This window comes from Amborella trichopoda, chromosome 13 (assembly GCF_054954075.1).
Source record: "Amborella trichopoda isolate Santa Cruz 75 chromosome 13, AtrichopodaSantaCruz75HAP2 v2.0, whole genome shotgun sequence".
In the NCBI taxonomy this organism is placed as follows: Eukaryota; Viridiplantae; Streptophyta; class Magnoliopsida; order Amborellales; family Amborellaceae; genus Amborella; species Amborella trichopoda.
In genome coordinates this window covers 50,672,202-50,744,290 of record NC_142348.1, presented here as the reverse complement: position 1 = coordinate 50,744,290, position 72,089 = coordinate 50,672,202, and the positions used below count along the sequence as shown (strand labels likewise).

The 72,089-nt window shown below is 33.9% G+C and overlaps 4 protein-coding genes and 1 long non-coding RNA gene across 13 annotated transcripts in view; 4 read left to right on the top strand and 1 right to left on the bottom strand.

Moving 5' to 3' along the window:
* Window positions 1–1,353, top strand: part of LOC18445926 (UPF0496 protein 1) — a 2,306-nt gene extending 953 nt beyond the window's left edge. Inside the window, exon 2 of the mRNA XM_006856052.4 lies at window positions 1–1,353. This exon is cut by the window's left edge and continues 439 nt beyond it. Within this exon, the coding sequence (XP_006856114.1) occupies window positions 1–1,003 (1,003 nt within the window). The 3' untranslated portion in view covers window positions 1,004–1,353.
* A 5,838-nt stretch (window positions 1,354–7,191) lies between these two features.
* LOC18445927 (histone deacetylase complex subunit) lies at window positions 7,192–10,993 on the bottom strand. Of its 5 annotated transcripts, none has more exons than XM_011629403.3 (6): window positions 10,391–10,993; window positions 8,471–8,597; window positions 8,019–8,173; window positions 7,870–7,932; window positions 7,610–7,678; window positions 7,192–7,478 (listed from the first exon to the last, which is right to left on the bottom strand). In XM_011629403.3, the coding sequence occupies exons 1-6, from the start codon at window positions 10,604–10,606 to the stop codon at window positions 7,407–7,409; spliced, it is 702 nt and encodes a 233-aa protein (XP_011627705.1). In that variant the 5' UTR covers window positions 10,607–10,993; the 3' UTR covers window positions 7,192–7,406. The 5 variants fall into 5 exon arrangements, 4 of the variants coding, with proteins under 4 accessions (XP_011627705.1, XP_088712988.1, XP_006856115.2 ...); XM_088856862.1 differs by having other exon boundaries at window positions 7,870–7,929; XM_006856053.4 differs by having other exon boundaries at window positions 8,034–8,173.
* Window positions 10,994–43,233: 32,240 nt separating this feature from the next.
* LOC18445928 (calcium uniporter protein 3, mitochondrial) lies at window positions 43,234–45,837 on the top strand. The gene is made up of 2 exons (XM_006856054.4): window positions 43,234–43,950; window positions 44,891–45,837. Exons 1-2 carry the CDS (start codon window positions 43,423–43,425, stop codon window positions 45,356–45,358), a joined length of 996 nt encoding a protein of 331 aa, XP_006856116.1. The 5' UTR covers window positions 43,234–43,422; the 3' UTR covers window positions 45,359–45,837.
* A 4,648-nt stretch (window positions 45,838–50,485) lies between these two features.
* On the top strand, window positions 50,486–56,622 carry LOC110008245 (uncharacterized). 5 transcript variants are annotated; one of them, XR_016048433.1, is made up of 4 exons: window positions 50,486–50,546; window positions 54,851–54,940; window positions 56,181–56,305; window positions 56,382–56,622. It is a non-coding gene; the product is annotated as an uncharacterized LOC110008245 (long non-coding RNA). The 5 variants fall into 5 exon arrangements; XR_016048434.1 differs by lacking the exon at window positions 50,486–50,546 and adding an exon at window positions 50,647–50,971; XR_016048435.1 differs by lacking the exon at window positions 50,486–50,546 and adding an exon at window positions 50,747–50,764.
* Window positions 56,623–70,135: 13,513 nt separating this feature from the next.
* Window positions 70,136–72,089, top strand: part of LOC18445929 (metalloendopeptidase / zinc ion binding protein) — a 12,803-nt gene continuing 10,849 nt past the window's right edge. Inside the window, exon 1 of the mRNA XM_006856055.4 lies at window positions 70,136–70,674. Coding sequence (XP_006856117.1) covers window positions 70,615–70,674 — 60 coding nt within the window. The 5' untranslated portion in view covers window positions 70,136–70,614. The remainder of the gene's footprint in view (window positions 70,675–72,089) is intronic.

Genomic DNA, 72,089 nt, shown 5'->3' with positions numbered 1-72,089 from the left:
CGATCCCGAGTTAGAGTTCTTCGATAGCAATTTACAGGCCCAAACAAAACAAGCCATTAACAAATTAGCAGTTGGGGTGGAAGTCAGATCTCTCTCTGTTGAATCTCTGAAGGATGTGATCTCTTGTCTCCTCGAAATGAACCAGGAGGTTGTCAAGGTAATTTTAGAGCGCAAGCAGGACATTTGGAAAAGCCCTGAGCTTTTTGACCTTGTTGAGGAGTACTTCAACAACAGCTTACAAACCATGGATTTCTGCACTGCCCTCGAAAAATGCCTGAAAAGGGCAAAGGATGGTCAGATGATTATCCAAGTTGCCCTCCAACAATTTGCTGAAGCTGGGGAGGGCCATCACCAAAAGACCCTCGAGGAATTAAGGAGTTTCAAAATGGCAGCTAGCCCATTCACTGAGGAGTTCTTTACTCTCCTTCAGTCAGTTTATAGCCAACAAGTCTCTATGTTAAAGAAATTGGTGGCCAAAAAGAGCAAGCTCGATAAAAAACTAAAGTCTATTAAGGTCTGGAGAAGGGTATCAAGCATTATTTTTGCATCTGTTTTTGCCACTGTTTTGATATGTAGTGTAGTGGCAGCTGCTGTGGCCGCACCACCTGTTGCCGCAGCATTGGCCGCTGCGAGCGCGATCCCTATTGGCTCTGCCGGTAAATGGGTCGACTCTTTATGGAAGAATTATGAGGTTGCCTTAAAGAGTCAAAAGGAAGTGATAAATTCGATGCATGTTGGGGCTTATGTGGCCATCAAGGATCTTGATAACATACGTGTTCTTGTTGATCGATTGGAGATTGAAATTGGGTCTTTGTTGCAAAATGTGGATTTTGCATTGCAAGCGCAGGATGCCATCAAATTGGGGATTGAGGAGATAACCAAGAAGTTTGAGGTGTTTACTAAGAGTATCGAGGACCTTGATGACCATGCAACTCGATGCCATAGGGACATTCAAAGGGCGAGAACTGTGGTTTTGCAGAAGATCATCAAGCACCCTAGTTGAGGTTTTACTTTCTGACAATTGTGGGTTTCTTGGATTTCTCTTCTCGTGGCCAGAAAAAGCTTGGTACAGGGTACCTTTTGTTTGTTGTTTAATGTTTCTCTTTAATTCCAATAGTAATTTAAGGTTTATATGTCTGGGTATGTCACCCAGTATGAATTAACAGTAATTTGAGGCTGCTTTTTTTTTTTTTTTTCTCATTGTACTTTTCTTTAACAACTTGGGTCATCTTCTTTTTCTCAAAAAATTGAGGTCCTCTTCAGATGCTGTCTTGTAGAACAGTGAGGAAGAAGTGGAACTGTTATGTATGAGACCTGGTTGTTGTATCCATCTTAACTATATTTTTCTGATGATATTTTTATGTCTTAATGTTGTTTCGATGATGACGATTCTGGGAATTACCTGTGAGTTGCAATCCATAATGACAATGAAAAGGAACAATATAGTAATGGATAAAAGCGACAGTAAAAGAGAAAGCATGACCACTAGAGAAAGGAGAATGACCACGTGGTAAAGAACCAGTTCAAGGGGTTGAATAACAAAGAAGAAACCAAGAATGGAATTATAATGAGAGTAGAAATGTACAGACAGTATATGTGGAAATAGAAATTATGGTAGGAAAGATATGAAGGCATGGGAATAGAAGAAAACAAAATTTTCTTTTATCTTTTTTCTTTCTTAGTGTGTGTGCTCACAATGGCCTCCCAGGAGGTCATTCATTATGGTACTTATGGGTTGGACCAAGCTTTCATACTTATATAGATTTCTGGAGGTCTACTGAATTCATTTATATGACTTTTTATTTGGAGAAATAAACCAGATGTAGTGCCTTTTAGAATTTGACATATAGTTACTAAGCATGGGTATCATCGAGTATCCATAGTTGGTTCCCCATGAACTTTCTCTGTCTTTCCCATGGCCAATCTGTGAAATTTTCTGATACACCTCTGCTGGGTTCATACTTTCTAATCTGACATCCACTGATTCTTCTAGGTTAAAATTGATTCAATTTTTTAGGTTTGTGATTCTGGTTTTAACTGGCTAGTTTAAGACCTGAATGTCTGATCTTCTAGATTAGAAATGTTTTCAACTTTATATTTCCAATCAATACATCGACCACATTGCCCATTCTTCTGGGATGGCCACGGATGCAGGGCAAAATGTGATTTGACTCCAATGCAGGGATGCGGTATTCCATAAATTCTGCAGATTATTATTTGGAATTCCCGATCCTGTGTTAGAGAGAGCAATTGGTTTTTGTTTTATCACTGATAAGAAAGTTTCATTTATGATTTGTAGCTTTAACGACCTTGATAAGCATTCAAGAACTTTTTGTGAATTCTTATTATTATTATTATTTAAAAAGAAATTATTCTCATGAATTAACTTCCAAAATATAAGGTGACCAGATTTCTAGAACTTTTGCTGTTCTTAAATGTTTGCAATGAAGGGATTTGTCCTGGCATTCCTGTCTGAGAAGCTTTTTTTTGTTTTTTTCCACATCTGTGTTTGGGGAGATAGTCATTAGGAATGTTAAACATTCGTTAGCATGTCATGGGCATACTTTTTTGAAATAAACCAGAGAAGGAAATCAAAATGTTGCGTTATGACATTGCTCATGGCCAAGGGCCACTGCCACCATAACTGTGGAAAATATTATGTGTTTTTGTTGAATCATCGTCTTTTGTTAAAGAATGGATGGAAAATGCTATTACCAGTTGCAATAGCAACTGTGGATTACAATGTAAATTCATTTTGTGATGGCTAAACGGAACTTAAAGCATCTATGAGGAATCCATGTCCAAATGATGGACGCAACTAAATAAACAGTAATTAGAATCAGCAAGGAACAGGGATCATAGATATAGACCAACCCACCTTATGTACTAAAAACCCAATTTCTTGGCCCTTGGTATCTAGGAAAAGCAAGTGTCTGTTATATGGAGGAAGGCTTGCACAACAATTAAAAAGTCTGATTTAACATTTAAGTTTAAGTTCTCTCAACTTGTGGTTTGGCCCTTAAGTACCTAAACAAGTTGACCCAAGTCAGTCCCAAAGCTTAGCTAAGTTTATGGATTCTTAAGCAAAATTTGAATAATCTCATGAATAGCCGAGTATCACCTTCCGCTTTGTCTTTCCTCCAAATCATTGGAGAGGTCAAGAAAGTTGAGATAATTTACAGGGATTTATAGCAGAGCAGCGACTGTGAATGTTGTTAAAATGTTAATTAAGTTTGCCAATCTGTGAAACATGCAGGGTAGGTACTTGATGGATAAAAGATGTGATCTAGGTTCTTTAGGCTAAGTGGCACAGGGGGGTTTCTGGAAAGATGGCAACTAGTGAACCTAGGAGAAAGGTTATAAGGGTTAATCCTGGTTCTTTTATGGATAAATGGGGAATTAGGGATATGGACAAGTTGGCAAAGATCTCAGAGGCTTAAAGGGATATTAAAGGATCATGTCCCCTTTTTTTTTTGGGGGGGGGGGGTAGTTCAGTGGAGAAGGGCCCCTATCTGTAGTAGGAATAGAACTTCAGATGTCACGTTATATCACCCCGTCATCCTGACCACCTATCTTTGACCCCATTCCTGATCATTTTCATTTTCACTAAGGAGATTTTGATATTGAGAGGGTCAGGCCTTGGTGTGTAATTTGATTTGGATTCTTGATGCTCAAGTTATCAGGATTATCTGATAACTATGCTCTAGATGTTGAGCAGGAACTGATTACTTGAAGTTTTCTATTAATTCTCGGGTGCTTTTCTATTTCTGAATTCTATGATATTACTGTGATGGATTTGATTTAACATTGGAGTCCAGGTACCCAATCCTAAGGCTTTCTTAATGGGCCACAACCACCTTTGAATGACTTCCTATTTTTCTCTGTCCACAACCAATTTGTTGCGTTATGGACCTACTGGCATTCTCTTTAGATTAAATGAAATTATGCTTACATTCGTGTATCTGTATTAGTTGCCATTCGTCATTCAATTCCCACGGTTATTGATCAACTCAAATTAGAGCTTAGGCATTGGGGTCACTCTGCAAAGAGTTTTCCTCCATTTTTCCTTTGCTCAAAGCAGAGGTGGATATCTTCATCCACCACTCAAAAATGTCTTTAATAGCTTATTGGAAAATTCTTCTCACATTTCGTTCGGGATTCTTGATTCTTGCATCTTAATTTTCTTGAAAGAAGCATGGGATCTTGTTTTAGATTGTACATTGCCTTTATGTGGCATCAGATAGTAGATGCCTCAGTTAAAAGAATTAGCACTTAGGTGATGATTCTCTGCTCCCTTGTGTCCAGTAACCATGCAATGGTGTTTCTAGGCACCATTTCTATCAGATTTTAATGGGAACACTCATGAGTAATTGTCTCAAGGCCTCATAATCAAGTGGGAGAATGTTTCTCAAACAAATATAAATTGTATTTTGGTATTAGGAGGATTCAAAAAAATAATTATGCACCTCTGAGGTAGCTAAAAATATCCTATTTAAGAGGCACAAAGAATTTAATCTGGAGCTTCATTGTGGCTAAGGTTGTGGACAGTGGGGATCCGCAAAAAAGATGTTTGAAACCCACACTTTTCTGGGAAAGCCTACATTTAAACCACTCTCCCTTGGTACAAAAAAGTCACATTCAATTTTGGCAGTTTGAATGAAATCAGGTGTGGTTGTGTTCTGTTTTGCCAGGTTTCGAAGGGGAAATTTTCTACCTTTGTGATATAACCCAAACTATCTAACTTCACATCTGATGGCTAAGGATATTTGTGACGTTCTTGTACCAAACATGGTATACAGCGTCTTTCTTTGCTGGTTAGTGATTAACTTATACTTTTGATGAGATTATAGAGTGCAAGACGATGAACTTCTGTCTTAATGTTGTGTGTTAGGGAGACTCTAAGCATAGCACTTAAAAAAGCTTTGCTAAACATTGGGATCTCTTTGACCTGATGATGACTTGCACACTTTTGTCTCTTTAAAAGAGGGACACCAAGCATAAGAATCCTCAATTATGCTTTGAAGTTTGAATTTCCTTTCTCGTTTAATTTAGTAAAGTAAGTTTTAGAGAGAGAAACACTGTGTACTTGGCCACCATGTCAAATGGTGGTCTTTAGTGTCCCGAGGTTTGATACACTGGTTTTCTTAGGCTTCATCATTCTATCATTCACTCTTTACATCTACAGATTACATGCCACTATTCATCCTATTCCATCATGACCTCTCTCTCTCTCTCTCTCTCCACATCCCATGAGCTCTCTCTCTGTCCCTCCATTCCATGAGTTCTCTCTCTTCATGCCATGAACCCATGAGCTCTCTCTCTCTCCATATCATGTTTCATTTTTTTGTCATCATCCGAATTCCTAGGACGCACTGATATTCCTCTTACAGGAATTGATGCCAAAATTCATGCTTGTATGGACCACACCCCACACGTCTAAAAGCAACATATAATTCCAAATAGGAAAATGGCTTTGATAGGACTGCAACCTTATCAAAATAAGTAAATCGACACCTCATAATTCATCGAAAATGGCAAGCATTGAAAAACCTTTACAAGCCCAACTTGAATATTATGGTTGGTGAAAAATAATGTATATTGGAACAAACTATCTAACCTGTCTATTTTGCTTTAAAAAAAATGGTCACAGTATATCTATACTGTTTTTTTATTTTCAAATTTTATTATTGGTGTTGAAAATTAATTTGAGAGCCATCATAGAGATTTCCGTCAATAAAAATACTTTCCGGCCGAGAATTTGAGATGAGGCTTTTATTTTGTTTTCATAATGCCCAGGCCTTAGAGAAACCTCATCCTTCCAAATATAACCGAGTCGAGTCGGTGTGGTGGATTTGTTGTTTTCTTTTGATTTCTATACTAACGCACCTGGGTCCTCTCAGTCAAGCAGAGATTCAAGCCCGTATCTCGTTTAAGAGGGAGAGAGGCAAACGCACAACTGAGCTGTGATGTGAGCGTTTCCATGCATGTACATCCCTTCCATCACTCTTAAGATGGGAATCGACTTCCCACCCATTTTTTGTTCTTGAAAATCTCATAATGAGAATATAAAATACATTCTAGAGAGAGAGATTTAACATGATTTAATGGCCGAGATAGAGAGAGATTCGACATGATTTGGGTGAGCTGTGCTCCAATGGAGCCATTGTAGAGAGAGGGAGAAAGAGAGCAGGCCATTGGTCTCGGGCGGCAAATAATCAAACATCAAATAACAGAATGGAATCCATCTTTAATATTCACAGAATGGAATCCATCTTCAATATTCAATGAGATCGACTAATTTGAATTAGGGTGCCACACAGCCAGGTTCAGGGGGTCTCCCATTATTAGGAAAATTGTTTCATGCGGGCAGTGCTGCAGTTCTACATATGCGAGCAGTCCAGAAAGTGTAGGTGCTCCTAAAAACAATAGAAACTAACGCCCTAAATGTTTTTTTACGGGAATTATTATTTATAGTTTTTAAATTTTATTTATCTTTTCATATTCATGTTGTCCATGTTAAAGATTACATATCCTAAAAATTAAGTCTTAAAGTCCATCTCAAAAATAAATTTATTAATAAGCCCGCATTTCTACATATGCAGGCTTGGGCTTGGCCACATAGAAACCGGGTCCTTCCCATTATCCCCAAAACAAACTGAACAATTGAGATGCTATTATGTATTGAGATCCATGGTTTTTTGAGAGAGGAAAAACAATCAGTTTCATGATTTCTTGAGAGAGGGATAAGAGAGAAGCAATCAGTTTCATGCTTTGAGAGAGAAACAGGGGGGCAGAGAGAAGCACTTAATTTCGTGGTTTTTTTTGAGAGAGAGCGAGAGATGGGTATCAGTTTCATTGTTTTTTCAGAGAGGGAGATGGGTATCAGTTACATTGTTTTTTTAAGAGAGAGATTACCTCAGTCTTTACATCAGTCAAATGCAAAAAAAAACAAAAGAAACAGGCAAAGAAGCAAAGGCAATTTCAATGCATAAAAATTGAAAATCACAGAGATGATGAAAAAAAAATTTAAGAACTATAAATATCCTGATAACCCCATTTTTACCAAGAGTCCAAGACCTCCATATAGAACATTAGATACATATATGCTACAATATACATGCCATTCCCCCATAGAGCGAGAGAGAGAGGATCAGAGTCTGAAGCACTCAATCTCATGATAAAAGTGCATCAGAAAAGCCAAGTTCTTCCACCATATATGCATTGAAAACCACATTATATTACACAGGACTTGTTCAAAAACCCTACAATGGAAACCTATTTCTTACTGTCAAAACCCAAGAAAAGAAGATACATATGTTACAATCACAAGACAGAGAAAGGTAGGAGATAGATAGATATGACAAAGAGAATACCAATCTGTTAGCAACGGCAAGTATGCCTACTTGTTAGTTGCAGACGGTCTTGAGCCTCTTGGCTGCCTGTACAAACCCTACGATGACCTGCAACTCATCCAATTGCTTTCAAGAACAAAAAACAATTGGGTTTTAGAGAAGAAAGGGTCAAGCTTCTCTCTCATCAACATAAAAACATAGACCGAAAGTGAACTTCTGTGAAAAAGAGAAACACCATTCAACAATGAAGAACAAACCTGTGACGTGAAATGCCTTTGAACTGCATCAATTAGCTGTTCTTTCGAGGGGTTAGGACTGATATCCACCTGAACTCAGATGAGATAACAATTTGAGTGCCCAGAATCCAAACCAAATTGTTCAAATTTTTGTAAAATATGGGGAATCCATATCAATGATTCAAAACCAGCATGCAGTTTTATCAAAAGATTAAAACAAGACGTATTATAGTAAAATTGAAGTACTAAGATCGGAGAGAGAGAGAGAGAGAGAGACACACAAGGTTAAAGTGTCTCCAATATCTCCACAATGCTGTAGTCTCTAATTTGCTCAAATCAACCTTCTGCAACCAACCACCATTTCATTGAGAGTCAAGACTGAGTATTATCACTAGCTTACTGAGAATTAAGCAATGGGATAATCAGTTACAGTGATAAAATTCACCGTGACTCCATGTGAAGGTGAGATGGGCTCCTTCGACTGCAACTCACAAGAATGAGATTTGCTAAAAGCTTTGTGCATCGATCCACTTGTCTTTGGGAGCCTATGTTTTGGCCTACGGGACTTTTGGGTATCATCAGAGGCTGACATTGAACAGCACTTCATAGTGAGCCAAAAATCTTAAACCAAGAGAGCTCTCTCTCTCTCTCTCTCTCTCTCTCTCTCTCTCTCTCTCTCTCTCTCTCTCTCTTCTCCACATTTTGAAATCAATCCATTGCAATTCAATTTCTCATATGAAAGATAGAAAATGATAAAAACAGAAAAATAAACTTTTTTGCGTAATCAAAAAATCAATAACAGGGAAACAGATAATCAAAGAGAAATGCTCGCACATAAATCAGAAATGGCTTTCAAAGAAATCGAAGCAATCAAACTCTCACCAAAATCTGAGCTATTCCACTGCATGTTCTCGCATTCGTTCTCATCATCTGATTCGTGACCAGTTGGGGCTTCAATAACACTCAGGGCATTCCTCTGCAACTTCACCTCTATGCCATTGGTAAGAACCTGCAAGAACAAATGCAACTTTATCAAGTTTCTCACTGTGCAAAATGAAAAATCTTTCACTCTAGAAAACCCAAATGGGAAATTACCCAACAAAACAAAAATATTGCGAGTTCGTAAACCTACATGCTATTAAAATTCATGGAGACTCATCTCATATTCATGATTTGTCACAAAATGGCAATCAATTCCACACTCTAGAAAAACAAAATTGAAATCCAAAAAAAAAAAAAAAAACCAATTGAACAAGATAATACTTTCAAAATTCATAGAAACTAATCTTTTATGCAATGAAAAAGCTGACGAAAACATTTTCTTCCTACAAAATTCATATATGAACTACCAATTAAACAAGCAATATCACATTATTGACATTCAACAGAAGCTCATCTATTTGTACTGGGGTCAAAAAGAAAAAAGTAAATAACAATAATTGACATGAGCAATGAGACTTTCAGTGTCAAGAACAAAGAAGTGAACTAAGTGGATGGAAAAGGGCCATGAAAAGAGAGAGCTATGATGATTTACATGAGAAAGAAAATTTATTTAAATGGCTAAAGTTTTCTATTTTATTTTTCATGGTAATGTAAGTGACTAAAAGCAGCCGACAACAAAATCAGGAAAACCGAAAAAGCAATTGAGGATTCTTTATGTTGCATATAGTGAAATTCATGAAAGTGAGATCAACTTAGCCAATATCAATGGTAGAGAGAGAGAGAGCATCTAATCTAATCTTTTCACTACCCAACTTTCTTTAAATTTTATCTTATTTTTAGAGAGAGAAGGTGTGCGTGTGTGTGAGAGAGAGAGAGAGAGATCAACTTATCCCATCCTTTTAGGAATACCTTTAAAAAAAAATCAATTTTGATATTTTTTAATTAGAATTGGTTAATAAACACAAACCAATTCTAATTTCAAATATTGAAATTCAAGAATGATCTCAGACAAAATCCAACCAATCAATAAGGAATTTAACCCAAAATTGAAAGGGAAACAGATTACAGAGAGCAATTAACAAATAATAGGGAAGATAAAATTTGAATAGTGACAGGAAAAACAATCAGAAAAATCCATATAAATTTCAATAACTGATCAAGCCAGTAATTCTTCAGGACAAAATAAGAAAATGAAAATGCACATTCAAAGAAGCTGGTCATGCATGGAAAATTACCAGTAATTTACAAATAAATAAGAACTCATGAATTCTGATATTAATCGCACATTTAAACCCCAGATCCATAATGAAAACCAACATGCAAATCCAAGCAAACCGAGAAAAACACCCACTAAAAACCCTAATTATACAAAATAAAGAGCACATGCAAATGCAGCAATCCAAAACCCGAAATCGTGAACTAAACCTGCATTTCCCATGCATAATTGAAGATCCATTCGAGAGTTTCACGGAAAATTGCATTACAAACCCATGTTGTCAGTAAAATATTAACACTGAAATTTCATTAGATTGGGAACCAAATTCAATGAGAAATACTAAAGAAAAAGCCAGATTCATATACATTAAACTAGAAAACCCAAGAAACAATTTGCTAAAAAACCCACCAAAAATCACAATTCCAGAAGAACTGAAAATGCACGAAGAAAAGCAGAAAGGAAGAGATAGAGAGAGAATGCAGAGTAGAAAGGGAAGCATTTCAGAAACTAAACAGAAGAGAGAGAAAGTGGGGGACTCAAAATGCATAAACTGAATAAAGAAATGTGGCAGAGAGAGAGAGAGAGAGTGATGGGGAATTGAAGAGAGAGAAATCAATTGATAAGAGAGAAAGCCGAGTGCTTACAAGCCAATGCCATCCACCAAGACCAACTGCCTTTTTCACCACACCTTGAAGACCCACCAACACAGATTTGGTGCGATTGTTACCAGTGACCACCACTTTCGTGTGTCTCGGAAGAACAGAGAGCTCCTCTTCTTCACTGGTTTCTTCTTCCTCAAATTCACATGCCTCACCAGTAGAACCCCTCTCCACCCCTTCTTCCATTATCACAGAATGCATTGCGAAAACCACCTAAATTCAACGGAATTGCAGGTAAAATTGAGCAGGAATTGAGCAACAATGGCGGCAAAGTGCAGCGGGAATTGAGCACTTCGCACCCCACTCCCTCTTTCTCTCTCTACACACTTTCTCTCTCTAGAATTCTCTCTCTCTACACATTTCCTCTGTTACTTCCTAATCCAAAACCAAGATGGTTGCAGATCTGAGAGAAAACGCACACGCACACACCCAGAAAAAAAAAAAAAAATTTCCCACACTCGTCCTCACTTTCTCACTCTAGGAAAACTCCCCCTCTCTCCTCTCCTTCTGTCTCCAGAGCACACTCAGTCCACCTTCTCTCTCTAACAATACTTTTCCGTGTTTTATTTATCTCTCTCCTATATTTCTCTCTCTAGAAAACACTCATCACTCCACCTTCTCTCTCTAAACCTCTTTTCCCGTGTTTTCTTTCTCTCTCTATACTCTCCATCTCTTCCTTCTCTTTCCTCCCTATTTGTGTTTTTTTCCATGCGGCTCTGAATCCCGACGACTTCGAGTTCACAAATCAGAGGACGCCACGTGTTCACGTGAGTTTGTTGGCGCTGCGCTCCGAGCCCAATGTGGGCAATATCGTCATGCGGAAAAATACGTTGTTCCATAAATTACTATTTTGCCCCCCGCCCGATGTTTTTGAGGTCCAGACTGTTGAACTTGCTCCTAGATAGAAATTTGTGGGCATTTTGGTAAAATGTAAGTTCCGGGTTTTAGAAGAGGGGTGCGACACGAAATTTCGCGGATCTCTGCGGAATTTCGCAGGATTTCTGGCGGGGGCGAAATTTGATTAAAGAATAGAGGTAATTTGGAATACTGTTTTTTAGTGGATTTTTTAGGTGTATGAGGTTATAATCTTTTATAAACATTTTTAATAATTTTGATAAAGGGCAGTAAAAATGGGTTGTAAAAATCGATCCCTAATTATTAAATATAAATAGTGCAAACCTACCTATGAGAATATAAAAAGACTCATTGACGTACTCTAGAAAATAAATAATCCAGGCAGCAAGATATCTTATTTTAAAAACTTTACATGCTTTTACTCATGTCTAAACATCTCGGATCCGAGATGATTAACTTAGCGTCTCTTAAATGTTGGCTTGGTAGATTTTAAGTGCTTCATATTACTTCATGTCCAATTTGGTTAAGATTAGAGAACCGAATTGATTCTCAAGTGTGAGAAATCCCAAAAAAGTTAAACCCAATTTGCCTTTGTTATGACAAAGTACCGGATCGACCCCAAACAACTCTTAAGCTACATCGACAATTCCGGATCCGGGCAATTTTAAAACAAATCTCAATCCCCAACAATGGCGACTTTAAAAACAATTTTTCTTCAACTGTTAAGGCACTCTTCTCCACTGAACTTTAAAATAAAATAAAATAAAAATTTATCAGGCCATTTTGGTCAAATTTGTAAAAGAGGAGCCACCACGAAATTTCGTAGATTTCGGTGGAATTCATAGGGCAAGTAAAATGTGGTTAAAAGTTTGGGGTGGGTTTTTCTGGGCTTCTCTCCTAATTTTGGTGAAAATCGGCGAGATATTTTGTGGGATTTTATCTTCCCAGGGGGGCCAAAACGGTCGTGTCATAAAAATGAAGGGGCTCTTTAGTCATTTATAAAATAGGTAGTGGCATTTTAGTCTTATATTTATTCTTGTGTCAGTTAACGACTTACAGCTCGCACGTGTGGGTCCCGCTTATCCACGGTCATTGTCCGACGTGGGCCCATACGTGTCTCTCGCTGAAATATCTCGTTTCCCGCCATGGAGCCCAAGATTTCTGTTCGTCGATCTACTTATCAGAGAGTAGTGGCCGTCCGATTTTTTGTAGCAAATCTGCAGCCGTACGATTCCCATGTTGGCTGACAAAGAGGGGGGAGTTGCCCAATTATTTAGATGGGACAAAATTGCCACTGATCTTTGCCTTTAATGACAACAATTAATAACGGCGACGTGTTTTCTGTTTGTGGAAAATTACGAGTGTGCCACTAGTTTTGGGCCACCGGTTTTAAAAACCACCTCCTCTCTCCAGAAACAACGTCCTCTCTCTCTCTAAAAACAACATCCACTCTCTCTTGGTTTTAAATTTCTAATTAAGGACCCGGTTTCTATGCGGCCAAGCCCGCATATGTAGAAATGAGGGCCTCTTAATAAATATATTTTTGAGATAGATTTTGATAATTATTTATTAACAACATGTAATCTTTAACATGGAGATCATGAATATAAAAAAATAAATCAATTTTAAAAATTAGAAATATTTTTTAGTAATAAAACATTTGGACCATTAATTTCCATTATTTTTAGATGGAACACCTACTTGCATCCATCTTAAATTTGGATGCTTTGCATTTTCCGGACCGCATATGTAGGAATGCGGTTCAGCTCGCATGAAACAATTTTATTTTAATTAATTAATTAAGGGTGTGATTTGTATAAGGTTGTAACCTTAAACAATCCAATTATGGCATGCTTCCAAAATTTATTATAATATTGTTCACAATCGTAGTGACTTTCAGCAGGAGTTCCCTCAAATCCGTACCACAAACTGATTTTAAAAAGTGTGATAGAGAGTGAGACAATCAAATTCTGATCTGAAGTTATATTTACTAAAAAACGAGCAAGTTTGCTCTCAGATCAGCGGTAGAGTCAACATTAATTCGAAATACGGAATATTAGTAAAAAGCAATGAAATCTTAATTTTAATAAATAAATAAATAAATAAAAACACAAGAAAAAGTAAAAATGTACCAGATTGGGCCAGTTGCCCCAAGACTCCTGAGTCTTTAAGGCCTCGCCCGTATCAAGACCAGCTGAATTTATGCCGTACGTCCTTTTTGTTTCTTTTCAGATTTTTATAAGGTCTTGGTTTGGTTAGATAGATCTCTTGATCATAGGCTCCAAGTGACCTAAAGCTAGGGTTTTCCTAGGTCTAGGATTTTATTAGGTCTCATAATCTCTAAGGTTTTCTAGGCACAATAACTAATCAAGTCTAGAGAGTCCCTAACCTAAAATGATCATGAAATGACCTTGTAATAAGCTGAAAATCGTTTGGAATGGATAACATACCATAACCAGAATATTTCCTAGGCTAGACTGCCGTTTTGGTGGTCCAAAGCCCATACTAAAATGGTCTAGGTTCATTGAACCTCGACAAAAATGATTCGGGAGGGGTTAGCATGCGGAAACTGCTAATTTGGGGCAGTCATAATCGGGGCGACACTGGTAGTGTCGCCTAGACCAAATCTTTCCAAAATAACTAAATTCCAGTTATGCGGGGATCTACGGGCTCTTGTGATACTACCTGCCAAATTTGGGTAAAAACAAGGTGTTTTTTTTTTTTTTTAATGAATTTTTTTTACTAAAACAGGGTATTCTGCAGAATTCTGGATCACATGCCAAACAGTATGAATTATAGTGATCTGTGCTCAGGGGGTTTACTGGGATAATGTGGTCCTAAGGGTTCAAGCATATCACCGAATTTGTCAGTTTTAAAAATGGGGTGTCTACAAATATATAATTTTGGTGTAATAAATTTTTAAGATTATTTGAAAAATCTATTTTTATCTCTAATTATAAAACTTTAAACTCTATAAATGATTAAAATCAAGTACATCTATAAATATATGAAAATCTTGAAATAAATAAAGTATTGCAAGATGCACTATTTCTAGGACTCAAAATAATTTTTTTTATATATATTCATACATTTCGATGTTGAGATGATCAATTACATGGTTTTAACATTAAAACGACCTCTTCCAATGGATTTTTGATGTGCGCCTTTATTTTTATATTTTAAGGTTGCAACCTTATATAAACTTTTTCTATTAATTAATGGATGCAGTTCCTATATTGCTTAGGCCTTATTATAACAAAAATAAGGCGTCATCTCTTGGTCAGAAAATATTTCAGCCATAAAAAATCTCTATGATGGCTCTAAAATTTATTTCCACTACTGATTAGCTCAAAAAATTGTATAGTGCTCACAGATCCACAAATACTTGTAAATAGATGGTTTAGATAAAGTGTGACAAATACAATGTTTTTATGGCATGAAATCCTATTTGTTTCACAAACGTAATTATAATTTTTGGTCGGCTTTACTTTTTTTTTCATAAGACCTAGGTTTTATTTTCATTTTGGAATAAGTTTATATAGAGCCGAAGCTCTAAACAATCAAATTAGAGGCCACCTCAAAATTTCACTAGAAGAGTGTGTTTTGATACTCAAGTATCTCCAAATTGATCACATCTCAAAATCAAGATGCATGGATATGAGAAAAAATGGATTTCAAGTTCCAAAAATAATGCATCTTGTAACACATTTTTTGACCGTCAATTTTCAAGATTTTCATAGATCTGCTTTATCTGCACTATTTTTTGTACTTTAAATTTTATAATAAAGATAAAAATATATTTTAAAGCTATCACAAAAATTTCTAATATTAAAACCATATTTCTTGACACTATTTAAATGTACACTTTACTTTGATTGTTTAGAGCCTCAGCTCTATACAAACCGCACCCTTTAAAAAGGTAAAGACTTAGGTTTTGTTTCAACCTTTTCCTTGATAAAAGTAACATTGTCACCACAACCTAGCTTTTTTCAACGTTCTTGGTAAATAGCATGGCTCTCTCTCTCTCTCTCTCTCGCTTTCTTTCATCAGTGATCATGGGTGCTTCAGTCTTGTTTGGGTAAATGTCGTGATTCTCTCTCATCCATCTTCTTATTTATTTAAAAAGAGAATGGAAATAGGCCTTTTTCTCTCTCTACAAAAATGGGCAGAGAGAGCCAGCATTTTTGGCAGCCTCTTCATCGTAATAAAATTGGATGGAATATACAGAGAGAGAAAGCATCCCCCTTTCTTATTTAATTAGACATCTTCTAAAGAGAGAAGATTGGCAAGCCCCCCACTTAGAGAGAGAGAGAAAAAGCTAAGTATTAGCGAAAATTATTTCATGTAGGTTGGATCGCATTTTTACATATGTGGTTCAAAAAGTGTAAAGCACCTATCTTAAAGATAGATGCAAGTAGGTGTTCCATCTAAAAACAATAGAAACTAAATGTCAAATGTTTTTTTACTAGAATTATTATTTTTAATTTTTTAAATTTATTTATATTTTCATATTCATGATCTTTAGAGATTACATGTCCTTGAAAATTAAGTCTTAAAATCCATTTAAAAAATAGATTTATTTAAGTGGCCTACATTTATACATGTGCAGGCTTGGCCGCATAGAAACCGGATCCTTAGCCTAATACTTAAAAATTGTATTGGTGAACAAATATCTAATATAAACTTTGACACTCCATCTTTTGAGAGAAAGAGCTTTATCATTGTTATTGTCAAAGTTTTTTTTTTTCAACTATATAAATTCTTATCCATCATTCGTTTCTATTAAAAACCACTATCGTCACTACTCTTAAAAAGAGGTTATATTCATGGGGTAGGCATAATTCGACGCACCGTAATTTTAGAGAGAGAGAGAGAGTGTTTTGATAAACTGTATTCTGATAAAGAGTTTAGTAAACTATAAAGATAGAAAGAGTAATAGGGGTTTTTTAGAGAGAGAAAGATGGAGCGTCTTTAAAGTCTTCCTCGTGATAATCGGAGTATGGTGATAGGCTCCTTTTTGGCTTCTATTATAATGTTCGTTGGACCTTCAAATGGTACTTTTGTTTTTTTTCCCCTAGATGACCATGTACCCTACATTAAGGCTAATTTAGGGGGATCCAATGTGCCCTTTCTTTATCCCCAAGAAGATGAGATGCAAATGGGAAAATTTACAAAAGGTATAGATGGAAACCTGACACATGGCCCTGGCCCTGACCCTAGCACGGTCCATTGGCTTGGTCAGGCTCGGCCCCTCCTCGATATGTTGCAGTTTGAGGATGGTTGGGCCATGAATATCCCATGTTGGGTTAGGGTTTATTGTATTGGATTATGTTAGGTTACTCATACATATGAATATTCTTTTAATTGACTCAATTTTTTTTTTCACACTTGTACGGGTCGTAATACAATTTTTTTTTTTTTAGTAAGGCTATTTTTGTAATTAGGAAGAGTAGGATAGATATCTTTATAATAAAATAATAATATTTATTAGTGGTTTAAAACGATTATTGCTCCATTTGGGTGATGTCGTCATCTACTATAAGTAATAAATATTATTATTTCTATTAAGAGTTTCAATTTTATCTCTATTTAATTACCTAAAATATCCCTAGACAAAAAAGTTGTTACATGGTAGAGTTAGGATATGAGTATCTAAAAATATTGAGTATATTACATAAATACTCATATATATGAGTAACTTAATATAGTAAGTACTTTGTTTAGGCCCAGCCCTATGAGCCACATACAACTACCCACCTTGCTGGCCTATTGTCATGCCTGATAACTTGTTCAATCTCAGTGAAGAGTCTGGTTTTGACTGTTTTATGTTTTTTGAATGCTGAAGAGGGCAGTTTTGGTTGTTTTGTTATTAGTTAATTGGATTTGGAAAAGGGACTGGGTTGTGGTGATAGTAACCTTGTACTTAGTTACCACGTTGCGATTTTCAATTCTATTGATGCCTTTGAAAAGCGAACTCCTAACTTATTTGAATAAAACGGGTAAGGGCTTGTCTTCCCCACTGTATTACCGAAAAAAAAAAAAAAAAAGCTAATTGGACTTACTAATAAGTTGACCATGTCCTATAAGAGTCCAAGGTAGGTTGTCTCTACTACAGCACATTGACTAATCAACTATCGTTAATTTTCATCCATTTTCATTAGTTTTGGTTTTACAAAATTTGATGAGAAACCAAATGTGGGGTACCGATGAGACCCATTCATTAACTTCATCTTAGTTATTCTTGGGGATGTAAATGGGTATGGGTCAAGACCTAGAATTGACCTGCTCGATTGTGTAGGGCCCGACTCAAAAATCATTTTGTATTAATATATTAATTATACATTTTGATATATTAGTTTATAATTATCATCATTATCTAAGTCTCATTCCAATTATTTTGGATCGGCTCTACAGATTGTATTATGTTATTCCGCTCTATTAAATGCTATACCCTCAATCAAACCATGTGTCACTAAATTCTCACTACCTCTATCCATGACCTAAACTATCGGGCACATGAGGTCGACCTCACCCATTTATGAACCTACCTAATCTTAGGTTCATTTTAGTCTCTCCAAAGCAAAAGTAAAGGCAATGCCTTGAATCCAATGGAAGTATACAGTGCAAGGCAAACAAATGTGGCCTTCATATTTTGGTCTAGAGTTAATTAATTTCAGGACATTTGCTAAAGGGTGTGGTTTCTATAAGGTTGCAACTTTAAACAATCCAAGTACGGTACACCTCCAAATTTTTATCATATTTTCTTATCAAATTATAAAATTTTAAACTTAAAAAATGGTTAAAATCAAGTAGATCTATAAACATATGAAAATCTTGAAAATGCACAGTCTCAATAATGTGTTATAAGATGCACTATTTGTGGGACTCAAAATAATTTTTTTTTTTAATATATTCATATATCTCGATGTTGAGATGATCTATTAAAGGTTTTTCCAAAATTAAAACAACATTCTCCGATTGATTTTTGAGGTATATATGTAATTCAATATTTTAAGGTTGCAACCTTATATAAGCTTTTTATTTGGCTAAATTCTATCAAACCATTACATTGTGATAAGAACAATTGTTTCATATGGGCTGGACCGCATTTCTACAATATGCGGTCCAAGGTATAAATCATCCATCTTAAAGATGGATGGAATTAGGTGATCCATCTAAAAAAAATTGAAACTAACAGTCCAAGTATTTCCTTGATAGAACTATTATTTTTAGTTTTCAATTTTTTTTATTTTTTTTATTTCATATTCATGATCTCCTTGTTAGAGATTACATGTCCTTAAAAATTAAGTCCAAAAAATCCAATCTCAAAATAGATTTATAAGGGCCGACTCATTTCTACATGGACTCATATAAACTGTGTCCTTGTGAGAATATCACACGAAGGCTACCAATTTTGGCTAAATAAAAATTCAACCTTTGAATTTCTTACAAGCCATATCATATGTATGAATAGAATCCTCATGTTGAAACCCAATCAATAAAAAATCTAGAGAACCCCTAATAAATTAATATTTTATTTGTTTACCAGTGATTAAAAGGTGTGGTTTGTACAAGGCATTAACTTTAAAAGATTCAACTAAGGCATACCTCTAAATTATGCTAAAAGCTATAGTTTTTGGTGTTGAAAAACTTTATGATAGCCTGAAAATTATTTTTGTGCCTAATTGTAAAATTTAAAGCTCTAAAAAATAATGCAGATTAAGTAGATCTATAAACACTTGAAAATTTTGAAAATAGACGGTCCAGATAATGCTCTATAAGATGCACTATTTTCAAGATACAAAATCATTCTTATTATTATTATTTTAAATCTATACATCTAGAAATCAAGATGATCAACTAACGGTTTTTACAATATCCGAACAATCTATTTTTTTTATATCCGAACAATCTATTTTTTTTTTGTTGGTTATTGAGGCGCGCCGTACTTTTATAGAATAAGGTTGACACATTGTATAGTATTTTTCCGTGATTAAATGGGAGAACAAAAGGAAGAAGATAACCTATGTGTTTAAAGCTTATAAAAAACAATGGTAAGTGTCCTTTGTAATTAGCACAACCGTCAAATTATGACTGTGGTGACCTCAAACGGCATTTTGTTATTGTTTGTATTGGGTTGATAGTAACTACACATAATTTACATAGAGGAAAGGTTTATATAGAGCCGAGGCTCTAAATAATCAAATTAGAATGCACCTCAAAAATTTTACTAGAAACATCTCGACATCAAGATGTAAGAACATGAGAAGGAAATGGATTTCAAATTTTGGAAATAGTGTATCTTAAAATGCATTTTTTGACCGTCAATTTTCTAGATTTTGAAGTTTTAATAGATCCGCTCAATCTACATTATTTTATAGGCTTTAATTTTTATAATTAGAGATGAATATATATTTCAAGGCTATCACACATTTTCCGGTATTGAAACCACATTTCTCAACATTATTTGAAGGTAGGCTCTACTTAGATTGTTTAGAGCCTCGGCTCTATAAAAAGTGCACCCTTTACTGAAACTAAATAGACCCTCGCCAGATTTATATATGAACTAACCTTAGTTTGATGGCAGCTGATAAGAGAAATAATGTATGGGTAAATGCCAAAATGTAACAACAATGTCCAAACATAAGTACCAGGTCCATCACTTAGGTGGACTTCACAGACATGATATTTACTATTAATCACTGAAATATATTTATCATTGAAAAAACTTTAATAAAAAATGGTCTTAAATAAAGAGAAATTAATGTATTTATTTAAAAAGCATGAATGGAAAAAAATAATTCAGATATATTATTATTCATTAAAAAATACCAAATACGAATCACAACATATCAGTTATAAATAATGTTTAATAATTCAAAATTCATAATTAAAAAATAATAGATATTCAACTATCTCAAAAAAAAGAATCAAATTTTATATATGCTAAATCACATTAAAAAATATATAGTATTGTCATTAAAAAACTAATGTATTGTTAAGATAGTCATAAAAACTTTTAAAATATAAAAAGTATAGTTAAAATACACAAAGGCCAATATTGAGATAGAAACAAAATTATTATTTTATTTTATTTCTATTATTAATATTATTATTTTATTTTTAAAATATAATAATAATAATAATAATTAAATTTTTTATTATTTTATTTTTATTAAAATAAAACAATAATAAATAGACTAAATTATTATTATTATTACTATTATTATTATTATTATTATTATTATTATTATTATTATTATTATTATTATTATTATTACTATTATCTTATAAGGTAACACCTATTTATATTAAATACTAAAGAAAAATAATTATTTTTCTTTGTGATTCTTATGTTAAATGATAAATCGACTTTGTTTCTATCTCAATTTTACCATGTAATTTTAGTTCATAATAAATAGCTCAAAAAAAAAAAAAAACTAGAAAATAGCAAGAGAAAGCTATTATTGTAATAAAAAAACTAATGTAATGTTAAAATATTCATTAAAAACTAAAATATAACAAAATATAGTTAAAATCATAAGGGGTGAAATTTAGATAGAATCAAAATTGATATAATCTAACTTAAGAATCAAGAAGGAAAAAAAAAAAAATCGAGTTGGGGTTGGGGTCGTGGTGGTAGCGTCACTTGTACCCCAGTTAAGGTTTAGGCTTCTATTCTCACCTAGCGCATTAAAATATCACAAACAATTACAAAAAACGGGTAGGGGCACGTCATCCCCACTGAATTACCCAAAAAAAAAGGGAAAATTATTTTTTTTCTATTAGCATTTAAGATATATGTGCTTTATATGCTAAAATAACTTATAAAACAAAAATAAAAATATTTTTTCATAATAGATGCATAATACAACGGCTAGAACAGACAATAACATACATAAATAAATTATATACAATCAAAATAATAATAATAGTATTAATATTAATATTAATTAATAATATTTTTTATTTTAATAATTTATAATAAAAAATTAGAACTATTCAATAATCTAAATCCTTAGTTTTTTTTTTTAATCTAATTAAGTTTCATGATCTGTGAGAAAGAGATCAAACCAATTTTTCTACATGTAAAAAAATCATATTACAAATTGGAAAATATACTACTATTTTATTACTATGTTCAAGTCTGTAATAAAAAAAATTAGAACTATTTAAGAATCTAAATCCTTAGTTTTTTCAATCTAATTGAGTTTCATGATCCGTAAGAGAGATCAAACCACTTATTTTCTATATGTAAAGAAATCATATTACAATTTGAAAAATATACTATTATTTTATTACTATGTTCAAGTTTATTATAAAAAAATTAAAACTATTCAAGAATCTAAATCCTTAGTTTTTTTAATCTAACTGAGTTTTATGACCCATGAGAGAGAGATCAAACCACTTATTTTCTATATGTAAAAATATCATATTACAATTTGAAAAATGCTGCATAGAGATAGAGATAGAGACAGAGACGTCATACCTTCTATTTTTCTCTTTGGAAAATATTTTTGAGTTAAAAAATCCATGTGAGAGATCATTAAATAAATGAATTTGAAAGAAAGAGATAAATACATTGTTTTCTCATAAGATACGGTACAATGGTCTTTGTTTTGTAAGTGATGATAACATTTAAAATTTCTGAGAAACCTGTATGTTGCTGAATCCTAATTTTAAGGTTTATGGATCAAAAGTCCTCCATGTCCAACTTCAATACCTACACCATTCCTACGTAACATAGCTCTTAGCTGTTAATAAATTATAGATAATTCTATAAAATAATCACTTGTTATCCTGATTTCACTTCAACAACTGATGGGTGATAACCCTATTAAGAATTTATGATAATTGCCTCAATAATTGGTTAATTAAAAAATCTTAGTTTTCTCTTGATATGTAAATCTAGAGACCTATTCCAGTTGCGAGTTACTTTTACTATTGCAGAGATTGTATTTCAAACTAACAGGTCAACAGAAGAGCAGTTGAAAGTAGGTTTATACTGCCCAGCAATAAGAAGATAAAAGCTTGATATCAAATTATCTGGAGGTAAAAAATGTGTGTTGAGAATTCAATGCCAGAAGGACCCCTTGTAGTGAAATTGACTAATAAGGAAGATTCAAGTGGAAAAAAGCAAAAAACAAGACACAGTACTAATGGTGCTACTTGGTCCAGTAATTAGAGATGCTAGAGGTCCTAGCCTTCTTGTTGGAAGGAAACACATTAGTGGCACTATGTTCATCTGTTTACGTTATGGCCATCTTAGTGATGAGATCATAGATAAATAATTGAAGTTTCTTCTCAGATGTGTTGATATTTCTAACTGTTGGTGAAATTTGGGTTTCTCTGCTTTGATTTGGAACTAATATTGTTTTCAAGTTGTCATGCAAGGTATATGAAAAATTCCTTGACTTCAGAACTTAGGACACACACACTTTCTTTGGACTTTTTGTTGTCTCTAGAATTATAGGGTGAAGAAATAAGGTTGACCTTGAATCTTTTGTAATGGAACGGGGTAAAATGATTCCATGCTGTGGTCATTACAATTGGAGGGAGTAATTTAGTGATTGATATATATTGGTATGCCTACGGGAATAGAACATTTGCTGTCTAGCCTTGATTTATATACAGTATTAGTTTACCAAGTGTGTCCTCAGGTTGGCTTCTTTGAAATCTTGAATGCACAATTTGGCATTTATCCATTTTATAAAGAAGGTCAACATCATCATGTTATACTTGAGGCATGAAGCCCCTCGTTGGCGTTCAAGCCATTTGATCAACATAGGAACCTTAATGTACTGAATTAGAGTAATAGACTCCTGTAGATGATTCACAGCAGAAATAACAAAAGAACGAAATAAAGTTCTTCAGGTACTACTTGGGCCTATATTTAGAGATGTTAAGAGGCAGTATCTTAGCCTTCAAGCAGGAAGCTATGCCTTCTTGTTGCTATGTTCAATTGTTTGTCTATTTATATCCTCTGCACCCTAGTGAGGCCCTCACAAATCATAATTAACTGAGGTCTACTTTTGTGATGCGCCGATATTTTTAAACCGTTGGCGAGAATTATATGTCTGTTGCTCCATGCAACTTTAGTTGGGAACTCATGTTGATTCTGAGTTGACAATGTCAGCTTATGTGCAAAATTCCTAAAGGTCAGACCGTCAGAGATTGAGGGGGATTTCGTTTTTTCAATGGGGCTAAAAGGATTTTGCCTTGTGGGGATTACATTTAGAGAGAAAGAAATGGAAAGATCAAAGTAAATACTCGTAGGGCTCTGGCAATGGAGTCTTTGAAGTCTTGTCATTATTTATCTATGCTTAATAACTTTATTTTCAGTTAAGAGAACCCACGGCTGCAACAATTACAAGACCAAAAGTATCCAAGAAAAAAAAGGAGGCCAGAAAATATACTGCATGGACAATAATCTCCCTTTTTCACATCAATGGAACAAAGCTTGAGAGAGTAGGGGGCATTTATTTCTTTTCAGGCTTTATTCATGACAGGTACTTCAAGACAGCATTTGATATTCTAACCAAAATGCAAGAAGTTGCAGATCCAATGTAACTGCTTGCATTATTCTAGTTCACAAATGCTCTGAATATGGTGAAATATGAATGAAAGCTTCCTAATTTGCTGGCGTGCCATTTATCTGAAAGTCCTAAAGCTCTGAAAATGGCTTGCAAAAATGATAAATCTCCACTGAGAAGTCAGCCCCCATGTTTCCTTTTAAGGCTTCATTATAGAGGAGGTAAATGCATTTGTCCTTATATGGACAGAGATCTTCTTATCAATCTTTGGGCACAGAAAAACCTTGTTGTGGTAGAAGATTACTTGATGGAATCATGGAGAAGATGCTGAACTTGTTGACACCATTATCAGGGTATTTTGTGCTAATTTTAACTCATCAGGCCCATGGGTTTCTTTAACTATGGTATAAAGGTAGGTTTAATTATTGAAAGAGCTGCATAGAGTAATTTAATTGGGTTCTCAATGAGACGTGGTTTGAATGAAATGGTTCTGGAGATTGTTGAAAAAATGGGCAAAATGGGTGTCCTTCTGGGAATTATATTGTCTCAGTTTTGACTTTTGATTCTTAGACGTGGGTCCTTTGGTAGGTCTTCTTTCTACAACAGGATTTGTTACTCTTTATCTGGTGAGTAGAACACTGTCACTTCTACTGCTCTTGTGGATGCTGAAATCCAATAGGGCTTCTTGATAAAGCAATTGAGCTGTATTCAACTATGATAAGGCAGGGGATTAGCGCTTCCTGAGGAACATTTGAAGTTTTATAGATGGGCTTGCATGGAGCCAGAATGTCCAGCGAAGCTGAAACTTTTAGGAAGCAGAAATTTTAGTTTGTACTGCTTTCATGAGGGACTCCTTACAGAACAGAATTTATGCAATATTCTCCTTGATACCGTTTGCAATTTTATTCACTAATATTAAGTTTTCTTCATGATATGAGAGCCAATGTTGAATGACACTGATGAAAGTCCAATAACAGAATGTGGCAAATTCTCTGAGCTAAGCTTTACGAAAACTTGGAAAAATGTCACAGGGTGCTACCACTTATGTGTATCTTGATTCGCTTGATGTAGTTGCAAGACATTGAGCTTGGCAAGGAGCCCAAGTCTATTTTGCTTTTTGCTCTTGAAGAGTGCATTCTTGTTGCTGCCAAGAGAGAAGGGTAGGAAAGGAAGGAGAGAGCTCACATGAGAGAGAGAGAGAGAGAGAGAGAGAGAGAGGTCCAGCAACCCCGATGACTCATTGTTTAATTACTAGGCTTCCTCTGTTTAGCAAGGCAGCACTCCAAAGGATGGTCCTTGCCGGTCGTTAATGACAAAATTTTAACTTGCAAGTTTGAATGGAGAAATTGCATCCACTGTTCTAGTCGATATCGATAGTTTCGTATCAAAGATATCATAGCCATGCTTGGATAGATTGCACTACAAGGTGTATGTTTCTTTTCTTCGAATTAAAGTTCATATTCATATGATGTAGCTTGTGTTAGAGCTTTTGTTATGGACTTATCTTTGGCCTTTGCAGGTTGAAGGAAGAAGAAGGTTTGCAAAGAATTTTGTGGCTTCTGGGGACTGCTGAAAGCTCAAGGAAGGTAGTTCTTGAGAACCTGATCAGCATATCCTTGGTATTCTAAAGATCTTAGAATTATGGGTAGGCATTCTAGTTTTTATTCCTCATTGGGGAGTCATCGCCTAACTGAAGTATGGCCTTTAGTAGATTATCAGGATTCGTGTAGCTGGCACAAATTAACTGGAACAAAGCTATAATGATGATGATTCTAGTTTTTATTCCTCATTTATCTGTTCTGCTGAACATACTACTAGTTTTTATTCCTCGTTTATCTGTTCTGCTGAACATACTACTGACCAATGAGTTGAATTGGTTTGATGAGTGCATCTAGTTGTTTGCATTTCAGCTGATCTAGTGTGGTTCTGCCTCAACCATAATTTCACATTCTGTAGAACTATTCATTAGCACAAAGTCACTTAACGGATTTATTTCCTAATAAAATTTCCATCCAAACAAGGCCAATGCCAAAAAGAAAAGATATCTCTTTTCATAATTTAATGAGTGCAGTAAACTTCCTGGATGAGCTTCACTATATGTCCTTCCCCCAATACATCCATGAAAAACTTGAGAAATTTTGAGAGGAGGAATGACATAACCCAGCTGGTAAAAGTCCATTAAAAATATGTAAGATATTTTAAGAGGAGGAATGACAGAACTCTGCTGGTACTGATAAAGTGCCCTGAGTATGGACCTAACCAATGTTTAAGAACTAGGATCGGAGACCGGGGTCGGCAGTCCAAAAAAATGGTACGGACCGGCGATCAGTTGTTTTTTCAGATTTGGCCTATGTACATCTCTCTTTGTACACAACTTAATGAAATTTTCTTTAATGTTCAAAATGACATCCATTTGTTGACATACAAAGCCATGGCGAGATGCAGTTTCTGGGATTAAATGTGTCCCTTCCAATCCAAAATTAGGGCCTCACAATCAACAATCACTAGCTAATATGTTTTTCTCTTATGCCTTTCTTCGATCATGGTTTGATATTCTAGTGCCCAAGGCTTTGTTTTTTATCTTTCTATGAGTAATATATTGGCCCTTTTTTTTTAAAAAAAAAAAGAATTTTATAAAAAATAATATGGAATTTTATGTGATCGCTGCATATCATTAAGATTCCAGGGGAAGTTCTATACTGCTGTTGTAAGATCAGCCATACTTTATGAGATGGATTATTAGCGGTTAAGAAACAAAAATATCTATAGGAAGATTATCGCTGAAATAAAATTTTTGAGATGAAGTGACAAGATAAGAAAGGATAGAATTCGGAATGAATACATACGAGAGAACTTAAATGTATCTTTAATATGCGATAAGATGAGGGAAAATAGACTTAAATGGGTTGGCCATGTGCACTATAGACCTTATACAGCAATTGAAATATAAATTGACTATTATTAAAAAAGAATGTAAAAATGGGACAGAGATAACAACAGGTGAAGAAAATATCAAAATTGGAAATGAGGGAGTAGAGCATGCTCCTATAGGAGTATATTGCGCATTAACTACCTTGGGTAATATAAATATTTTGCGAGATCTTTGTTTTACATGAGGTTTTGGGATACAACAAATAATAACTGGATTAATATTTAAAAAGGAAAAAGTTTACATAGAGCAAAGGCTCTAAACAATCAAATTAGAGCCCATCTAAAATATTTCACTAGAAGATGTTGTTTCAAATATTTTCAAATTGATCATCTCGATATCAAGATGCATGGACATGAGAAAAAAATGGATTGCAAGGAAATAATGCATTTTTGGATTGTCAGTTTTCAAGTTTTCATAGATATGCTCGATCTACACTATTTTTGAAGCTTTAAATGTAATAATTAAATATAAAAATATATTTTAAGGCTATCACAAAGATTTCCAGTATTGAAACCACATTTCTCAATACTATTTGAAGATGTGATTTATTTTGATTGTTTAAAGCCTCGGCTCTATACAAACCGCACCATTTAAAAAAAGAAGTGCTTTACTTTGGTTGTTTAGAGCCTCAGCTCTATACAAATCGCACCCCTTAAATAAATAAATTAAAAAAAGAAAAAAAGAAAAAGAAAAGAAGAGTTCAACATTTAGATCCTTGCCCTCTATTTACCAAAAAAGAAGGAAAAGATCCTTATCCTTTGAAAAGATTCCTTGTTCATTTTATGTTATTTTTGTCAAGAACATAGAATATTCAAAATACCTATTGGTGAAAATGAACAGTGATTTCGCCTACCCTCATCACCATCCAAACTTTATCGCACGGTCACAGTTGTCCGGTAGTATTTTATTTATTTATTTATTTCTACAAATCTAAATTACTTTAAATTTGGAGCGTATGTATATCTTAGTGAGGCACACCAAAAAAAATATATGAAAAAAATAATTCACAAAATATAAATTGATCAAAATACCCCTAAAAATTTATGAAGATATTTTGGCTAATTTATATTTTGTGAATTATTTTTTCATATTTTTATTAGGTGAATTTTACTAGGATTGACACACGCCCAAATATATATATATATATATATATATATATATATGAAAAAGATCTTATCAACTTATGGGTGGATAGAGTAGTGTAAATCCAACAGCCTAGATTGAATCTAGGCCAATCAAATAATCACAACTACATTTCTTATTTAAATTTTATTGTCCGTTAATCTCAAGACGTCGTGCATTCCCAAAATTTGAGGTTCTAAAAATATTTCTGCCTTAAGATTTACCGAGGGAGCAAATACACAGCATCCTTCCACTGGAGCAGCGTATCTTTTGGCATTAGAAATTATTTTGAAGAAAGAAAAATTGCATATGCAAGACACATCACCATATTTTTAAGATACTGGTATAATCTACATATGATCAAATATGACGCCTTCAAAGAATGAGAATAATGATGATGCACTTGTGCTACCTAGGCCATTGATGCTCCATTCACCAGGAATATTGAGGTATTAGAATCTTCTTTTCGATTTACAGACTTTCTCTCTCTAGAATCTCCTTGTTGGTTTGAAGGGCTGCCAAGTGGCTTGGAGTGATGTGGTGGAATTGTGGCTTGGATTCTTTGATGGTGCTGCCCAATATTTAGCCTCCCCACCATCTTTTTTTCTCTCTCTCTCTCTCGTTTGGCCCACATGATGAGCCTTTGCAACCTCGGCCGGTTCCATCCCGAACCGGGGGATCAAATTGGATTTGATCCGGTTTTGGTGGACGGGCAACGTATTTTTAAAAAATTAAAGAAGTTTATATAAAATCTAAAAAATATGGGGTTTATTATTTATAATGTCTTTTCTAATGGTTTTCTCATTTTGATAAAGATCGGAAAGTGCTTTGGTTATGAATGCTTATTTTTTACATTTTCTCATTTTTCTTTAGAACATTTCAAAAATATTTATAAAAATTTCAAAAATACCTCCGACCGAGCACAAATATATTTTTTTAAATTTAAAAATAGTTTTCATTTTATTTTAACATTTTTTTTATTTTTTTTTTAACATTTTTTTGACCAATCAAAACCCGTCCGGTTGAACCGGCCGGTTTACCAATTACTCAAAACCGGCTCTTAGATAGTTTTTAAGACCAGTTCGATTTTCGAACATTGCACATGATAATTGAGAGTCTCAATTATAATTGAAATCTCTCTCTCTTTCTTGTTTGGGCCAATAAACCAATATGATAATTGAGGCCATTCTGTCTCTTTCTCTCTCTCATTCATTTCTGCAAGAAACCATATTACAATTGAAGCCCCTTTCTTTCTCTCTCTCTCTCAGGTAGAGATTACAACCTCTAGGAGTTGAAAGAAAAGCAAAATTACTTCCTTTCCCACTAAGAAAAGCTATGAACTTCCTTTACAAACCATTTAAATTAATAAATTTTTTTCTCTTATTCCTAATATAGAAAAGGAGAACGTCAAAACTCCAAAGCAAAAGGCGAAGAATCGAACTCAAGATCTCTAAAGGATCGTGCATGACTGCCCAACCATTTGAGAGTGATTTAGAGAGAAAATGATTCTGTTGATAAGAGTTTTTTTGTAGAGAGACAGAATGATTCTCTCTCTATCCAAATCCATTGTAAGAGAATATTAAGGGCACCGGTTCAATCAATAAATCTCTTGTTTAAGAGAGTTTTAAGTGAGAGAAAATGATTCTCTATCTATATCTAGATCCATTGCCAGAGAATATTAGGGGCACTTGATCAATTGAGATGAATCTCTGGTTCCTGTTTGCTTTTAATGGAACCTTAGAGATTTGAATTCTGATATTAGAATAGGAATTAGGTATCATTTTTTGAGGCAGCGATACCCATAATGGTTATACATCACATACAGGATCTTGGCGTCACCACTTTAACAAATTGTATTCGTTGGCCCCAAATGGTTGGGATAACGCTAAAACGTTGATGATGACTTTAACAAATTGCATTCATTTTGGGAGGAAAAAGGATCTATACTAAAAGACCATTCATTTTTTTATGCGAGATCACAATCACTCTCAGCAATTGGAAGTAAAATCCTATAGGTTGAAATACGTCACAACGTTTGACAAATTTTATTTTAGATTGGAAAATTTATCAAAATACACATTATATTTCAACTATTTAACAGGTTAACTTTTCCTACTATTCCAAGTCAAAATAGTTAATCTCGTAAGTGTATTTTGACATATTTCCGTTTTAGATTTTATGTTCATTCAATGGCATTGTTGCCAATTCACATCTAACAATCAACAAACATTATAACCTCCTTACATCAAAAGTAAATGATTATATTATATGCACTTCCAAACAAGATTAAAAATGAGCCTTTTTTAGGGAAACCTTACAAAATCATTAATACAAAATATCATGACAAGTAACAGAAGGTCTGCATTTTGATTTTCATTTCACTAAGATGCCTCTTTTAAAAAATACCTAAATTGGCCATATTAAGAGTTGTAAACTTTAAACAAATAAGAGAATTTTAGTCAATTAACCCACCTAAGAGGCCCCAACCAAATGACATGGGTATCTTGCTTGTTTAGGGTTAGATAAACAATGTTCGATTTGGTGCTATCCAACATCACCGACATTAAAAAATCCCTTATTTTGTGGGATTGAGGTTGATATTGATATGTTTCCTAAAGGAAATAAAAATCCAAAAGAATTAGGACTTTTGGATGCATCTCTTGGTCTTTTGAGATATATGTGATATTTATAGGAAGTTTCCTATTTAGTATGGATTCTTAATCTTATATATATGGGATGAAAATGCAGAGAATTTTTTTTGTGCCATATTTAGGTCACCATATGTGAATTGTGGTTTCTTTTAGAAAGAGAGAGGCAATAGCCTCATGTGCATAAGATGTAAAGTTTCCTCTTAGAGAAGAGTAAGGAGAGAAACATTGTGATGTCGCCTCTTATAGACTCTTCAAGATTGAGATACTGGTTTCTTGTAGAAAAGCAGTTCCCATTGAGATTTTGGGTAGTTTCTCTTTTAGTTAGAGAGAAAGTTAGTTTCTCTTATCTGGTGTCGTCGGTAATAGTTGCCAGAAGTAAAGAGAAGGAAGAGTGAATGGTTTAAAAGGGTTTGCTCAACTGTGTTTTTGTCGAAGTTTGTTCTAAAATCTTCGATATAACTTTCATTGGTATGATAAATTTCTGTTTGCCGTACCCATGGATAGCCCTTTTGGGATGAACCACGTAAATCTTTGTGTTCTTGTTGTATGTGTTTCATGATTTTTTTTTCATATGCCTAATATTAACTCATCGGGTTTAGAGTTTCCCAAACCCGACCAAGATAATTTAGATCTTTTTGTAGATATTTTTTGAGGATCTAACTCAGTAGAATAAGAATATGGGTATAGTTTGCATAAGGTGTCAACCTTAAACAATCAAAGAAAGGTGCACCTCCAAATTTGGTAAACAATATAATTTGGTGTCGAAAATTTTCACAATGACCTAAAAATCTATTTCGAACTTTAGTTACGAAATCTAAAGCTCAACAAATGGTGTGGATCAAGCTAATCTATAAACACTTTAAAATATGGAAATTTTCACAGTGACTAGAAAATCTATTTCGAACCTTAGTTATGAAATCTAGTGTGGATCAAGCTAATCTAGAAACACTTGAAAATCTTAAAAATAGACGTTCTAGATATTATATAACGAGAAATATTTGTTTATTTCTAACCATAACTCTCGATGTCAAGATGATCAATTGGAGGAATTTATTTAATCATGAACCAACCTTCTTCGATGAATTTTTTATGTGCACGTTACTTCTACAGCATATTGTCGATGCCCTATACAAACTTTATCCTAAAATAAACAAACACATCCTTTTGATCTTTTGAGCCTGTTTATGGTTTGGGACTCAAATGATATTCAAAGAGCTAAAAATTTGTCCCTTTGTATTTCTGTCCCCATGCTTATCCTTGGGTGTCTGTGACATAGGGTAGGGTGTCTTTCCTTTTTAGGTAGAGATAATTTATACTCTCTCTCTCCCTTTTTAGGTAGAGAAAAATGTATAATCATTCTCTCTCTAAGATTCGAACTTATAGTCACTCTCTCTCTCTCTCTCTAAGATTTGATCTTCTTCCAGGGTCTACAGAGGCAACTCTCTCTCTCTCTAAGATTCGAACTTACAGTCTCTCTATCTAAGATTTGAACATATGGCCATTCTCTCTCTCTAAGAATTGATCTTTCTTCCACAAAAACGGGACAACAGAGGCACCACTCATCCTCGATGTTAAACCCTATTCCGTCATTGTAATGTGGACATTAAGTGGTTGAACTATAGCTCAATAATCACTATAAAATATTCAAAACCACATAAACGACCACACACACACACGTCAAAATCAAATCATTATGTAATAGTACTGTCCGTTTTCCTCTTGATATCTTTCCTAATAATGATACGATCGTGCCACATCAACCTCCATGTATTTTTCTCTCTCTAGACTCTCCATTTCTCAAATTTGTTTTCCACATTTCCTTTTCATGCAGTACGCACGACTCCCTCTTTCTCTCGGATCGCCTCCCTCTCCATTCTCTTTTCTCTCACTTATAGTTTATTATACACCAGTATTTGAAAAATCCAACCGGCCGAAGGCGTTCCGTTTTTGCGGCCGGTTCCAAGTAACCGGTCAACCAACTGGTTTAATTGGCTTAATCGGGCAAGTCCCGGTTGGTCAAAAAATATTGAAAAATAAATAAATATATTTAAAACAATGATTAAACAAAGTACATCCAAATGACATTGAAAATAAGTGAAAAATAAATTTAAAAAATCGATTTGTATTCAAATGTATTATTTTTGAAATTTTTCAAAAAATTGAAAAATATAAAAATAAATATTCATGGCAAAAAAAATTTTCAATATTTACCAAAACGATAAAAAAAACACTTAAAAACCTATTACAAACAAATATATTATTTTTTAAGATTTTATATATTTTTTTTAAAAAATACCCAGCTGAATCACCAAAACTAAAAGATGCCCGTGCCTGATTCCGATCTAACTAATTGTTATACATATGGCTTTACAAAATGTAAACTCTCACATAAAACTGTACCAGACGTGGAGTCTCTCTCTCTCTCTCTCACTCAGGCGCACGCACATAACTCCAGCACTATCATGTGGAGGTGTCTTTGTATTTGTCTCCTTTAGAAAGTAGGGTGACAAAAGCGAGTCCCACCTTTCCCCACCCCAAAACACAACACCAAACTAATTCCCAACCCTCTCCGGAGTTCAATGTGGAATCTGTCTTTCTCTCTCTACATGAATACAAGATGGGCAAAAGTAAATCATCTCTCTCTCTCTCTCTCTACAACACACAAATACCTATATTCTCTCTCTACATGGATCAATGGTGGAATGTGGGGTGGAATGAAAGGCCAAAAGGAGCACATTCTTTGGAACATGTTATATGACACGGATCCCATGCTTGCCTCTCTCGCCCTTCTCATTGGACTTGGGCCCTTTTTTTTTTCTTTTTTTTTCCAAGTGTTGGGTTTGCCACTCAAGAGGACCCTAGCTTTGGGTACATGTGAAGTGGATTCCCACTAAGTTTATTTCCCAATTTTCTTCCTTTCTTTTCATGCGTGTTGTGTTCTCTAACATGTTAGGGCTACGTAAGATTTCAATTTGGCCTGAGAGACCATACTCTATAGTTTATTGCACATGGAAATAAATCCCCTATAATATATAAGAGAGACGTGGAAATATAACATAGAGGATGCATCTTCTTTATCTTCTCCAAGATATCCCTCTCTCTCGTGTTTCTTGCTCCTCCTGTTGTGCCATTTTTTATTTACATAGTTTTCATAAGGGCCTTATGAAATAAAAGTAAAAGTCTCACTCCAAAATTTCATCTGGAAAATATTTCAAGCGTGGAAAATCTCTATGATGGCAAATAAAATTTATTTCTACTGCCGATTGTGAAATTTGTAGCTCAAAAATAGTACAGGTATTGTAAATATGTGAATATTTGAAAATAGGAAGTCTACTTCCATTATATACCATTTTTAATGCTTGAAATTCTAATTTTTATCACAACGATAATGATTAAGGTGGAGATGATCAATTTGAATATTTTTTAAAGTAGGATTAGGACTTTTGGTGAGTTTTGAGGTGGAGCTTTATTTTTACCATAAAGCCTAGGCCTTATTCCAACCTTTTCTTAATATAAATGCTACAATTTGGTAAGGTGAGACATTCTTTTGGAACATGATAGAGAGGATGTGAGAGAGACAGACAGGGATTGCATAAATAATAAAATTTTATGAGCCAACCGGCCTATGAAATCGGTATAGGGCGAACAGCTCATATAGAAGAAAATTGAGATGGATTGGATGATTGAGAATGGCGAAAATAATTAACAAAAAGTTTTTTTTTTTTTTGGGTTTGAAATTGTTCTAAGTACGAAAGGGAAATTATTAACATTTAAAATGATTGTTGTCTGTTTCTCCTTCAATTTGTGCTATAGGCTATCTCTTTCTTTATCTCAACATTTGAAAATCCAGATCAGCAAAGCGGATCAGCCATCTAAAAACAGCAATCGGCCATCCGAAACACCAACCTGGATCAGCAAATTGGCGACATGGCTGAGAGAATCAGCCAATAAATAATTTAAAAAAAATTTGAGAAAAATAAAAAATTGAAAAAATATATAAGAAAGTGGGCCTGGATCGGACAGAATTGGTTGTTTTTGTCACATAATGGCTCTGTCAGAAAACCTGTCCATTCCTATTAGGAATTGTCAGGTTCTTTATGTATAGACAAATCCAGACCGGCTCCTTAAAAGCATTCCAAATCAGATGATTTCAATCCAGATCGGCATTTTTCAAACACTACTTACATAAATAGGAAATCGTAATAGGGTTAAGCTTGCTACCACATATTTTACATAAGTCTCCAAAAATATTTTTTAAGGGTATTATGGGTAAGGCCCATACATTTAAGTAAAATCCGATATGTTAAAAAACCAAAATATTTTGAAATTCAAAATTTTGGAGCATTCACAATTTAACTTAAATTGTAGATTTAAGGTGCACTTCAAAAATCCATCGGAAAATACAATTTTGACATTGAAAAACCATCTACTTAGTCATCTTGATATCGAGATATATGAATACGGATAAACGAAAAAGATTTCAAGATCAAAAAAATAGTATATATTACAAGACACTATTTGGACTATCCATTTTCAATCGTAATGTGTTTGTAGATCTACTTGATTTAAACTACTTTTAAAGCTTAAAATTTTATAATTAGAGATGATAAAAGATTCTCAAGTCATCTAAAAACTGTTTGACACCACTGTTGGGCCTGCTTTATTGGGCCTGCTTTATTGTTTAAACCTCACTCACCCAACTAACTAATATAAGGGAGAACCAGTCTCAAAACTTTTGGAGTGAGATATTGCATAAATTTGGTTCCACATTAGGGTTTGAATTGCTGCCACACAAAAACTGCCCCAATGTGAATGAAGCCATGTTTTGATGGCAGCGGTGCTTACACTTGTTTCTTTGATGACCAACTAAATGGACTAGATGGGACCACCAAAAAGCCCCATCTCGTTTTGTCTTAGAGAACTATTCTTCATCTTTTTCTATAAATTATGGCCACAAATCTTTTTTAATAAGTTAAAAAAGTGGTTTGGCGGTATTTGAAGCTCCTCGTCTCTTCTTTTTTGCCTTTTTTTTTTTATGGTAATTAGGTGAAGCTTCTTTTTGAGATCTTGGTCACGTTCTATCCAATATCTCGCAAAAGGAATAATCGACTTACCCAAAAAATAAAATAAAATAAAATAAAACCAGGGGTAAATAATGTGTAACGTAGATGTTTTCTTTGCTACCATAGGTAGGGGGTAGCAACCGATCAGGTACGGGTGGGGCTCGGCCGCACCCGAATAGTGTTCGGGCCTAATATTTGGGCTTGGATCAGACTTGCCGGGTCCAATGTGGACCCGACCTTAATAGTGTTATTATATACATAATATATAATATTTTAATAAATATAACTATATATTTTTAGTAATAATATTTAAATTATATATATATATATATATGGGTCCTATAATTTGTTTTTGGGCCGAGACAGGGTCCGGTTGAGCCCGAGAGATGGCACTTTTTTTTTTTTGGGGTAAGTCATTGAGGGAGAAAGCTTCTACCCATTTTTCAGTATTGATAAGAATAAGACAAAATAATACTCATAATTTATCAACCTGACTATAAGGAACTTGTACAGGAAGTAAAGGGAAATTAAAAAAATTTGGTAATTTAGTGCGTCAAATAGTCAAAATAAAATTGTAGTTTTTTTGACAAGTGAGTCAGCCACCATATTGACCTTGCGATAGATATGAAATAGGGACACGTTCGGTTGTTGTGCTTATACCGCAATAGATATGAGATAGGGACACGTTCGGTTGTTGTGCTTATACCAACAATTAGTGGTGTAGAAGCCTTCTCTGCATCCTTGCTGTTACCCTAAGTTTTAGGCAAAAGATTTTTCAATTAAAAAGGTTGGAATTTCATTTTCTAAAAATGAATCTTCTTCACTCTCACTCATCACTCTCTAACAGATCTATGACTCTCTCTTTCACCGACTCTCTCAACATCATACTCCTATCTTTGGAATTTTATCTTTTTCTCTAACAGATCTCATGCCTCTCTGTTTCACCAACTCTCTCAAATCATATTTCTATCTGTGGAATTTTCTAGAAATTTCTTTCCAAGGAATCGTTGGGGAAATTGGACAATTCCTATTCATCTTAGGATGTTTTTTTTATAGAGTGCAAAATTTTTTTTTTGTTTTTTTCTTTCTTTTTTTGAGGTCAATTGCTAAAGAGCAAAGGTTAAATCTTCAAGTTTGTCCTAAAAATACCTCAAGTTTAGGTCCTAAAAATACTGCTAGATACCGTAATGTCTTTACTATTCGGGAGTAGCATATTGCCTTTTTTCTGAAAAAAGAAAAATAAAATAAATAAATAAATATATATATATATATATATATATATATATATATATATGAGTATTCAATTTTAGTACATGGAAATTACAATCCCTCTTAACAATTAAACGTAAAATTTAACATGTAAAAGTGTGTCACAAGATTCCAAAAGTTTTTATTTTAGACTTCTCCAATTACCCGGTTTTACATATAGTCAATAGTGATTTTGACCTTCATATACCGCAAGTAATTATTTCTATCGTATTCATCTCTACAAACAAATAAAAGCTTGTGAGAGAGTGCTCATGAGCTGGAAACGTTAGTCCATTGCATTTATAGACACTTCTTTGAGTGAATGGCATTAGCCATCAAGTGGGCATGGGGAAGTGTGCTAGAGAGAGTAGAAAGCGCGAATTTTGTTTTTTTGTGGGTGGGTGGGGCGGAAGAGAGAGGATTTAGAGAGAATATAATCTTATGGCTTATTTGAATCTAGAGAGATAGAGAGGAGAGAGAGTATGATCTTATGGTTTATTTAAATTAAAAAAAAAAAAGTAAATTTTTTTTTAAAAAAAGGTTGATCTTAATTACTTAATGCTCGACTATTTGCAACACTATGTTCTAAGCTCAATTCTTACAATAAAAAAATTATAATAAAAATTACAATAAAAATTATGGGCCCTCTCCCCAACTCACCCAAAAAAATTACAATAAAAATTATGGGATTATGGGGGAGTTGGGGGTCTAGACATCAACATAGTTTCATTAGTGAGAGGAATATGCCTTCCTCTTCCTCTTCCAAAATTGGAATCCCTTCCCTTTAACCCTTGGGCTTCCCTTTGGGTTGCTCAATTCAATTAACCATATTCCTCGTCCTCATTATTATTAAAGCATTGCAGCTTTTACAATCAAAACCACTCACTTTGTCTGCACTTTTGCCTCCTCTCACAGATTCTCCGGCAAGGAAACCGGAATCATCCAAATTCTCTCTCTCTCTCTCTCTAGGATAAAAAGTCATTGCCAGCCAAGAACATGGGAGCTTGTCCCCAGAATCAGAGCTCACAAGTGGGAAATGGGTTTTGCTGTTATCTTGAACTTTACTTCAATGGGAAAATATATCTCTCTCTCTCTCTTATGTGCTTGTGGATAATAATTTATAGCAAGCCAAATATTTTATAAGATGTTTGTTAGCACGTAAATTTCTCTCGATTTTGTTTGAAGCAGGCATATGGTAAGAATAAAACTCAAGACATCAAGTTGCAAGACCCTTTACTCTAACTAACTCGGCCTACAGCCCATTCCTCTCTCTGAATGTTACTTTTATCTTGCTTTATAAAGGACGGCGCTCACACATATACACAAATCCATGGTTAGAGACAATGTTTTAGAAATCAGAGTTAGTCGTTGGATCGCCATGGGTCCAGTCTCGATTCAACCTGTTCGACTCAAGAGATGCCTGAGTCAGATCATCACGCAAAGAAAACAAAAAATAAACCAAAATGCTGGAAAAATCACTGTGATTCCAAGTTTCATCAAACCTGGATTGGAGGAATAAGTAGGACCTTATATGCAAATCCTGAATGAACTTACTTCACCCCCTATGTTCAGTTAGTTGAGTGACTCTCTCTCTCTTCGATTAGTTGAGAGTCTCTCTCTCTCTAATGTGCACATAAGTACACAAATAAGTTGTCCATACGTTTGGTGCACACGTCAAACGCACTAGGAAAGAAAGGAGTTACTTATCCCTCTAAAGTCAAACATTCATTGCCAAAAGACATGGACTTCTCTATTTTTAGCTGTGCACAAGTCATTTCCTCTAACAAAATTTACATTTCAATAGTCATCTATTTCTTTAGTATTTTAGCATCTATCTTCAAAATATACATGTTTCAATGTTTTTTTTGGGCAGCCATTTTGTGTTGGGGTTTTTATACAATGTGATTATTATCTATTGTACAAGGAGGTCGCAATTCTTATAATCATCTGATGGGAAATTTGATAGCTTGGATCAATAGAATATATGCATCCACCCAATTTTACATATGATGGTCAAGATTAATTGGGACTACCTTATACAATTGATAAATGGTCTCATTCCCTTATGTATTTCTCATAATTGTATGTTGGCAATATGACTATATCATAAAGGTCAGTATTAAACAGGAGTGCTAATGTTATATTAATCAAAATATGATTATGTTTTTGTGTTTTTAGAGGCATTTACACTTTTTATGGAAAACATGTGATATGTACACTAAGGGTGTGTTTGATAACAGGAGGTGTCTTCCTAGAAGTTTAGAACTTCTTAATGCTGTTCAAGCTTCGTGTTTGATAAAAAAAATTGAACTTCAAACAAAAGAACTATTCAAGTTCCAATCTTGCTTTAAAAAAAAAGTTCCAACCCAAAGGTTGAAATTTAAACTTGGAACTTTTTTTTTTATGAACCCCCCCTCCATCCATATATAAAATGTATATATTTTATTATATAATGTATAATATAATTTATTACATAATTTAATTTATTATATAATATATTTTATTATATAATATATTTTATTATATAATATATTTTATTTATATAATAGGTATTTATAATATTATATAATAATAATATATATAATGTATAATATAATATATTGTTTTATATAAATAAATAAATAAATATATATATTATAATAAAATAAATAAAAAGTACAACATTATGTAATAAAATAATTCACTATATAATATATCTTATATAATACAAATATATATCAATAAAATAAATATAAAATACACTATATTATATTTTACATTACGTTATATATGATATATGTATATATTTTATTGTATAATATATAATATACCTTTTTGTATAATATATAATATATTTTATTATATATCATATTTTATTTATATAATAGATATTTATAATATTATATAATAAAAATATATATTAATAGAATAAATATAAAATGCAATATATAATATACTATATTATTTATATAAATATATATTATATAAACTATATATTTATATATTATATATTTATGTAATATAAGATATTCTCATATATATATATATATATATATATATTAAAAATAAATATAAAATACAGTATATCATATATTATAGTATGTTATAAATATTGTATATTTATATTTAAATTATTATCACTGTAAATATAAATATAAGATATCTACCATATATACGAGTTATCAAACACATAAACGATGAACTTCTTAACTTCCCAGAAGGTTATCAAACACAAAAACTATGAACTTCTTAACTTCTCAGGAGGTTATCAAACACAAAAACTATGAACTTCTTAAGTAACTTCTAATTTACAGTTCTTCAAGAACTTCCAACTTACAGTTCATGAACTTTCTTCCAGTTATCAAACAAGCTTTAAAACTATATTAACAAAATATTATGAACCTATTATAAAATATATCATTTTTCTTTTCGTATAAATATCACATTTGCTTTTATCAAATTATGCCAATACCCTTAAAAAGTGAGCAAAGCTTCAAGAAAATAGACACGTTTTCATTTATAATACATTTCAATATGTTGGATTTCACATCTACTGGATAAAAAAATTGTAGCCTTCTTGTATCAAAAATAAATGACCATATAGTATACAATCCCATAAATCCAACCCTACTAAAAACTTTCACAAGAATAGAAAGGAGAAATTTATACATCAATTTATGATAAATTGCTGTCTTTGTTAACAATGAAGGGAAAAATCTCTCGTTTTCAATCATTAATGAAAATCTCTCTCTCTCTTCTCTCTCTCTCGTTATAACTCGCAAGAAATCAACATTTCCCATTTATCCCTATTCTACAAGTGTTGGAAAGAGCGACTCGGGTTTCTAACTCGCCAAAATCAACATTTCCAATTCATCCCTCTTCCACAGAGTGTGGGAAAGAGTGACTCGGGTAGGGTGCTCGGCACAGGCCTGAATTTGACTTACTCGGCCTGAGTTGAGCTGAGTTCTACCAAGGCTATAAAGTGTTGTAAAATATATACTTACATGAAAAAATCTAATAATAAAGGAAACATCTTTAGGGCAAAATTAAATAAAATACGTCAAAATGAGGTTAAAAAAGTATTGAAAAAATAGGTTTTGGAAAAAACACTTTTGTGATTGGGGGTATTTTTAAAATAATAAAAAAAATGAAAAATATATAAAAATAAGAATTCAGGGTCAAAAAATACTTTTTAATCTTTGCCAAAATGATATAAAATATATTTTTAAAAAAAAAACCTAATAAATTTCATATTTATTGTATTTTTAAATATTTTTTAAATTCATTCAAGATCACACCCGGATATTGGCGACCATCCGAACTTGCTCGCTGGAGTAATAAAAAACTGCATCCACGATCCCATTCTCTCCCACTCCAAGTTGCCTCATTTTAAGTTAAGGGTTCTAGCCTAAGGAACCTCGTCTCTCTGTAGTTTCAATCTGTGCTTCAAATTGTGTGGCGGTTGGGTGGATCCTTCAACTTCTAGGCATGTTTTGGATTGTTGGATTGGTGATCTAGATCGATTTGAATCGGCGCTATCTCTCATTTAAAAAATATTTATATCTATTTACGCATTTAGGAAGACCTAAAAAAAAAAAAATATATATATATATATATATATATATATATATAAAGATTTATATAAGCCTGCTACCTAAAAATGTAGAATTAAAAGTGCACCTAAAAAATCCATCATATAAAGTTGTTTGGATGTTGGAAATATCGAGATGTATGGATACAAAAATAAAAATAAAAGATTTCGAGTCCACAACATAATGTATCTTGTAACACATTATTTGAGCCGTTTATTTTCAATATTTTGATGTGTTTATAAATCTACTGGATTTGATCTATTTTTAGAATTTAAAATTTTATAATTAGAGATGAAAATAGATTATCCATCTTAAAAAAAATTTATATAAAAAACATATTTACGATAAAATTTAGATGTGGTCCTTAATTAGATCGTTCAAAGCTGCAACCTCATGCAAACCACACTCAAAGCATTACACAAAAAAAAAAATGAAGAGAGAAAGAGAGAGGGAAAAAACTCACTAGTGCCAAGCAAAGAGAAAGAATAAGAACTCTCTCTCTAGTTTTAACCTAAGGGAGACAAAAAAACGTCTTTCTCTCTCTTACGTTGGGGGAATGAGGCTGGACCCGCACTTCCTAAATTTGACGAGTGGACCCCCGCAAGAAACCTAAGGCTGGCTGACGTCCATTGTAGACTTTAACCATGTGGGCTAAAGTTCGAAAATACCCCTTTAACATTTGTCCTCTACTGCCTGAGAAATTGACAAAATCAACCCCATCGCCGAACCGATATTTATCTATTCTCTGCCGAAACACACCGAAATTTAGAGCCACGAACCGTTACTTAATTTGAAGCCGTAAACCGTTACTTAATTTGATGCCGTAAACCGTTATTTAATTTGAAGCCGTAAACCGTTACTTAATTTGATGCCGTAAACCGTTATTTATAACGCATACGGCATGTGCCTTTAATCGTTACTAAGTTTAATTTTTTTAAAAGTTAAAAAAATTTAAACTTAATAATGTAAAAAGCACTAAGTTTAATTGTCTTTAATATAAGGGTGCAGTATGGAGCCTAGCTTTAAACAATTAAATTAGAGCCTACACTCAAATGGTGTCGAAAAATATGGTTTCAATGCTGAAAATATTTTTGATAGCTTTAAAATATATTTTTATTTTTATTTATAAATTTTAAATCTTAAAACATAATATAGATTGAGAGATATATAAAAACTTGAAAATTGACGATAAAAAAATACGTTATAAAATAAACTATTTTCAAAACTTGAAATCCACTTTTTTTGTCATTTGCATGCATCTTGATGTCGAGACAATCAATTTGAGCATAAAAAACAACCTCTTTTAATGAAATGTTTGAGGTAGGCTTTAATTTGATCGTTTAAAGCCTCGGCTATGTATAAACATTTTCGCAGAGACGCTTACGTGGCTCAACAAAGAAACATCTGGTCTCTCTGTGTCTTGAATTGTAAAGTAGAATTCGGTTAAGGGGTATTTCCGTCATTTAGTCAGATCTCCCGCCGCGCTTGGAAACCAGCGGTTTCCATCGCCTTGCGTCAGCCGTCGAGGCGCGAGATGCGCCTCTCTCACTCTACTTTCACTTTCCTCCTCTCTCTCTCTAAACTGTCCTCTCTCTCTCTCTCTCTCTCTCTCTCTCTCTCTGGTGTCATTTTTTTCTGGAACCAAAGGGTCCCTTCGCCGTGCGTCAACCCCCCCTCTCTCTTCTTCCTCGCTCATTTTTGTCTGTTTCTCTCTCTAAATGTCAAAATGCCTATATGCCCTTCTATCTTCTTTGTCTGCTTCTCTCTTTTCTCTAAGCTGTCATCTATTTCTCTGTCAAAATATTTCTCTCTCATCTGCCTATATAAGGGACAGGGTCCTTCCCATTAACCCTGCAATTCAAAATCGAATAGCCCTCCTTTTTCGGAGTCTTCGCATTAAATCTCCGTCTCCCTTTCTCTCTCTCTATATTTCCCCCGCATTTCCAAAAGAATCGCCATCGCCCTCCTTTTCTTGGTGTCATTGAACTCGCCTGTCTCCAGTCTCTCACTCTCACGATCTCTTTGCATTTCTCTCTTTAAAAATGGCAGCTCGTAGAGCTCTGAGACAACTAATGCACAGACCACCGAACCCCAGGCCCACCTCCATCTACATAAGCAAAATCCCCAAGTTGCCAGAAAACCCATCAATTTCCAGTGAGAAGCAAAACTTCCGTCGATTTTTGCAGCGCAGAGGCATTTTTCAGGCGGCCACATCGCCGGAGGTCTTCTCCCTCCCCTTGGGCGACATGCTCATGGAGAAGATCAAGAAGATCAACGGCCACGATCGCCTCCACCTCGAAACCCTAGCACCCCCAGCCGTCGATCCTCTGCGAGTCAGGGTCACGGTGAAAGACGTGCAAAAGCTGGTTGAGATTGCTCAGCTCGATGCCATTAAAGCTTCGCTCAGAGAGCTTGAAAAGCCCTGCATAACCTACGATGAGTTCGTGAGAATTTGCAGAGAAAAAATCGGCCTTACGAACACCGATATTTCGCTAAATATCGTGAAAAAGCTCGAAGAAAACGGAAGCGTTATAGTGCTCGGTGACTTGGTATTTCTTAGACCGGAGCAGGTGAGAGATTTGTCAATTTTTTTTTTGTTTTTCAGTAACTTATTTTTTCTTAAAATGACTGAATACCTTTGATTCTTTTACCAAAATGACGGTGTCTTTGGGGTACGAGGGTTTTCCTTTTCGTTTGGAAGAAAAAAAGTCATGGATTATGAAAATGGCGGAATTTCCGACTGTTTTTCTGAAATAACGACTTTTTCGTTTTTTTGACGTGTCTGATACACTTTCTTCCAAAACCTCTCTCCAAACACAGCTGAAATTCTCTCTCTAAAATATCGAAGCAGAGCCTCTGTTCTGTTTTTTCACTTGCCTGGTAACATGAGTAGATAGTGGGGTGTTTTGGTCATTTTTTACTTTGGTTGGCCAGCTGGCTTGTGGTACGGGTTCATAAATGGACGGTTCAGATCAAATGGTATTGGGCGTTCGATTAAAAATCAGCCTTAGATTTTTTTGGTTTTAGCCTTTCGGATTTTGGAGCCTAGCTTTTCAACAAAAATAATTTGTCCTAATCTCACTGGAGAAGAAATGCTTATGAGTGTAATTCATGGTTTAAAATTATATTAGTAGATTTTGATTCAAGAGTCACATTCAGCTGCTTCAAATGTGAAATCAATAATTATATATCATTTATTTATACTAATTATTCTAAATAAAAACATATTTATGAAGACATTAACCATTAAGATATTCAAAATGCCCAATTTTAGATTAGATGACTAGGGGCTACTGGGACTTTTTAGCACAAGGGACACATGATCTTGATGTAAACTTACTTCTTTTCTATTTGAATTATTAATCACCAACACCTATAAAAGAAAAAAAATCTAAGAATGGTTTCTATGCTAATAATGGCTGCTTACAAATTTTGATTTAGGTAACAAGAGCTATTGATAACTTGGTGGTTTATGTGCTCATAATGGACTTCTTTTGAAATTTGATTCAGGTTGCAAGAGCTGTAGAAAACATTGTAGCCATGTCGGTGCCGGATGATCCCAGACGACGAGAACTAGAGAAAATGGAGAAGGAGAAGGAGGATATCGATGGTCTTGCAGAGCAACTCGTACGTCGAGAGCTATCATGCGGTCTAGGGATTGTAGCGGCCCAGACAGCTTTCTTCATGAGGCTAACCTTCTGGGAGCTCTCATGGGATGTTATGGAGCCCATCTGTTTCTTTGTCACCTCTGTGTATGCCATGGCTGGCTACACTTTCTTCCTCAGGACCAAGAGAGAACCATCTTTTGAAGGAATTTTTGCTTCAAGATTCAGTGAAAAACAATACAAACTAATGAAGTCAAAGAATTTTGATCTAGAACGATTTCACCAATTACAGAGAGCCTGTAAAGGATATCCTCCTATGTCTTCTCACTCTGAGCCCCGGACCACAGCTCTGGGCGCCACCCTCCCTCATTAGGTCTGTTGGGGGATAGAAGATGTTGGTTTAGACCATTGTTTCTTCATAATTTAGTGTTAGAGAGATATCTCATGTTCTTCTCAAATTTTTAGAGGTAAGAGGACACAAAAGTTATCTTTCGAATGAAGAACTGGGTATAGAAAACCCAAAGAGTAGAAAGCATAGGTTTTTCCTCCTTTGGAGATGGAGGGTACCAGAGGTGTTTGGTGAAAAAGTGGGTACAGGAAATTGGTACATTAGTGCCATAATGTCTCCAAAATAGCATGGTTGAGTGGTTGTTTTCTCTAACCCAGAAAATCCTTAAACATGGGGAGATCTGACAGCATTGGCCCTATGATACGACTGTAACACTGATTTGTATCTTCCCTTTTTTTGGTTAATGAAAAATAGGCATTGGCCCTATGATATGACTCTAACACTGATTTGTATCTTCCCTTTTTTTTAGTTAATGAAAAACAGGTACCGGGCCTTTTACCTCACTGATTTACCAAAAATAAATAAAAAAACATGACGTGCTTTGACATGGATGTGTTGAGGAATATGACAATATTGGAGAGGTCATTAAGCTTGGCAATCTGACTTCAAAAGAGAATATCAATATGATGTGCTTTGACATGGATATGTAGTTTGTACTTTGTACATAATAATAATAATAATAATGTCCAATGTAACTGATCTAATTACTTGGTGATTGCATTACTCTCTTCTCTCTTTTCAATGGTAATCATGCGTTTTAATGGTTCATCTCTCTCCATACCTCTCTCTGGTTGTGTAACATGGTTAATTTAATATGAGCTATCTTCTAGCTAGTTAGGTTCTGTTTGGATGAACCTTTTTTTACAAGTGAGGAATAAAATTGCCCTGGAATTTCATCAGAGGGGTAATAATATCAGCTTGATATTTCACGAGGGACTCTCAAGAATGAAACAAGTTAATACCAATAATAGAACCGTTAACGATTAAAAAGATATTGAAAAACATATTAAAGTAATATTAAAAAAAAGAGCTGAGTACGAGTCTGATCAGGTTTTGCTCGAGTATTGTAAAGACAACGCTCAAGTATTGCTGCCAAGAACCCAAATAGGGTTTTAACATTCAAGCGACCGCATAGACTAAGGCCCCATTTGGTCCCAACAAGTTTATGAAAGACAGTTATTCATTAATGAAGGAAGATGGTCTTTTTTTTCTTTTTTTTTTCAATACTATGGACTTTTTGGTGGAGTTTCGTTGACAGGAAGGACTGCTAAAGTCAACATCCAGGAATTTAGTAGCCGATCAAGGTGGGCGTTTTCTACTTCTACTATTACATGGGTGGAGGCAATCTTCGCAAAATCGAACCGGAACGGTTAACCGGTCATGAGGTTGGGAGCGGTTCGAATAGGAATCAGACTAATTGAAGCGGTTAACCGGACTAACCGGTCAAGTAGATTTAAAAAAAAAAAAAAAAAGGGTCAAAATCCCCAAAAATTATTAAAAACAAATAGAAAAACTTGATTAAGAATACACCATCACATTACATACATTTTTCTTATAAAAAAATTTGATACAACTTTTTATATAATTTAATATTTGAATATTATGAAAATATGCAAGATACTTTATAATTTCATATAAATTCAATGGGTAAAGTAACAATGAATGATAAGTCCAACTAACAATAGATGATACAACAATATATGTTTCTATATTGTTTTAATATTGATGTTGAAAAATGTTGTTTTAATGTTGAAAACCCTTTGACACGGTTTAGAATTGGGTTTGAGAACGTATTTTTTTGTAGCATGATGTTCCCAGCTTTTGGAAGGGTTGTGAGTTAAGGTAGTAAGAGACAGCACCTCATTTACTTAATAACTTGGTTATCAAATGCAGGGTGTGGGTCAAGGTGTTAAGTGCTCATTCAAATGGCCAAATCTCATATTTTAAAAAAATATGGCCAAGTCGATTTTCAAATGGCCAAATCGATTTTGAAATGACCAAATCGATTTTGAAATGGCCAAACCTCATTTACTCAGTAACCTTTTGAGTTGGGTTTTAACATGAAAAAAAAAATTTATATAAGATGGCAACTTTAAAATGTAGAATTAAGATGCATATTTAAAAATAGAAATAAAAAGCAGGCTAAGTTTTTATTTATTTCAGCATGCGGAAACATGAGAGATGAGTAAAGCACTTTTTAGTTTCTAGTAAAGCACTTTTTAGTTCCTACCTCTTTTCTTCATAGAGGCTAAGAAACAGATTTAAGGAGTATGAAGTTGCAACAAATGATAGATAGCTTGTAATAAATAAAAAAACAAATTAGAAGAAAATGTCACAACTAAACAAGAAGTTGAGAATACAGACATCAGTAACATACACAAAAAATAACCTTAAAAATAAATTTTTTCTCATATTCATCACAAAATAATATTTTTATAAAAAAATGTATAAAACATTGGAAACAATCCAACAAGCTCACCAAAAATGTATAACATTAAAAAAAAACAAATTTTTTCCTCATATTTATCACAAATAAACATATTTTTGTAAAAAAATATATAACATTAAAAACAATCCAACAAGCTCACCAAAAATATATAAATTTAGAAAAAAAAGAAGATATTATTTGTTTCTCATATTCATCACAAATTTCATATTTTTATAAAAACAAAACGTAATTTTATTTAAAAAAAAAATGTTTTTAGAACCCTAAAATCGAGTCAAAGAATACAAAAACTTTAGAGTCGAAATCAACCCCAGATCTTTCATTTTTTGAACAAATTGATATGGGGATATGATCGATACTTCAATTAAGATTCAAATGCTCCAAATTTCATGAAAACTTATTCACTATTGAGATCTTTGTTCAAAAAATTGCAAATTTTTTACTTCACGATAATTTCAGGAAAAAACGCTGCAAAAAAAAATTGATATAAAATTTTTTAATCAATAGTAAATCAAAATAGCTAGTTTATTTGATAGATAAGGACACTTTATGATTAAACTTCAGTGATTAATTTGATAAAAATCGATCAATTGATCGATCAGAAATCAATTTGTTTGGATAAAAACAGTTCTTCGAGTAGTAGTACTTCGGGCCCAAAAAAAGCTCAAATCTTCATCGTTTTGGTAAATTTGAAATATGCAAACATTGAATCCTTCAACAATCAATCAAAGCCCTCCATTTTTTTGAAAATCTATGAGGTATTAAAGCTGCATTTGATAGAATGGTAGAAATTTCTAATTTTCAAAATCCCCATTTCAATCCGCCAAGAACTCTTTGTTTTTCGACTTTTGATTCAATAATAGATAATCTATAGAAACTTTACGGTGTATAACATCAATATTTAACTAAAAAAACTACAAAATGGAAGAAAAAAAGCTGCAAAATCTTGATCTATGAAAATAACGGGCATGTGTTTAATAACAGTTATTATTTAATGTGTCATAACGGTGTTATAACGCACGAAAACAACAATAAACCGGACGGGTTAGGAAAACCAGTTGGTTTTGAAAAAAAACTGCCGGTTCGACATTGCAGAGTTCCGTCTTACCATGTATACGGCAAAACCAGCCCTAACTGGAATCGCCACCCCACCACGAGCAATCTAACCGGCCAGTTTTACGAACACTAGGTGGAGGTGAGAAACCCTAATAGGTAAAGTTGGTTAGTGCAAACAGGACCTAAAGTTCTTTCTCCCTCAAATGTATGCTATAGGGGCGTAACAAGTTAACGCTATTATGTTTACGTAGAATCGAAACGGCGTCATATACTAGAGTCCTGTTTGAATGTGTCGGCAGCAGTATGCTGGCCATGCCTTCATAGGCAAGAATGAAAAAAAGGCCATAAAAAATTTCCTTAATCAGTCATGTTTGACGAATAAGTAGGCTTCAATTCATGAAGTCGCACGAATTCTGCACCAACTCTCTTCTCTGGTTGATGTACAGGCGAGCTCATCAACCAAATTCAAATTTCTTTACTCTTTTTAAAAATCTTACATCGGTTTCGTTATTTTAGTCCCCGCTTTTGATGTTTGATTCATGAGAAAGTCGGTAAGCGCATGCACCCGCCTTCCCATGGTTGTTGGCAGACCATCTAATGTGTGTGACTCTCTTTAGGAAATAACTTCCCCACGAACTGAATGCCAAAGCACGAATTGGAGAGAAGTTTCACATCAACTTAAACCCTAACCCTGATAATTTTGCAAGTCCTTTGGAAATGTACCGAGTCGAAACGGTTTTCAATATCGCTTCGCTATTTATGGGACACATGTCAAAGGTATTTCAATAATTTCATAGAAAGCTTAGACATATATCCTTGTCACCTATAGATCCTTTATGTCCGAACTTGGAAGCGATGCATTTCTTCAAGGTTCTTCCCAGACAATGGCCCTGGCCCGGGCCCCAAAAAATAGGGCTTGACCCACCCGAGGGCTCGGCCAAGCCACCCCTTGGCTCGGCCCAATCTTTATTTTTTAATTCATTTTTCATTATATATTTACAATCTTATTTAGTCCAGCTTGGCTTGGATAGGGCTACGGCCTAGTCTGGGCTTGGGCTGGCCCTTAGGGGAATAGAGCCAGAATAGGTCGGCCTCACCCAAGCGGGCCCTTTACCAGCCCTATTACCGGGAAAAAGACCAAATCTAAGCCATTTTCGGCACTAAATTTTGTTTATTGGGGTAATTTATTCTGTTTAAAAAATCTACTAATATTTTGGGAAAGGAAAATTGTTTCATGCGGGCTGGACAAATCACTACATATGCGGTCCAAAACGTGTAAAGCATCTACGTGCTCCATCTAAAACCAATGAAAACCAACGGTTCAAATGTTTTCTTACTAGAATTATTATTTTTAATTTTTAAAATTTATTTACTTATTTATATTCATGATTTTCACTAAGTTTGAGATTACATGTCTTTAAAAATTAAGTCCAAAAATCTATTTCAAAAATAGATTTATCAATTGGTCCGTATTTCTACATACGCGGGCTTGGACGCATAGAAACCGGGGCCTTTGGGAAATGATCATGTGAGGATCTGATGAATCTCGAGATGACACCTTAACCGTCTCTCCCACCGGTTAACGCTTTCAACCGGTGATCTTTGAATTTAATCGGTTATTAAGACCTGTATTGTGTATGAAATTTGACGATTTTCAGGTGGAGGTTGAGGCAAAGATAGAAACAAGACTTTAATCTCCTCAGCTCCAAGGTATTTTTTCACACCCAGGGCTTCTTACTATGCAATTTATTATCTGTCACTGTCTAATTTGACCTAGATACTCCTCTCTCTCTCTCTCTCTCTCTCTCTCGATGCCTTTTATTCATATTACAGAAACAAGGAAACCTTTTATCGAGGGTTTGGTTTATCCTATCTCTGGTTCTTTAACAGTCTTTTAGCTTTTACGATGCTTGAAGGGATTTATGCAGGTAACCCGTCTAGTGTATTGATTCGAAACACACTCACATAATGTAAAAATTAATCTTTTGAGAAACCAAAACACCAATCATATTGATTCGAAATACACTCACATAAATGTAAACATTGATCCTTTGAGAAACCAAAAGATAATCGCAGATGTGAGTGTGCCCTCATCGCCTTCATTGCTGCAAGCTAAGAGCTCAGAGAAAGCTACAGTGAGTCCTCTATAATTTTTTTATTTTTTAGAGCTCACAAAAGATAATCGCAGATGCGAATGAGATTTTTTTCTGAGATTTTTCCTGATTAAGCTCAAAAAATATTAGCCCCAAGTCTCCATAGAGCCTTTTTTTTTTTGTTTCCTTTTTATTTTCCTGGTTATGCACAAAGAAGAAAATACCCAAATTTTGATGTGGGTTTTCTGTTTATTGAGAAGCACTATTTGGGGCTCGAGAGTTTGATTAATTTAATTTTGTGTCTATTATGTATTTTTTTTTGGGTTTTAGGTGTTTGATTAATTGATCATTGTTGCTGTCGTTGATGATGTTGTTTTTGTGGTGTGTCATTGAACTAATTTTCATTTGGTTTTATGCATTCATAAAACCAGTATTCTTTCATTCTTTTTATTTTTGTTTATTGATGAAAGCTTATTTAGGAGGTTGTATTATGCAGTAGGATTTGATAAACTATTATGCAGTACGATTTCATTGCCTTCACTTTACTTGTTTGTTGTCATGCTACCATCATGTATGGCTTTTTGTATTGCTATTCTTTTTTCATTTCTTTTTTTTATGCTTAAATAGTTACAATCTCTGTGAGTTTTGGTTCTTTTTCTGGGATGATGTTTTCTTTGATTGTGTCGTTATATATTGCTCGTTTTCAATTATTTTTTACTTGCTCGAGGGTCTGTCAATTATGCCGGACATGTTTTGTTGTTTTGTGAAAGTTATAACCATTTCACATTGGATTTAGTCTGAGAAAAGATAAAAGAAAAGGTTTGTATCATTTTCTTTGTATCTCAAGCTATTAGCTTATAGAGAGTCTGCTGCCAAATGGTGGGTGAACATGTACAGAGCCAACTAAATTTGATTCTAATCCTCCAACTAAACCTAAGCCACATTGCACAAAAGAAAAAATTCAAGCTACCAAAAAGTTGAGGAAAACCATCTCATTAGTTACATATTCCATTGGGAAAGTTTCACAGATGAGTGGTTTTCAATGCAATACTAACTGCTCCATAGGATTGCTACCATTGGCAAAGGTTGAATACATGGTGGAATCAAAAGTCATACCACCAAAAATGGCACTCCATTAACAGTTGCTTAAATGAGTACATCATAGGCCGTATTGTTCATAGGATGTAAGCAATTCCATTGTGGCATGTTGAGTTCTCTTAGGCAATTTGGTTCTCTATATTCTTATTTATGTCTGTTGATTTCTCGTAACATACAAATTACAGAAGTATTGTGATTGGGAACAAATATTTTTGCATTCAGCAATTAAAATGTCATCCGCTTCCACATTTAGGAAGCTTGGTTTTCTTTAACAATTGTTGAGATGAGGCTTTATGTTTATTTTCTCTGTAATTTGATATGAAGTCAATGGAGTAGCAGGAATATGAACTTATGTCGCTGTTAAGTCTACTGTTTAGACAATTGTATTTCGGGGGAATACGTTGCTATCTTGAAAGGCCATATGTATTTAGAGTAATAGTCAATGGATATTGGTATGTGATTGTTTTTTGGTGGTTAATGTGGATGTTTATGTGATTGAGTTTTGGTGGTTAATGTAGATGTCTGTGTGATTGATTTTTGGTGGTTAATGTGGATGTCTATGTGATTGATTTTTGGTGGTTAATGTAGATGTTTATGTGATTGAACGGTTAATGTAGATGTTTATGTGCCCACACATCAGTAAGTTCAATAGGCAATTTCTTTTCTAGAAGAAATAAGAGTCCAATATTTTTCTGATTTGTGAGTACTCCAATATCCAATAACCAGCCATGGCCTTTGAAACCATGGACATTCCATGATAGCACTGACATATATACATTAAGAATTTAAAGACTTGTCGAGAGTATTTGAATTTTAGGAAATAAGGAACCTTTCTTTCCTTGAGCTCTTAGGCCATTTGTTGGTTATTAGCATCAGGTATTCCCCACTTTATTGCAATCTTGGCCACTAAAATTTTCTCTTATAACTTCACGAGGCCAGCTTCCAGGCATTGAGCCTTTGTATTCTTGCCTGACTTTGATTAAAGGGATATGAATTCAAATGGGGAGAGAAAGTGTGTTCATATGCATGTTTATATCCTTGGTACATCGTATCCCTGAGAAAGTGTGTTCATTTCAGACAGATATGCATGTTTATGTCCTTCCTACATTGTATCATATATGTCCAAGCAATCATAACTTGAAATTTTCAGCCACTTGTGAGGAAAACATTGGAATTTTCAGTTTCTAGTTTCCCGTTATAGAATATTTTTTTAAAGTTTTTGACACAACTCATTTGAGAGAGCTGATACCCAGGAAGTTTTCTAAAATTCTCATGTAACGTAGGGATCAATGTTTGACATTACCATATAACAGAAGCTTACTACTAGTTTGACTCTAGAATCTGAGTGGAATCGACTGAAGCAAGTCAACTCAACTCGGCTCAACTTTCCAAACAATATCTTGAAAACATAGATGCTTCAATTTCTCCAAAAATTTTAACTGTGTTAATGTTTGGATTATTTTTACAAAGTTTTGATGCTGATTTTTTTCTTGGCATTTTCCATTGGATCTCTATCGTTATCTTATGTGGCTGAGTTGTTAGACAAAGAATTACAGTACACAGTTATGGTTATCACAAGAATGCAAACAATGCTTCCATGGAGAAAACTTTGAATAAGGAAAGGAATATCATTAAGAAATTACTTCATTTTGGTGTTTAACCAAACCAAGCCCCAGGGACTTACCTATAGCTTGAATACTCTCCATAGTTGATACTGTATCTGTTTTTGTGTTTGTAGTGGCATGAAATGCTATCATCGTCTCTATTTTCTTGTTCATGCCCTAATGGAAATGGGCTTTCTTGAACGCAACAAAATAAATTAGGTTAATAGGGAAATAAGAGTGTTGGGGTTTGTGGCTTTTAAAGGCCGTGAGAGCTTATATATATCATTTATAGTGCATTATGCAATTTAGTGGGAGTGTGAGTGTAACTGACCAAATTTGATTCATTTATAGTGCATTATGCAATCATCTCTTGTACATTTACCTTTTGTACAAGGTGGTCACTATTAATCTTGATCATTGGATGTAAAATGAGGTGGCGACATTTATTTCGTTGACCAAGCTCAAAGTTTAAAAGAAATTTTCTCGAACTTTGTGACACACTCAAGCTATCAGATTTCACATAGGATGGTTGTAAGTAATTGTGACCTCCCTATACCAAAGGTAAATGGTCTCATTGTATGCAATCCCATCTTTTAAATGTAATATGTGACCTTTTTTTTTTTGGTAGGAGTGACCAAAAATATTAGTTTGACTTTCCACCATTACTGACAAATAACGAAGTTCTAGGTGTTTAAATTGGTTTTATCCTAATTAGACTAGAAATGGATTTGGGTATGCCTCCCTAAATTATAATGGCTGATTTGTGGGATAGATTGCTCAAAGTTTTTCTCTCACCTCACAGATTTCCTAAATTCCTAGTTGATCAAGGTTAATCATTAAATAGGCATTACCTAGGGGGTCTTGAGACTTGTATAAGGAGGTGAGCCCCCCTCCTCATAAGACACAATTGGAGCCTCTGTCTCCTTTCTCTCCTCCACGCCCCAAATTCTCTCTCTAACATCTCTAGTTATTATCTCTCTCCTCCCTCTCTCTCTAGGTGGCATGCCACCCTATAATAAATTTAAAGGGGGTAGCATGCGAACCCTAATAAGGTTACATTGTAGAGAGGGGCACCTAGCCTAGAAAGGGAGGTGCCTTTGAGGCATGCCCTAATATGTTCCTAAGGAGTTCTAACCAAATCCTAATTGTCTTTTATGCTCTCTAAAACCCTAGTTTATGAAGTATTGCTTATAGAAGCTTCTCGGCTTTGAAAATTCAGCAAGACCATCAGGATCGAAGTGTGCTATTCGTCAGAAAATCGAGTGTGGGGTGTACTAAGTCCTATGAGGTTGACCTTGAGCATAATCCAGTAAGTCTTTCCAGCTATTTAGTTATTTTTTAGTCTTAGCTGCTTGGTTATTCTGATTTTTCTGGAACATTATTTGTACTTAAATTGATACATAGAAGTTTGGTTTTTGGTGGTAAAAAGAAAGGTTTTGGGTTATATTTAGGGTTTTATTTTTTGTTTACAGCAGTATATTGTAACACTTGTACATGGAATTCGGATTTAATAATAAAGAAAATTAATAATTTTATTTTTGTTTTATAGTCTCGAATTCCACACATCCACACCTTTCAAAGAGGGGGAGATTTTCAATTTATTTTTAGGTGCTGGTTATGGGGATCACCTAAACTGGCACACATCCTCACATTCTGGATTAGTGATTGTGTAAACTGCAAGTATCCAATCTGTTTTGAGTTTAAATAACACAAAATTGCTTCAAATTCCTTTTGCTGGTTATCTCAGGAAAACGCAAAGGATTTTCTAGCTATTAGTTTTTCTTCTTACACAAAAATAAATTAAAAATTATACATCAGAAATTTCTCGTTATGGCTACCCCTTTTCCATTACTATGGCCCTTTTCATGAGGGGGAGTGTTAACTCCTGGCTAGTCATCTATATTTCCTAGTTGCATTTCCCATGCGTCTCAATTGGTAATGTTTATTTTTCATGTGCTTGACGAAACTTTCTCCTTGATCAAGTGGCTAACAGGACCTTGTTATCTATAGATTAGTTCACTGCATGCTAGAAATTTTGTTTTTCCTCTTCAAGACTAATCCCATTTCCTTCTCCTTGAAGTATGTGGGTAATGGGGTGCATGAGAGACTTCATATGCCCATGATGCTAGAATTTGTGGACTCGTTCTGGCGGTTTCTAGGCATGTGTGAGATTTGTTGTGTGAAAGGAAAGTATATATTGTATATCCGGTTAATGATAATGGAGGGATTCAAACCCTCACCATGACAGACAATAAGCATGCACACTACCCAGCGCACGACTTGAGTGTTCCGTATGTTTTGTTGGTTTTGTTTTGTGATCTTTGTGTTCTTCATGTGAAGTAAATAAAAACATGCAAATGGCTTGAAAATGAAGTTTTTGTGTGTATCACTATTTTTAGTGAATTCTCTAGTATATATATGGGATACCCAGCTAAAGTAGATATGTATATTCCAGAAAGAAAAGCAGAAAATGACTACTAATCTGAATGTGTGTGTTCAGTAAGTTTAGTTGTTGATGGATTAGATATGGGTACACTAACTTCATGCAGGAAATTGAATGAGGTTTGTTGTTGCGGCAACACAATCCAGAGCCTGTTGTCAATATGGTGAGGCAGCAGTTCAAGAAAAATATGCACAAGACTGATCCAGAGAAGATCTAAAAGATGAAGGATGAGTAAGTTGGAGAGAGAGAGAGAGAGAGAGAGAGAGAGAGATTTGTGGTCTGATAGGTGTGTGGTTGGTCTGTGCAGCACGGCGAGTGGCCTAATCAATCATATCCCTTATGAATCAGACAAGCTTACAGGGCGTAAATTCACAAGCTCTTGATGTTTTGTAATGCTAGGGCTGGCGATGAATGATTTTCACAAAATTTTGTATCCTCTTTGCTAGTGAGATGACTTTAGAAAAAGTACTATTTTTTGTCATTGATGGAGTTTCTACACCATATTCATGTAAGATGTTTTCAAGAATATGGAAGATGTTTTCAAATAAGAACATAGTCTAAGCGCCAATACGAGATTAAAAACTGAATTTTTTCAAATGTTAAAGCATTTTCTGGGACATCATTCGGTACCAGAGGTGAGGGAAAAAAAACTGAAGATACCCATAATTTATGGTCATGTTTAATATCAACTCTCTCTCTCTCTCTCTCTCTCTCTTGTGGGTGCGTACTTTAAAACGAGTGTTTTGAAAACAGGAACCATGGTCAGACTTGATCCTTCGAAAATCCTAGTCCGATTGTCAAACCTGATACAGACTCAATGCATAAAGATAATAAATATATAAAGGAGGAAAGTCGGAAGATATGGAACAATTCCAGGGTTCCTTAACCTAAAACCACCCATCTCCTGACCTCACTATGGCCGATTCTGAATTACATTGGCGATTTCTCAAACATTGTAGTGAAATCAATTTTATGTTAAGTAAAAGAGAAAATGACCCGACGAAGTATTGCCCCAGACAATGTAACTTCCTAGTTCCGACAAATAATTGCAGATCAAGAATAGAAAGAGAGAATATTTCACAGTATATGCTCTAATCCATTGTTCCTCACTATGTGCTCTGATCCGTCTTCCATATTGTGAAGTAGATCCAAACTATGTTTGAATTAAGGGTAGTGCTAAGTCTATGATTTGATTATGAGTGTTAGCTGAGATCATATTGGAGTGTATGTGTTCTTACTTCTTAATGGCTAAGAGGGTATTGCAACTTTGAAGATTTTGGTGCATTCTATCGTTATTTTCAAATCCAATATAGAGAGTAATGGCTAAATGACACAGTAAGTTGATATGAAAAATTGGAAATTGGAATGATCATTCTTTATATTATAAACATGGGTGGAATTTCCAAATTGAATGCATGTTTTATTGCCTTTTAGAAGGCAAACAAACGAGCTTGGAATCGGTATTGATGCATTATATAGAACTTTTAAATGAACCTACTCTCATTAAGTCTGTTGTTGAATCAGCACCTTAAAATACATGGAGAGAGAGGGAGATAAAAATGAAAGAGAAACTGTTACATGATCACTTATTTCATATATACATGTAATGCACGTAATCCAACTAGTTCATGATTTATGCTCCTGCAGGAGCATATTGTCCATTTGCTCCTTTGGAAAATACTCATGTTAGTGATATCTTTTGGATACCAAATAGTGGAGATTCAATCTCTAAAACCCAATGACTAATCTTAAGATGAAAAACTAACTCACACTCTTCTATGTGCCTAAATTTTTTTGACAAATTCCAAGATTGAATAGGAACTATCCAATTTCTAGAGAGCGTGATATTGATATTCAAGAATCTAAAAATCCAACCTTTTTCTAGAAAATAATCACCTAGTGTTACTTAGATGGATAAAAAAATTTGTATCTAAAAACATCTCCCAAGTAACCATTTTTCCTGTGGGAGTTATTGAATTGTATGCTCCCGCATGAGCATTTTTATACACCCTCTAAAATATATCTTCTCACCAATCTTTCTAATGTCTCTAAAATCCGATTACTCTCTAGTAAATCTCCCCCTTTTCTTCCTCTCTTGTAAACACTAGGACCTCTTACTCTAAAAACTAGGTAGGGAAATTCCTATCTAAATGCTCATGAAAGATGAGTTATTTAACATTCATCCATGTCCTTTGAGTGGGAATGAAAACCACAGCGTGAATATTAAACATTTCAGTGTTATGTCTTTTGATTCAATTTGTAAAACAAAATTGTTTCATGCGGGGGGACCGCATTTCTACATTTGCGGTCCCCGAGGTATAAAGTATATATCTTAAATATTGCAAATAGGTGGTCCATTTAAAAACAATTGAAACTAGCTGTCCAAATGGTTTATTGTAGAATTATTATTTCTAATTTTTGAATTTTATTTATTTCTTCATATTCATGATCTCCATGTTAGAGCTTACATGTCCTTAAAAATTAGGTCCAAAAATCCGTCTTGAAAATGGATTTTTAAGAGGTGACTCATTTTTACATTAACTCATAGAAACCGTGTCTATCTGCAAAATATCCATCACAAAATACATGATCATGCATGGCAATAATTGCGAATGGGTCAAATGCTAAATAGTTTATCTCTCTTGGTATTTTGATAAACTGCCCTCATATTAATTGATCCCTCATCAAACATACCATTAACTTACAAGGGAAAATATAAAATGTTCACAACAGGCTAACATCATGCTTAGCCATTGGATGTGAAATTAGTTGGCGCGGAAGGTTTTTCATTATTTGAAGCTTAAGAAAACATGTCCGATATTTTGCGGATTGCTATTTTTAAAATCAAACCAAACTAGCTAGTTCAATCAGTTGAACAGTCGACCAATATAGTAGCTAGTTTGGTCCAAATACAAAATCGAGTTTGATATAAAATCATTCAAAATCAATGTTCGACTAACTTTAACTAATGAAAATATCAATTTATTCGACCAACCAAATAAATTCGAACAACTTCATTTGTTTTATTTTTCAAAATTATTCACATTTTTTTTGTTTTTAAAAGTTGGTCCAACAAAATTCGAGTGATCCTCAAACCCATTGTTTACTAGACCAGACCGTTAACTAAATAATTGATTTAATGACAGTTCCATAACAATGGAGAAAAGGCATGAACACTAGGGCTGAGTATTTTTCGGATCAGGTCCGGATGCAACCAAATCCGGATTTGAATGGTATACATGGATCGAAATCTAGATCCGATGAGATCTAGAATGTTCGGATCCTAATCTGGATCCAGATCCATGGGATCTATATTAGGTCTTCTAAATTTTTTAAAAAGTACATATATTATACATATACAATAATAAATATATAACTATATATATAAATTAATATACACTATTTCAAAAATTGAGTTGGATTTGGATCAGATCCACTTGTCATCATATCCGATCCGAATATGCCATTCATATCTAAAATTTGGATCCAGATCCATATATTGGAGTGATACCGACATCCGAATAAGATCCAAATTTCGAGTTTTAGATCTGAATCTGGTAAATTCTCAGCCCTAATGTGTGCCAAATTTTGCGTCTCATTGCTTAGGATTAGGGTGTTTTTAATTAATTTTCTTAGCAAGGACAAATGATCACATCGTATACATTTTTTAGCAATTTTTGTAGCAATGGCAAGTAGTCTCATTGTGTATATGCCCCAATCTTTAACTCTCTTAATGGATGCATCACACGTGACATGAACCAGCATGGAAACTTGAGCTACTACCACTAATCAATCCATTTTTCTATTACAATGTGATTAATCTTGATACTCTCTCTCTCTCTCTCTCTAAACTGCACACCCGTTGCACCTCGTCCAGAAAAGCGCACCACCAATTGGGCCTATCAATAAGGCACTATCTTAGAACAGTAAACTCTCTATTTAATAGTTTTATATCCAATTTAATATAATGAAGGTGACATCTAAATTTGAATTATTATTTGTCCTATGCTTAGGTCTTTTGACTTTAATTGTATCCTTCATCATCTTATCAGGTGCTTTGGGATTGAGATTGTTATAGATTGGTAATTAGATTCTCTCACGGAAATTGGTCTGGAATCTGCACTATTTATCTTATTGGAAAAAGTTTATATAGAGCTGAGGCTCTAAAGAATCCAAAATTAAAGCGCATTTCAATAATTTTATTAGAAGAGGTTGGTTTGATGCCCAAATATCATCAAATTGATCATCTCGACATCAAGTTGCATGGACATAAGAATAAAATGGATTTCAAGGTTTGGAAATAGTGCATCTTGTAATGCATTTTTAGACCATCAATTTTCAAGATTTTCAAGTTTTCATAGATCTACTTGATTTAAACTATTTTTAAAGCTTTAAATTTTATAATTAGAGATTAAAATATATTTTAAGGCTATTAAGAAGATTTCCAGTATTGAAACCATATTTCTCGACACTATTTGAAGGTGCGTTGTGCTTTGATTGTTTAGAGCCTCGGCTCCATATAAACCGCAACCTTATTTACTTGCAGAGAACAAAAGCTGCAATTTTGTATACTGAGGCCAGGATACATATTCATGAAGATATTCTCCTTTAATTATTTAGAAGAGGATGGTTAAATTGTTGAGATGATATCCAATCTAATAATAGATTTGCTACTTTTCAAGATTAATTTTATCGAGGTATCTTTTAAGAAGTATCATTTGGAAAATTCAAAGGGTGCAGTTTGCATACGGATGCATTCGAAGATGTAGAAGTAAGGTGCACTTTCAAATTTTATCATGGTATATAATTTTGATGTAAAATGTTTGTAGTATTATCTCAAAATCTATTTTTATATCTAATTATAAAATTTTAAATTTCAAAAATGGTTAAAATTAAGCAAATCTATAAACATATAAAAATCTTGAAAATGGACGGCGTAGATAATATGTTGTAAAATGCACTATTTTTTAGACTTAAAATCTTTTTATTTTTCATAGTCATACATCTCGATGTCGAGATGATCAAGAAAAGGGCTTTTCAACATTAAAACTACCTTTTCCGATGGATTTTTGAGGGGCATCCGTAGTTCTACATTTTAAGGTAGCATCCTTCTATAAACGTTTTCCAAATTCAAATGGCCCCTACTCAGGTTCATAACCTGAACAATCATGACGAGCCAAATGATGTAGAGTACCATGCTTGCTTAATGTTTCAAAATCAGAACATGCTTTTTTATAAGTAAAATGGAAATGCTTGTTATGAGTCACATTTTTTCATTATAAATGCTTGTTTTCGGTTCCTAACCCTCAGCATGGATAAGTATTATCATAATTGTGCCTAAATAAAGTGCGCACATTAAAATGGTAGTTCTTATTTTCATTGAAAATCATTGATCCAAGTTCTTTAGCCTAAACAAGCAAGGCTAATCATGTCATTAGGCTCCAGCAATTTAAGTAGACACAATTACCTAAAGGAGCTTGCTTGTATGGTGTTCCAAATCATGAACAAGGACAAACTCATCATTTTTTAACAATTTTTTTTTAAGAGGTGCATGAGTGAAATGGGCTTTATCGACCAATACTCTAATGTTAAATTGCATAATTTGGTCAACTTAATAATTTTATAAAGTGAATGGACCATTTTAATGGTATCGGCCATTGTTTACTTTACTCATTGTCGTATCCTTAATTTATATAAGTGGATTTGCTAGCACGTGTGACCCATATGGGTATGGGGTCCACTTTCATTTAGGCTCACCAATGGGTGGTTCAGATTTTGAGTCATTTATGATGGTCGGTCTAGATTTGAGGTCGTAGGCTCTTATTTGGAGGACTAAGACTAAAGGACGAAGTTTCTATGAGGCTTAGGTTTTATGAAAACAAAAGAAAGCCTGACCTCATATCTTCGTCCGGAAAGCACTTTCGGCCTCAAAAATCTTCATGGTGGCTCTAAAATCAATTTCTAACACTGATAATAAAAATTTAAAACTCAAAATATAGTATATATTTTTGTGGATATCTGAATACTTATTTTTAGAGCGGAATAGATTGTCTAGATAATTTCTTATAATGTACACTATTTTTAGAGCTTAAAATTCTTTTTTTTTTTCACAATCATAATGTTGAAGCCGATTTAAAAGTTTTTGAATGCTTGAATTGCAATTTACAATGAGTTATGAGGTGAGGTTTACTCGTTTTAATAGAACTGGAGCCCTATCAAACCATTTTCCAAGACCAAATGTACTCATGTTAAGAGAAACTGTCCAAGTATCTCTAGGCTTGGAAAATGCTTAACAAAATAGGACTGGTTTGGAAAGTAGAAAGAAAGTGCCTTTGTCATTGTCAAATGGTTACTAAGACTGGAGGTTAGACTTGATCTGGGTCTATGGGTCGAAAATTAGATCCGGCAGGTCAGGTTTGGGTCCAAATCTTTGACCTAAACACTATTTTTTATTCCAGTCTTGTAATATTTTTTGGGTTCTAATATATAAAATATGGTTAAATATGTAAATATGAATTAAAATAAAGAGGAGGGTGCCAAAATTAAAGATGGTGAGAGAGGTACCGAATTGGGAGACACTGAGGTACCAAAACATTAAAGATGGAGAGAGGGGTACTAAAATCGAAAAAGCTACCAAAATATTCAAGAGACAATGAGGTACCAAAACATTCAAGATGGAGAGAGAAGGGTACGCAAAAAGTATATCTACCGATGTTTCAAAACCCAGGTGGATGGTTTACTGCTTAGATCTTGTGTCAAATTGTTGGTTTGGAACAGTCCAAATTGACAATTCAGAAAATACAGGATTTAAAAAAATATCAGATAAACTTAAAAATATAAAATATAACTAAAAATGGATTAAAAATAGGACGGGCATAATACCAATGCCTTTTTAGAATCAATTATCAGACGATTGATTTCATATCCAAATCAACAATTGCCAAACTAAAAGAGGGAGAGGGGGCACAAAAACGTTCAAGATGGAGAGAGAGAGAGAGAGAGAGAGAGAGGGACAAAAATATTAGAGATTACTAAAATATTCCATGCAGAGTGAAGTAGATGCAAAATATTGAAGATAGAGAGTGAGAGAGAGGTGAAAATACTAAAGATGGAGAGAAAGGTGCCAGACTATAAGACCCACATAGAACTCACCCCAAAAAAAACATAGAACAAGATTGAGAGAGATTGAGAGAGAGAGAGAGAGAGAGAGAGAGAGACGAAGGGGGAAGCACCTTTGTCATGGATTTTTTTAAAGCGGTGGGGTTTGTATAGAGCCGAGCCTCTAAACAATCAACTTAGAGCCCACCTTTAGATAGTATCAAAACATATAGTTTCAATACTGGAAAGTTTTGTGATAGCATTAAATTATATTTTTATTTTCATTTATAAATTGAAAACATAAAAAATAGTGTAAATCAAGTAGATCTATGAAAACTTAAAAATCTTGAAAATTGACGGTAGAAAAATGTGTCACAAGATGCACTATTTCCAAAACTTGAAATCCATTTTTTTCTCATGTCCATACATCTTGATGTCGAGATGATCAATCTGAGGATATTTGAGCATCAAAACAACCTCTTTTAGTGAAAATTTTGAAGTAGGATCTAATTTGATTGTTTAGAGCCTAGGCTCCATATAAACTTTTCCCTTTTGTAAGTTTGAATTCTGCGGTTTCTTCAATTCCGTTGCCACTTCGGAATTGAAAGGATTATAAGTTCTTATTCACACGACAGACCTAACTCAAAGTCAATACTTAATTGTGGTATTAATTTATTATTCAACACAAAACATTGCTCACAAATATTTAATTCCTGATAAGGTTGGTTGCCTAATTCCTTCCTAAAACATTAATACAGATATACTTTGGTGGTTCATCTTCTCTTATTCCATCTACTTTAAGAAAATATCTCTCTCTCTCTCTCTCTCTCTTCTCCTCCAACATCAATATAATGAGTGCATATATTATGACCTCACAGGAGTATATTGTGCATCTACTCCTTCACCCACAACACCTATTTAGGAATATATTTTTAGACTAAAATTTTGGGAACCGTATAAGAATTACTAGATAACTATTTTCAAAAGAAAATTTTGAATTTTGAGTTTTGCGACTCTTAGATCTAGCACTTCAAAAATTGGACGGTCTCAATTCAATCTTGATGGCACTAGTTCCTTTTAGTACATAGAGAATTTGTTTCGGAATTTTTTTAAACTGAGATTAGTATATGGGTTGTAAAATTACACCACAAAATCTAAGATATAAAAGTATCCCTACCATGTGATTTGCCAGAGGGAGTAAACACATAGTATATGCTAGCAGGAGTAGGAATTCTTTTTGGGTAATTTAATATACTTTGTTAGGTCATCTTCACTATCTCTTAAAAGTACACAACAGGATTATGAAATGGTCATCTCATCCAAATGGTAGAAAGTCGAAGATTTTTAATATTTATTGATGGGTGGGGTTTGTATAAGGCTGAGGCCCTAAACAATTAAAGTAAGGCAAATTTTAAATAGTATCGACATGTCTGGAAATTATTTTTATTTTTAAATATAAAATCTAAAGCTTCAAAAATTATCTGGATCAAGTAGATATGTGAACGATTAAATATCTTAAAAATTGACAGTCTAAAAAATGCATTACATGATACTCTATTTTTAAGACTTAAAATCTATTTTTTCTTATATCCATACATCTGGAGTCGATATGATCCATTTGAGAATTTTTGGGCATCCCGCTCTAGTGAATTTTTAAGTGTATCTTAATTTGATTGTTTAGGGCCTCACCTTTATATTTGCTTTCCCTTTTTTGATGAACCAAATATCAAATGAGTGACAGCCAAATATAATTTATTGTTAGAAAATATATGCTTTTGTTGTATGAGGAAATAAACATATGGGTGTGGCTCCCATTATGAGATGGAGTTTTCTCTCTCTCTCTTGCTGTATTGGTCCCTCTATCTCTCTCATATTTTCTTATTTTCTCTCTCTTAGTCATCCCTTCCAAATTTAGTCTCCTCATATGGGTATGGCAAGCCCACACATTTCTCTCATCTTATCTTACTTTCTCTCTCTAACCCTTATCTCTCTCATCTAAAATTGGTTTGTCTCTCTTAATCATTCTTCCACACTAGTCTCTCTCTCATGTACGATCTCATACTTGATTTAAGAGCAAGAGGAAAAAAAATAAAATTTTAATTTTGTTAAAATATCTCCAATAATTTGAAATAATATAAATGTTCTTAAATTTCCATATATTACCTCATTTATCCTTTTTGTAATTTTGTAATTTTTCAAAACAACCCAAGTATTTTAAAATTCAAAGCCAATAATTTATTCTTAGGTGAGAGATTTGCGAACCTGTATTTCACTAGTAAAAAAAAGGAAAGTGCACTAGTTCGGATAATGAAGTTCTGACCAGGTCACTTGTCTCTTTTTAGAGTGAACAAATTGTTCTCTCATCCGAGTCACTTGTCTCTTTTTACAGTGAACAAATTGTTCTGGTTATGAGCTATTAGTCCATAAGAAAAAAAAAAAAATCTCAATTAAAAACTCGAAAGATTGAATAGAAGGTATTTTGAGAAAATTTAAGAAATTACAAATAATTGAGAAGTGAGCAAAAAAATATGAAATATGGGAGATTTTACATTCCACAAGTTATTAGGCGTATTTACAAAAATATCAAAGGGTAAAACTAAAGAAACTAAAGCCTAATGCTAGTTTTTGGTTTCTTGTTTTTAAAAAGATGCATGCGCAAGAGAGACCTGGTTGAGTACATTTGGCAGCCCATCCACACCACCCACTTGCCCTAGATGTCAGACGCTTTAATAAATTTTGTACGGTGGTCCGGCAGCCCTTCAAATCTTAGCCATTGATCACAAGCCTAAATTAATACTGCGTGTTGATTAGTCTTGATGCAAAATGTCAACCTTACTTGTTCCATAAATGTGTGTAATGTAGTTCGTTGGGGGTGGAAATATGAATAGGAAATAGTTTATATAAAATTGCACTGTAGAATTAAACGTGCACCTCGAAAATCTATCATTAGAATTTGATGATGTAAAACCTTCTAATTGGTCATCTCGACATCAAGATGTATGAATATAATAAATAAATAAATTTAAGTCTGATAAAAAGTGCATTAATTAGTTAATATTAAACATTTTTTTATAAACAAATCGAATAGTGAACGCAGGGAACATCATTAACTATGCGATTTGTTCACATAAAATGTTTTAAGATGTGAGGTTTCCATAAGACATTAACCTTAGATGATCAAAATAAGGCACACCTCTAAATCTTACTAAAAGATGTAGTTCTGGTTTTAGAAATGGCCTAAGAATATGGTATCACTCCTAATTATGTAATTTAAAGTTCCAAAAATGGTGTACATCAATCATATCTATACAAACTTATATATTTTGAAAATGGACAATCTGGATAATATGTTACAGGATGCACTATTTTTATGTCTTTAATTTTTTTTTTTCATATCCACACATCTCGTAATCGAGATGATAAGTTGTAGGGCTTTTTGACGTCATAACACTTTCTCGATGGGATTTTTTATGTGCACCTTACTTCTATAGGACAATGTTGACACCTTATATAAACTTTATTCTTTGTTAAATAAGCTGACTCATGTGTTCGCCCTAGTTTTTAATAGTTTTATAACCCCAACCGAGGTCTAAGAAGGATGAAGATATTAAACTTTCCGTTAATCTGTCTCATGCTTAAGTAAAAGAGTTGGGTTGTATTAGATAAGTTGCCAACATAAAACTTTTTAAGAACCTATTACGAATTATGAACTTACAGTATCTACTCATGTTAGGGTATTGGATATTATCATTAATTAATAAAATCTACTTATGTTAGGGTATTGGATATTATCATTAATTAATAAAATCTACTTATGTTAGGGTATTGGATATTATCATTAATTAATAGAATGATGGATCAAAATTTGTATAGCTGACTCTAATTAACTGAAAAAAGGTATTGACGATGATAAAGATGGTGATAATCCCAACCCATTCCCCAATACGGTTTATCCATTTCCGTTGGAAATTCATGAATTCAGAGCTTGTGCGCATCCAATAATCTCTTGATGAAATAAGCGGCCCACAAATTAACGTACAAGATAGACCAGTTAATGGTTCAAAATTCAGCATTTGTTTTTCTTTTATTTTTTCCATATTCATGATGGCATGATCAATCATCTAAATATTTGGATCCAAAATTAATTTGCTTAGAAGTGTGGGCACACTGTAACAGCAGCGTCTCCCTCGCACCTAAACCCTGCTAGTGTCCAAGTGATATAATTGTTTTCTTTGGTTACTTAAAATAATTTTAGCCATCATTCCATTGTCATTATTGTTGCAGTTGATGCTGTTAATATCACATTATAGCCCAAACCTACCAATATCATTTTTAAATTATCCATATTGTACAAGAGTGCATATTCCATGTCACTGCAGGAGCAAATTGTACACTCACTCCCCCTGCCAGAATACCCATTTGGGAAGATTTTTGCTTTTAATATGAAAATTTGTGAATCACCTAAAAATCATTAGATAATTACATTTAAAATAAAAAAATAAGAAGTGAAATTTGAGTTTTCTAGCGCTTAGACATCACCCTTAGAAAATTGGACAGCTTATATTCGAGGCATTTTTTTTGGTGCGGTTTGTGTAGAGCCGAGGCTCTAAACAATCAAATTAGATACCACCCTCAAATAGTATTGAGAAATATGATTTCAATGCTATTTTTTTTGTGATAGCCTTCAAATATATTTTAATCTTTAATTATAAATTTTAAAGCTTAAAAAATAGTGTAGATCGAGTAGGTCTATAAAAACTTGAAAAATCGATGGTCCAAAAATATGTTACAAGACTCACTATTTCTAAAACTCGAAATCCATTTTTTCTCATATCCATGCATCTTGATGTCAAGATGATAAATTTAAGTATCAAATCAACCTTTTTTTAGTGAAATTTTTGAGGTGGGCTCTAATTTGATTGTTTAGAGCCTAGTCTTTATATAAATTTTTCTTTTTTTTTTTAAAGCTATAAGATTCGGAAAAAAATTTTATTGTGCTTGGCTTATGGTTTGAGAAGGTCACAACCACAAAATTTGAGGTCCTAAGAATAGTCTTAGATTGACTTTTACGCAAGGAAGTAAATGGCCAAACATGTTCCCTTGGGAATTAAATCTTTTGGCATTATAAAAAACCATGATTATTGAAAAGATTTTTTTGTATAAGAAGGTTACAATCAACGCTGTTAGATATGAAATATGACAGTTAGGAGTATGCAACAAATTTTGAGAGAATTTTTTTGTTGGCCGTTGGTCAAATAGACATCTCCAACCAATTTCACCTCAAAATAATATTAATAAATTCCCCATTTAATATTACCAAATTTAAGGAAACACTTGTCGCTAAGAAAAGAAAGAATTTAATCTACCTTGCACTACACTAATACTAAACCTTATCACAAACCTTAAGGAATAGGAATTTTGAAATCCTAAAGTTTTGTATATTCTCCCTCCTTAATCCCCAAGAAAAATATTTTATAAATTAATAAATAAATTATCGATTAGATTATTTCAAACTCTAACCCCAAAAAAACAGAAAGAAGGCTAGTTATGACAGTAATTTTGAAATTTGAATATCTACCCTAACAACGGTAATTTTGAAATTTGAATATCTACCCCAAGAAGATTGAAATTTAGATAGCATGTCGGTAAAAAAATATTAAAAAAAATCCAATTAGACTATTTCAAACATAAAAAGAAAATGAAAAAATTACAAATAACCCGAGACTTTCTTTTTTCTGACAAAATATATTTTTTTAGCAAATACCCCAAAGTAGAAAAATGTATAATTTTTTAGCTAAAATACCACTTTTCATACACAAAAATTTAATTTTGGCCGGACATTCATGTGGCCTTATATAGCTTGTCGGACCGATCTTTGACATTGTCAGACTCCGTCAAACTAAAAAAAGTACCAGACCGCTCTTTGACATCGTCAGACCGCTCTTTGGCAGTGCCGGACCGCATGGGCTTATTATAAGACCATTTTTTGTCAGTGCCGAACCACCATTATTATTTACCTGACCAACATTATATTGCCGGACCGGCTTCTTGTGGGAAAGAGGAGAGAGGAGTGGGTAAAAGTAAGGGAGGGTAATTTAGATTTTTTTTTATTATTTGGGTTGAGGGGTATTTATTAAGAAATTATATTTCAGGGTAAAAAGTGAGAAAAAAAAAGTTTAGTTGGGGTAACTTGTCTAGAAAGTCTTAATGAGGTTATTTATATATTTTTTTTTAAAAAATAAATTATATAGAGCGAAGGCTTTAAACAATAAAATTAAAGGCCACCTAAAAAATTTCACTAGAAGAGGTTGTTTCGATGCTCAAATATCCTCTAAGCGATTATCTTGACATCAAGATATATGGACCTAAAAAAAAAATGGATTTTAAGTTTTGAAAATAATACATATTGTAATTCATTTTTCAATCGTCAATTTTCAAGATTTTCATAGACTTGTTCAATCTACCATATTTTTTAAGCTTTAAGATTTATAATTAAAGATGAAAATATATTTTAAGGCTATCACAAAGATTTCCCGTATTGAAACTACATTTCTCGACTCTATTTGAAGGTATGCTCTATTTTGATTGTTGAGAGCCTGACTCTATACAAACCGCACCAAATAAAAAATGGCACATAATTTTTTGAAATTTGGATTTTAAAATGGTAAAATTAGCGGTAAATGCCTACCGCTATTTTTTAAGTAACCTGGTCTTATAATTATTTATAGTAGGGGTACAGTTTGCAAATTATTGATACTACAAGGGTATATTCTGGAACATGCAGATATGTAATAATTGATTTTTCGGGCTGCTATTTTTTTAAAAAAAATTTTCTGGATTGGACGTACTCTAGTGAGAGAAAACTTCCACGCGGTTTAGCGAGAGAAAAATAAATGAAGAGAGAGAAAGTAAGAGCTAGAAAAATGGGAAGAAATATAAAGTAGAGGGAGAAAGAGAGAGAGTGAGCTCCAGGCAGGGGGAAGAGAGAGAAAGTGGGTGTGGTAATAGAGAGATAGCATACAAGTAGGGAGAAGCAGATCAGGTAATAGCAGAGGGTAGAGAGAGAGAGTAATAAAAGACAGTACAGGTTCGGGGACGAGAAAATCGGTTAAAAAAGTACAGAGTGATAACAAAGAGGTGAGAGAAAGTATGGAGTGATAAAGTGTGGAAAATTTTCAAAGGAATAGGTGAAGAGGGTTACCAGTAACCACCTGTTCCACAAAGAATTGTTTCACTGTACATTCATCCCTCCATTTTTTAGTTTTTTGAAGATTTGGGGCTTTTGCGGCAGTTTATCTGCCGCACCTGTTCTTAAGAAAGCTGTACCTGTATTTTCTCGAAGATCTAGTGATTTTCCGGCAGATAAACTGCCGGAAAATGAAGGTTTTAAAGGGGTTTGGAGGAACACGTGGGGCATCCAGAAATGCTGGACTCTGATAGGGATGTTGATGGACGAGATAATCAAACTAAAATGTTGGGTTTCAACAATAGCTGTTGTTGAGGTATGGTCTCGATGCAGTGCAAAATTCTGATTAGAAATTGAAAATTGGGGTTTTCAGCTTTGCTGGTTTTGATTTTATAGATTTTCTATACATCTAGGGAACATTTCAGTGTTGTTTGGGACTTGTCAACATTTTCGATAAAAAACATTATTGGCTATCATTGATCTTTTTTTTTTTTTTTTTTTGGTGTTTTGGTTCCTGTTCAGCTTCTTGGTTGTATATGAAGCATTCATGTTGTCTGATTGTTTTTCTTACTCTGGTATTTGATCCTGTAAAGTCATTGTCGGGAGCTGTGATGTGAAAAACAGGGTTTTGCAAGCTTGAATTTTGTTAGGTTGATTGATTTGGATTTACTGGTATTGATCCCCTGCTTCACTACATTTACTCAGAAAATGTGGGCCTTGTTATTGAATTTGTAATTGCCTGGGGTGGTAATTGGTTCTCTGGTAGTGGTAGGTGTATCTCAAGCTACCGCTTCTCCTTTCCGTTATTTGTTTTCATTCAAAATGTTGGCGGTTATATGAACATTTGGACTGGAATCATGAAATGGCCCATTTTCTCTGTTCTCTCTTTATTGGCTGTTTTTTTGTTGATTCTGTAGATACTGCTACTGTTAGTGATCTGAATGTTTGCATAGTTTTCTATAGGCTCATCTTTTAGGATTTGCAGTCACAGTACTGTGTTATAAGGGAATGCATTCAAAGCGCAATGCTTTCTCGTGTTCGCATTGGAGTGGAGGTTTTATGGTCTGAAAGATATTAGTTGTTCTCTTTCTCATCTTGGTATCTTTTCTATTCTATATGATTTTTTGGTAGGATTGGCTGCTATTGCTTTTGAACAAGTCGATCTGAGTGTTACTTGATTCCTGGTGTTATTACATTGTGAGGATTCTGCTCTAATTTGGTTTTTTCTCTAGATGATGTTTTTTTTCCCCATATAGATTTTTCACCTTGATTAGATTTTGTGGGTTTTGCAATTGAGATTAGCATTTTTTTTGGATTGTGGTATCAGTTGGTTTCTTAAGAGTTTTGCCATTTGCTCCAATGGCTCACCTGTGATTGCAGTCTCAAGTTTTTGACTGGAATTAAAAAAAATGCTGTCTTTCATTTGTTGTATAATGTGACATCTTTTTTATGGATGTTTGTTTTAAATCAAGGTCACTCTGCTGGCTTACGTCTGTGTATTGATTGGGTTCCGTATTTAGCGATTTTTATGCGTGGGTTATGTCGGTACACTGCATTTAACTGATACACAGATGTGGTCTTATTGCAATGTAGGTGTTTCTTACATGGGACATACTCTGATATTACGCTTGTTTTGATAGTTTCAGTTGAATGAATTAAAATCCTTTTTCAATCATCTTCCTTGAAGCAATTGGTTTTTTTAAAAAAATCATCTTTGTTTACGTTGAGTTT

Coding starts and splice junctions, on each gene's coding strand:
- LOC18445928 (XM_006856054.4), top strand. CDS start 43,423: ATGGCAGCTCGTAGAGCTCTGAGACAACTAATGCACAGACCACCGAAC. Junction 43,951..44,890: donor TATTTCTTAGACCGGAGCAG/GTGAGAGATTTG, acceptor AATTTGATTCAG/GTTGCAAGAGCTGTAGAAAA.
- LOC18445927 (XM_011629403.3), bottom strand. CDS start 10,606: ATGCATTCTGTGATAATGGAAGAAGGGGTGGAGAGGGGTTCTACTGGT. Junction 8,598..10,390: donor TTGGTGGATGGCATTGGCTT/GTAAGCACTCGG, acceptor TTGTTCTTGCAG/GTTCTTACCAATGGCATAGA. Junction 7,933..8,018: donor TCACGGTGAATTTTATCACT/GTAACTGATTAT, acceptor GGTTGGTTGCAG/AAGGTTGATTTGAGCAAATT.